The 72,089-nt window shown below is 46.1% G+C and overlaps 1 protein-coding gene across 3 annotated transcripts; it reads left to right on the top strand.

Annotated features, from left to right (window-relative positions):
• Window positions 1-17,360: 17,360 nt before the first annotated feature.
• On the top strand, window positions 17,361-49,110 carry LOC143787781 (uncharacterized). Of its 3 annotated transcripts, none has more exons than XM_077276815.1 (4): window positions 17,361-17,532; window positions 46,591-46,682; window positions 47,215-47,329; window positions 48,561-49,110. In XM_077276815.1, the coding sequence occupies exons 1-4, from the start codon at window positions 17,487-17,489 to the stop codon at window positions 48,713-48,715; spliced, it is 408 nt and encodes a 135-aa protein (XP_077132930.1). In that variant the 5' UTR covers window positions 17,361-17,486; the 3' UTR covers window positions 48,716-49,110. The 3 variants fall into 3 exon arrangements, 2 of the variants coding, with proteins under 2 accessions (XP_077132930.1, XP_077132932.1); XM_077276817.1 differs by having other exon boundaries at window positions 17,396-17,532; window positions 48,403-49,110; XR_013218464.1 differs by lacking the exons at window positions 46,591-46,682; window positions 47,215-47,329; window positions 48,561-49,110 and adding exons at window positions 19,243-19,366; window positions 47,611-48,002 and having other exon boundaries at window positions 17,364-17,532.
• The last annotated feature ends 22,979 nt before the right edge of the window (window positions 49,111-72,089 follow it).

Here is a 72,089-nt window from a genome sequence, read left to right as displayed (position 1 = left end):
ACACCGCGCCCATCTGACCAGACCAGCCTGATTGACAGGCGAAAACGGCTACTTTGGTAACGTATTTCGGCAGCATAGGTGGGGAATCGGGGTCCACAAAATACACTATTGTAATGCACAGCTCAGGCCCTATTTAACAGTATTTTTATCTCATACGGAAAAAACGGGGTGACAGGTTCCCTTTAATCATGGTGCCGTATTATAAAGTGTCACAGTGCACAAATGTTTCCAAATAATACTGCACTAGTGTCCAATAATACTGTCATATAGTGCACATATAATACCACTATACACTGCCCAAATAGAAGTGCCTTAAAGTATCCAAAAATAATACCAGCATCATTTAAAGAAGATCTGTTACCAACTAAAACAAATGGAGTTATTATATACCGTATATACTCAAGTATAAGCCGACCCCCCTAATTTTGCCACAAAAAACTGGGAAAACTTATTGACTCGAGTATAAGCCTAGGGTGGAAAATGCAGCAGCTACCGGTGAATTTCAAAAATAAAAATAGATGCTCCATACCGTTCATTATGGCCCCATAGCTGTGCCATATAGTGCTCTGCACCGTTCATTATTGCCCCATAGCTGTACCATAGAAAGCTGTGCCATATAGTGCTCTGCACCGTTCATTATTGCCCCATAGCTGTGCCATATAGTGCTCTGCACCGTTCATTATTGCCCCATAGCTGTGCCATATAGTGCTCTGTGTTATGGACTGGTGATTTAGGAGCGACATGCGACTAGCTCTGGGCAGGTGGTAACTATACAGACCGCAGTTCCTGATCTTAACACAACACTAGCAGTAGCCGTGGGATGTTCCAGTCACTCCCTGGACACCTCGTCACAGCCGGAGAACTAGCCACCCCTAAAGGTAGAAATAGGAAAGCTATCTTGCCTCAGAGAAAATCCCCAAAGGATAGGACAGCCCCCCACAAATAATGACTGTGAGAGGAGAAGGAAATGGCATACATAGTATGAAACAAGATTTAGCAAAGGAGGCCACTTCTAGCTAGATAGATAGTACAGGAAAGAACACTGTGCGGTCAGTAATAAAAACTAGAAAAAGTCCACCGCAGAGATATGCAAAAATCTCTACACCTGACTAAAGGTGTGGAGGGCAAAATCTGCAGCCCAGAGCTTCCAGCTTAGCTGAATAGATCCATACTGATAAGCTGGACAAATGAGCAAAACATAGAATGTGCTGAACAATAAAGTCCACAACAAGTGGACTGCAAAAGGACAAGCAAGGACTCATCTTTGCTGAACTGGACAAAGTGTCAGGGAAATCCAAAAGAGCAGTGACTCCAAGCAGGAACAATTGGCAACTGGCATTGATTGAGGGATAAGGCCAGACTAAAATAGCCGAGCCAGAAAGACGATCAGTGGAAGCAGCTGCTGATGCTAAATCCAAGAAGCAGCTATACCACTCAAAACCACAGGAGGGAGCCCAAGAGCAGAATTCACAAAAGTGCTACTTACAACCACCGGAGGGAGCCCAAGAGCGGAATTCACAACAGCTCTGCACCGTTCATTATTGCCCCATAGCTGTGCCATATAGTGCTCTGCACCGTTCATTATTGCCCCATAGCTGTGCCATATAGTGCTCTGCACCGTTCATTATTGCCCCATAGCTGTGCCATAGAAAGCTGTGCCATTGCTGCTGCTGCTGCTGCAGCAATAAAAAAAAAAAATGACATACTCACCTCTCTTGCTTGCAGCTCCTCAGCGTCCCGTCCCGGCGTCTCTCTGCACTGACTGTTCAGGCCGGGAAGATGGAGCGGCACCCGGCATGTGGAACGCGGACAGGTGAATATGTAATACTTACCTGCTCCCGGCGTCCCGCTCCTTCCCCCGGACAGCTGGTCTTCGGTGCCGCAGCCTCTTCCTCTATCAGCGGTCACCGTTACCGCTCATTAGAGAAATGAATATGCGGCTCCGCCCCTATGGGAGTGGAGTCCATATTCATTTCTCTAATGAGCGGTCCCACGTGACCGCTGAACAGGGGAAGAGCTGCGGCACCCGGAGACCGTGGGACTGCAGGGACAGCGCCAGGAGCCCCGGAAGCAGGTAAGTATGCCTCAGCGCCCTCTCCCCCTCACCCGCCGACCGTGACTCGAGTATAAGCCGAGAGGGGCACTTTCAGCCCAAAAATTTGGGCTGAAAATCTCGGCTTATACTCGAGTATATACGGTATCTTGTAAAAAATCCCGAGCTCTCCCTAGTCGGCAGCTCTTTTCCATTTTGAGCTGCGTTGCTCCATTAGGGATTTTTTACAAGGTGTTTAACCTTGACAGGTCGTCTTTAATGCCCATTTAATACACCCATCCACTATCCAAATAACAGTGCACTACAGTGCCCAATACACTGCTCAAATAGCAGTGCCATATAGTGCACATAACTGTCCAGATTACATGCCTTATAGGAGTCAATAATACAGTGTGAGACTACACATATATAACCTACAAAGCTTATAACATACCACACCACTATGTAACTACAGCATAGCACGAAATAACCATACAGCACCGCTATATAACCATACCACCATGTAACCACAGCATAGCACTAAATAACCACACCTCAACACCATACAATCGTACCACCATGTAAGGACAGCATAGCACCATAGCCATACAGCACCGCCATATATCTACCGCAAAACCATGTAACCACAGCATAGCACCAAACCAATACAGCACCGCCATATAACCGTACCACAACACCATGTAACCACAGCATAGCACCAAATAACCATACTGAACCACCATATAAATGTACCATGATGTAACCACAGCATAGCACCAAATAACCATACCAAACCACCATATAACTGTACCACCATGTAACCACAGCATAGCACCAAATAACCGTACTGCAACAACATATAACCGTACTGAAACCACAGTATAACTGTACCACCTGTCAGGAAATAGGAAAGTTCTGATTCCTTCAATTACAAATACAGAGCTCCCAGCTGCAGTATCCTGTGCCTGCGTGTGTAATCCTAAACCCCTCATTTCCCCCTCCTTCAGGAATGTTTATGGCTTGGTGCTGCGAAAGCCAGACTGTGTAAAACCCCTCATCCCCGCTCCCACCGGATACTGGCTAAAACTGATACAGCAAGCTTGGGATTCTTTGTTCTTGCAAAGCTAGGTATACTGGCACAGATCAGGGCTAGAGATATAAGGATTATATATTCCGGAGGTCCATCGAGAGATCTATAGCTCACGGACATCGCTAGGAGCTAAACGCAACGAGTGCAAGGAGCGGGTTTCTCCATTTTCTCCATAAGAGAGTCATATAACTACGCCGTGTTTACACTTAAAAGAATCCCCCCGATGTGGTGCACATCCTGATCATTGTGCTGATTGTATACGAGGATCATACAGAGAGCTATGTATAAAAATGGTTTTGTCATAACTCTGAGAAAGGGAAGGATTCAACCTCTGAGAGAGGTCACCACAGGAGGAGTGCCTTGGTTTTAGGCTGGGAAATAAGTGAAGCAGCAGTCTTCAGTGTCTTTTGTCCGGTGTCTAGCTGCTTTACAGATGTGTGATGCAACTTGATGTGTCTCCTGAGCACATGGTCAGCCAAGAGACAAAATGATCTGAATGAAATGTAAGTGTTTTTCAACTTTAAACCCATTGTATTTGTAATTGAACTGTACATACGATACTTGTCTTCTTTATAATATCTTTTTATACTTCTGTAAACACTGCCTACCTTTTTTTGGAGTAAAATATAAAAATTACTAGCTTTGTCTCTCCTTGCTCTATAACGAACTGCCATGTCCTCTGAAGTGAAGTACACTAGTAATCTGGGTTGGCTCTAGACCCGTTACTAGGTAAGAAATTGGAGCTGGTGGCAGCGGGATTTGTTCTGTGCATTTGGGAGGCTTTGTAGCGACTGGCGGAGTTGATAATTATTGTTCCCACCTGAGCGGGAGTAGTTATATCGCCCTCGCTGCAGTGTGCCCATAGCCAGTACAAAGTAAGGCAGACTTTCTGGCGACTAATTATCCTATGTGCAGTACCCTGACTGACCTGACGGTAAGGGGGGCCGCCAGAAACCTGCACGTTCCAAACCGGAACTGGGAAGTGGGATAAAGATAAATCCTCTTCAGAAAGAACCAAGCGCAACCAAACAACCCCGGTTCATGACAAACTGGTGTGAGTGGTGGGGATGATAAAAGGTATCCTCCCGGTGAACCATGACACCACCATGTAACCACAGTATAGTACCAAACAACCATAAAGCACCGCCAAATAACTGTACCACACCTCCATGCAACCACAGCATAGTGCCAAATAACCATACCGAACCACAATATAAATGTACCACACCACGATATAACCGTACAACACCGCCATATAATGTACCACACCAATATATAACAGAACTGCACCACCAGATAGCTGTACAGCAACACCATATAACGACAGCATAGCACAAATAACCGTACACCGCCATAACAGTACCGCCCCAACATATAACAATACCGCAAAACCATATAATGTACCACACACAACCATACCAGCATATCACTGTACCACACCACCATAAAACCATTAGATCAACACAGTGAATAACATCTTTCTTATAGCCCAATAATAAGTGTGAAATGGTGACCACATTAGATGCCACCTTACCCTCAGCACCAGCTACACTAAACATCATTAGTCTGACACTAATACGATATACAATCATTTCCATGTTTCAGGATGTGAATTCAGCACTTTACATTAATAATGGATTATTTGCAAAATATTTACACTGGCAGCTACAATATGTCACATTACACAACACAAAGTTATGAGATTACTTATATCAAAGCTGTGGAAGCCGAAGGCCACAGTCACAGGAAGACTCGTTTCAGATCAACACCAAATAGCAAAAGCTTCATGTAACCGCACGAGCAATGACTCCAAACCAAGTGTAACACCCCAAAGGGGGAGAAGACCGAGCGTAACACCCCAAAGGGGGACAAAACAAAATAATACCAACATGAATAAATACGAGAATGTTAATACTGCAAATATGTACAAGACAGTGAGACTGAACACTTATTATATTCCAAACACCACTCCCATCACGTTGCAGGATAAAGTACAGAAGTCACGTTCTCTGTGTCCTGAGAGTTGTCTGAAGCGTCTATCAGCCAGGACATTATATGTCTGATATGTCACAACATGACAGATTAATGTGCACCCAAGGACAAGAATATAACTACTATAACACTGCTCCTATGTACAAGAATATAACTACTATAATACTGCTCCCTATGTACAAGAACATAACTACTATAATACTGCCCCCTATGTACAAGAATATAACTACTATAATACTGCTCCTATGTACAAGAATATAACTACTATAATACTGCCCCTATGTACAAGAATATAACTACTATAATACTGCTCCTATGTACAAGAATATAACTACTATAATACTGCCCCTATGTACAAGAATATAACTACTATAATACTGCTCCTATGTACAAGAATATAACTACTATAATACTGCCCCTATGTACAAGAATATAACTACTATAATACTGCTCCTATGTACAAGAATATAACTACTATAATACTGCCCCTATGTACAAGAATATAACTACTATAATACTGCTCCTATGTACAAGAATATAACTACTATAATACTGCCCCTATGTACAAGAATATAACTACTATAATACTGCTCCCTATGTACAAGAATATAACTACTATAATACTGCCCCCTATGTACAAGAATATAACTACTATAATACTGCTCCTATGTACAAGAATATAACTACTATAATACTGCCCCTATGTACAAGAATATAACTACTATAATACTGCTCCTATGCACAAGAATATAACCACTATAATACTGCCCCTATGTACAAGAATATAACTACTATAATACTGCTCCTATGTACAAGAATAACACTACTATAATACTGCTCTTATATACAAGACTATAACTTGTTTGTCTGGTCTGATGTTATAATCCACCAGTTTTCTGGTTTAAGAGCAGAAACCACAATAATGACAGAATGTCACTGGTTACAACGATCTCTCCTTCACCTCGTCACACGCTCGGCTCTGCCCTTTTGATGTGATTTCTGGTACGATATTGTTTGCGTTTCCACTTAATGAAGTAAATGACACATAATTGCATGAATTGAATGTGATCAATGAGGGATAACAAGGACAAGAAGAAATAATGAAGCAACACGTGCAGAACAGAACACAAGGTGTGCGGGCATTTCTGGCTGCAGAACATTTTGCACTCTGCTGTACCAAGATGGGATTATCATCTTCACAACTTTAGTAAATAAAAATCTATTACTGAGGACTGGGATTCATTGGAAGCGGAGACCGATTACATTTGTTTACACTGAAAGAAAACGTTCCCAGGAGGCAACACGATTACTTTATTCAAATCTATCAAGGTCAGTGCTCGGCTCTGACGTCGAATCTTGATTATTTATATTCTCAAAAGAACAAAAGGGGAAATTACAGAAATGAAATGATGACCAGCTTTACACGGAAGAGACAGCCATGAAAGACTTATTAAAGGGCCAGTACAGTCTCATGGAAATACAGCTTTTAGGGAATTTCTCATCTTCCCTCTTCAGCAATCCTCTGTGAGACAAGTATCAGCAGCACACCCTGCTCCTGTTCTGGACTCCAGACTGTAACATTGTAGCTGCGTGGATACAATGTATCATTCTGCCACCTGGTTAGCTCACAGAGGATTTTACAGACTGGACACAAGTATCAAATCTTCAGCCTTTGAGTAATCAAGTTTCCAGTTTTAGAAACCACTTCCAATCTGTTGTGGGACATAATTATTACCAGCCTGGATCAGCCCTGATGGGTTGGTGACAACCAGGTCATTACTGGTGATTTATCCTCCTACTCAGGATTGCTGCAGAATTGTTGTTTTATTTCTCAATCGTCAGTCCTGTGCAGTGTCATTTAGAGGCAAATAGTCTCGGAAATCGCAACCCAGCCCCATGTTCCTACAGCAGTAAGAGAAGGCGCTGATCGGGGAAGCAATGAAGCCATCAATGTGACAGTGAACGCTCACAGGTCGCTTCCATCTAGAGAACGGATTCATTCACTCATGAAATCGCCCTCCATTTTTTATAGTCGGAGTAACTGTGGGCACAAATGTTGGGCGACAACCCCAAATGGCTGCCATTACACTGATCACAGAGGTTGTCACTCACCTTATATTCCTCCCGTGTCAGTTTACACAGGTTCATAGGGATTGTCAGCAGGCCCCGGACCTAACAGTCATTCTGCACCTGGATGTGTAAGCGACAAGAAGAGCGGATACCTGGTGGCCGGACTGAAGGAACAGCAGGGGGCGACACTTATACCGGGGAATCAGTGAGGGTCTAAGCTTAAAATTAGCTATAGCAGGAGGGCGTCACATCACAGTATCACCATGTGTTACACTATCTGCTAAACCGCTGTATCCAATCCTGACGTGTGCGATACTGCCTGCTAAACCGCTGTATCCAATCCTGACATGTGCGATACTGCCTGCTAAACCGCTGTATCCAATCCTGACATGTGCGATACTGCCTGCTAAACCGCTGTATCTAATACTCACGCGTGCGATACTGCCTGCTCTTTCTATTCCTGACCTGTGTGGAATTGTCTGCCAAGCTTCTGTATCTAACCCTGACATGTGTGATACTGTATATTGAGCCACTGTATCTAACCCCGATGTGTGTGATACCATCTGTTTAAGCTATTCTTCACCTGTGTGGTACTGTCTGCTGAGCCGCTGTATCTAATGGTGACGTGTGAGACAGTCATATTTATCTATTCCTGATGTGTGAGATACCGTGTCTCAGACAGTTGTCAGAATTTGATACGGTAATAGTCTGCTGAGCCATGTATCTAATCCTCTCCTGTGTGAAACGATCTGCTGAGCAATGTATCTAATCCTATCCTTTGTGATACTCTGCTGAATCTAAGGGTACTGTCACACAGTACCATTTTGATCGCTACGACGGCACGATCCGTGACGTCGCAGCGATCGTATGAGTATCGCTCCAGCGTCGTAGACTGCGGTCACACGTTGCAATCACGGCGCTGGAGCGATGCCGAAGTCCCCGGGTAACCAGGGTAAACATCGGGTAACTAAGCGCAGGGCCGCGCTTAGTAACCCGATGTTTACCCTAGTTACCAGCGTACAAGTAAAAAAAAACAACCGTACATACTCACCATCTGCTGCCCGTCAGGTCTCTTGCCGTCCGCTTCCTGCTCTGACTGAGATCCGGCCGTACAGTGAGAGCAGAGCGCAGCGGCGACGTCACCGCTGTGATCTGCTCTCACTTTCCGGCCGGCAGACAGTCAGAGTGGAAAGCAGACGGCAAGGGACCTGACGGGCAGCAGATGGTGAGTATGTACGGTTTGTTTTTTTTTACTTTTACGCTGGTAACCACGGTAAACATCGGGTTACTAAGCGCGGCCCTGCGCTTAGTTACCCGATGTTTACCGTGGTTACCAGCGAACACATCGCTGGATCGCTGTCACACACAACGATCCAGCGATGTCAGCGGGTGATCAAGCGACGAAAGAAAGTTCCAAACGATGTGCTACGACGTACGATTCTCAGCAGGATCCCTGATCGCTGCTGCGTGTCAGACACTGCGATATCGTAACGATATCGCTAGAACGTCACGAATCGTACCGTCGTAGCGATGGAAATGGTACTGTGTGACAGTACCCTAAGCCTATCGTGTGTGCGATACGGCCTAGTGAGCTTTTGTAGACACTACACAATGGAATTAGATACAGTTCAGTACAGTATCATACAATCAGCTTAGCTACATAGGCTCTGTGTATGGGATACAAAAGCATCCGCTTCGCTGTGTGTATACAATACTACCGCGTGTGAAACGCTCACAGGAGCTACACAACTCTACGTCCCACTATATGCGGTTTTACAAATCACTTTTACATCCCCTTAAAATCCGGTGGTGGCGCCCCCGCTGCGCTCTCCCCGGGTCTGTACTGAATGTATATTCTGGCTGACAACCGCGCTGCAGTCGTCTCCTCTCATGTAGGTTTACATTACAGCAGATCGCTGGATTTACAACGCGCAGAAACAGTAGAACGGCGAGAATTCAGCGGCATCGATTATTTATAGTTCACCGCGGATGCACGCGGCTTCTGCCCTATATAACTGCCTAGAGCTGTGCAGCCGTCAATATAGAGGAGGAAAAGGAGGGCCGCGTGCGCTGCAGAGACCACCTGATGAGTGCACCCATCCAGACTGGTGCAAACTGCGCCGCCCCGGTGATGACCTGTTCAATATCCTAACAGACACTTTATTAAGAAATCGTCCCTTTATTATTCTGACAAATTGTAAAATAGAATAACCAGAAAGTAACAACTCCAGGTCTAAGAATGAAAAAAAAAACACGTCATCCCATAATTACTGTACAAAACGAGAAAGAATACAAAAAATAAGAAAGAAAAAAGCTCTAATTAAGTAGGGCCGAGGGTTAAGACCTTGCAGACAGATGTGAAAGTTTGGTTACTGAACAAGAGTGGTAGTATTATACTACAGAGCTGCGCTCACTATTCTGCTGGTGCAGTCACTGTGTACATACATTACATTACTGATCCTGAGTTACAGCCTGTATTATACTCCAGAGCTGCACTCACTATTCTGCTGGTGCAGTCACTGTGTACATACATTACATTACTGATCCTGAGTTACATCCTGTATTATACCCCAGAGCTGCACTCACTATTCTGCTGGTGCAGTCACTGTGTACATACATTACATTACTGATCCTGAGTTACATCCTGTATTATACCCCAGAGCTGCACTCACTATTCTGCTGGTGCAGTCACTGTGTACATACATTACTGATCCTGAGATACATCCTGTATTATACTCCAGAGCTGCACTCACTATTCTGCTGGTGCAGTCACTGTGTACATACATTACTGATCCTGAGTTACTTCCTGTATTATACCCCAGAGCTGCACTCACTATTCTGTTGGTGCAGTCACTATGTACATACATTACATTACTGATCCTGAGTTACATCCTCTATTATACCCCAGAGCTGCACTCACTATTCTGTTGGTGCAGTCACTGTGTACATACATTACATTACTGATCCTGAGTTACATCCTGTATTATACTCCAGAGCTGCACTCACTATTCTGCTGGTGCAGTCACTGTGTACATACATTACATTACTGATCCTGAGTTACATCCGGTATTATACTACAGAGCTACACTCACTATTCTGCTGGTGCAGTCACTGTGTACATACATTACATTACAGACCCTGAGTTACATCCTGTATTATACCCCAGAGCTGCACTCACTATTCTGCTGGTGCAGTCACTGTGTACATACATTACATTACTGATCCTGAGTTACATCCTGTATTATACTCCAGAGCTGCACTCGCTATTCTGCTGGTGCAGTCACTGTGTACATACATTACATTACTGATCCTGAGTTACATCCTGTATTATACCCCAGAGCTGCACTCCCTATTCTGCTGGTGCAGTCACTGTGTACATACATTACTGATCCTGAGTTACATCCTGTATTATACCCCAGAGCTACACTCACTATTCTGCTGGTGCAGTCACTGTGTACATCTGCTGGTGCAGTCACTGTGTACATACATTACATTACAGACCCTGAGTTACATCCTGTATTATACCCCAGAGCTGCACTCACTATTCTGCTGGTGCAGTCACTGTGTACATACATTACATTACTGATCCTGAGTTACATCCTGTATTATACTCCAGAGCTGCACTCGCTATTCTGCTGGTGCAGTCACTGTGTACATACATTACATTACTGATCCTGAGTTACATCCTGTATTATACCCCAGAGCTGCACTCACTATTCTGCTGGTGCAGTCACTGTGTACATGGAATACGTCTGATTGTCTGCGGCAAGGATTTTATGCACACAATGATCTTAAAGAGGACATGCCAGTCTTGAGGAAAAAAAAGAAAAAATTACAGATCAAATAACACTTTTCTCCAATGCCATTATCAAATGTGTGGATTTCCTTTGATATTACCGGGTTGCAGGTTTTAGTTTCACTTTTCCAGTCAGCTCAGAATCTGCCGAAGTTGAGATGTACAAACTCTAGGGGGGGGGGGGGAACCCATGACTATCCAGCATTTAAATGGTATATGTGCAGGATTTAGAGGGGCTCATCACTAAACTCACATTGAAGTCACTTCTCCATATTAAAAAAAAAAAAACAAAAACAGAAGGATCAATTAAACTTCCTTTTCTTGAATCCGGGGAATGTTTAAGATGTCACACATTGGATGCGGACCTTATACGTATGGTCTTGGAACGAGGTAACCTCGTTATTGACCTCCCTTATATGTACTCCTGTTCCCCTTACTCCATTAGTTTGTTTGGAGTGCTGGAAGAGGAGGTATGGGGACACCATGTTAAAATTCTCCTACGGGAGACACTTTTCTTAGCCAGGAAAACATTGGCCCTACGCTGGATGGGTAATGTACATCCATCTCTCAGAGCTTGGTTGGGCTGGTAAATTCAATGATACCTTACGAGCGGACAATGTATCAGAATAGGGGCTGCTTGGGGAAATTTATTAAAATCTGGGATGTGTGGAATTTATCTCACCTTATCATATCAACGCGTAGATAATGGTTTGATGCCATCATAAAGCTGTAGTTGAAAATACGTTGACTCACTTTACTTTATAGTTTCATAAGGTCATTATTGCTGTGGAAGTTGTTCTTGGTAGCAAAGTAGCAGTAGTTTTAGTTATTTTCCTTTAAGACTATGATAGAAACGTTGGTTGTAATGCATCATCCTGAGTTATGCCTAACCAAACATTTATACAATTGAATAAAGGGCTATTTTAATTACTCCTAATTGTCCACAGGCCTCGCAAAAGAATGAGGACCTGTGAACTTGAAATCTATACAAATAGCTCATTGTGCAAGCTTGTTGTTTTCTCAGTTACCATGATGAATGTGTATACATTATATTGGTTGTATACAAAATGTGTATGTTTCTTGCTGTTCAATAAACGAATTTAAAACTTCCTTTTCTTGTAAATTCTCCTAAACAGATTCAGAAATGCATCAGAGAGTGCAGTGATCAGAGATGTAAATCAGGCAACAGTTTTCCTCTCTTCATCCAGCAGTCTAAACTTTACTTGAAACTGAATATTGTTACTTATCATATATGTAATAAGATGTCCTGTGTATACTGTAGAAGAGGACAAAGCAGGTTGTAAAGGGTTATTTTTCTAATAGTAGAATACTGCACATGGATAACCCCTTAGTGACTGTGACAAATTTGTAAAATCTGACCAGTGTCACTTTATGTGGTAATAACTCTGGAACGCTTCAACAGATCCCAGCGATTCTGGTTTTTTAGTGACACATACTTTATGATGAAAGTAAATTTAGGTCGATATGTTTTATGTTTATTTATTTAAAATATCAGAAATTTGACAAAAATGTAAAAAAAAATAAGAAAAAAAAATAGCAATTTTCAAACTTTGAATGATTATCCCTTTAATCCAGATCATACCATAGTAAAACATTAACATTTCCCTCATTTCTGCTTTACATCGGTACCATTTGTAAACTGTTATTATGTGTTTTAAAAGGTTTAAAATGTAGCAGCAATTTTTCATTTTTTCAAGGAAATATACAAATTTATTTTTTTTAGGGACCTATTCAGGTTTGAAGTGACTTTGGGAGTCCTAGATATTGGTAAGCTCCCAAAAAATGATACCATTTTAAAAACCGCACCCGACATACTGAAAACTGCTATCAGGTAGTTTATTAACCCTTCAGGTTATTTTCAGGAATGAATGCACAGTGACATGATAGGAATGAAAAAGTGTTTTTACCAACTAAATGTCGCTGAATTCTTGAACAGGCCACTGAAGCCGGCAGACTCTAAGGGTATGTGCACACGTTGCAGATTCCCTGCAGATCTGCAGCTTTTTTTTTTTCCCGTGCAGAAACGCTGCAGTTCCGCAAGTGATTTACAGTACAATATAAATCAATGGCAAAAGAGAAATGCTGTGCTAATGGTGCAGAAAAATCTGCACAGAAAATGCAGCAGATTCAAAAAAAAGGACCATGTCACCTCTTTTGTGCAGATCTACTGCGTTTCTGCACCCTTAAGGTACCTTCACACGAAACGACTTTGTAACGATATCACTAGCGATCCGTGACGTTGCAGCGTCCTCGCTAGCGATATCGTTTCGTTTGACACGCAGCAGCGATCAGGATCCTGCTGTGATGTCGCTGGTCGCTGAATAAAGTCCAGAACTTTATTTGGTCGTCCGATCGCCGTGTATCGTTGTGTTTGAAAGCAAAAGCAACGATACCAGCGATATTTTACACTGGTAACCAGGGTAAACATCGGGTTACCAAGCGCAGGGCCGCGCTTAGTAACCCGATGTTTACCCTGGTTACCAGCGTAAAAGTAAAAAAAACAAACAGTACATACTCACCTGCGCGTCCCCCAGCGTCTGCTTCCTGCAGTGACTGAGCCCGGCCCTAAAGTGAAAGCACAGCGGTGACGTCACCGCTGTGCTGTTAGGGCCGGAGCTCAGTCAGTGTCAGGAAGCAGACGCTGGGGGACGCGCAGGTGAGCATGTACTGTTTGTTTTTTTTACTTTTACGCTGGTAACCAGGGTAAACATCGGGTTACTAAGCACGGCCCTGCGCTTAGCAACCCGATGTTTACCCTGGTTACCCGGGGACCTCGGCATCGTTGGTCGCTGGAGAGCGGTCTGTGTGACAGCTCCCCAGCGATCAAACAGCGACGCTGCAGCGATCGGCATCGTTGTCGCTATCGCTGCAGCGTCGCTTCGTGTGAAGGTACCTTTAGGCTGCCGTCACACTAGCAGTATTTGGTCAGTATTTTACATCAGTATTTGTAGGCAAAACCAGGAGTGGAACAATTAGAGGAAAAGTATAAGGGCTTGTTTCCACATGCGAGAAACACGTCCGTGTCTCGCATGTGGGAACCAAGTTCTGGCGTCGGCACTCCAGAGCGGAGCGTGCGGCCGCATAGGAACACATGGAGCTGCACAGCTCCGCTCCAATGTGCCGACGCCAGAACTTGGTTCCCACATGCGAGACACGGACGTGTTTCTCGCATGTGGAAACAAGCCCTAATAGAAACATATGCACCACTTCTGCATTTATCACCCACTCCTGGTTTTGGCTTCCAAATACTGATGTAAAATACTGACCACATACTGCTAGTGTGACGGCAGCCTAAGGCCGCTATTTGGTCTTGAATTGTCATGGCAAACACCAGGACCACACAGTCATGATCTCAGGGTGCCGATGGGGATAAAGAGGGAGAAGCCACACTATAAACCATTTATAATGATTAGTCACTATTGACAGCAGCATCTAAGGGGTTAAACAGATATGGACGGTGACAACACTGATCGTGGCTGATGCAGCAAGTTGTCACCTATAGTGTCCAGCTAACAGCTGCTGGATTGTCACCTGATTGGGGATGCTAGTCTCTTATATCTCAAGATCAGTAAAAGAGTATCGGCGGTCATTAAGGGGTTAATCTGCAAAGAGGACACCGCAGCTTGTAAAGGGTTAATCAGAGAATCTTACTAAAGCAGCCCAACTGCCCATGGAAAGACTGTGGGATTTACCTGTACTACTGCTCCCATCCTTCTCCATAACATACAAGACTCAGTCTAATTATGCCACATATGTACCATAACTACATTCAGAGACGCACCTGTGTAGTTTACATGCTGCACTCTTCCAGGCTCACCCCACACAATGTAACAGCGTGGAAACAGGACCCCTCATAAAGCTTCCTAATAGGGGGACCTTCCAACTTCAGTCTCCTCCTCTTATGGTTCCTCTCTATTTTGGCTTTAATGTGGCATGATTTTGTCTTGCACTTTTTGGGTTGATTTCGGATGATGAAGGAGAACATTCTTGTTGATGAGCTGCTTCTTTCGCCCTCTGGATTGAGCTGGACATTCCCAGGAGCCAAGGCACCCAGAAAATTGCCCCTGAATAATGTCTAGGTGACTCCTGAAGGCCACAATATTTTTTGCATACAACTGTACGGACATCTTGAGTATTTGGACCATCCTTTTTCTAAATAATTAAGACAGTTTTTTCCACGTGCATAGATTTTTTCAATTTTTGTTTTTGGGCCGAACCTTCGAGTTGCTTTCTCTTCTGCAGGTGGCTGAGGCACTTCAGCCTTATCGCGCTGATGCCTTGGGTTTTGCTTCATATTGGCGCATATTCGCTCGAGGCAGAAACGTTGGTTCGTTCAGGAGACTGTTTTTCACTTGATGGAACGCCTTCTCCAACTCCGTGGTCCATCGCTCCTCTATTGACTCTTTCGTCCACCACGGACCTTGTGGATTCCTGGCTTTGTGCGTGACCGCCTCCCAGAGTAGCTGGTATAATGGCGCCGCAAGATCCTGGAAGCCGCTGACAAACTGTCGATAATAACTACAGAAATTGACGAAGCACTGAAGCTCCGATATGGTTCTTGGCTTGGGCCATTTGGATAACACCTCTCTCTTACTGGCTTCGATGGTGATTCCGCCCTCGTACACGACGTGTCCTGCATACTCCACGGTACTATCGTTAAAAAAGCTCTTCTCACGCAAGATGGTAATACCCTTGGTCTCTAGGCGTAACATAACTTTATACAGCCGTTTTGAGTGTTGCGCGTATGTTTTACCGAAGACGATGATGTAGTCCATGTGAACCAATAGCTTCACCCGGTTCATGTCCCACAGCACGGTCTCCATCATCGCCTGGTAGTCTGCCAGGGATTGACAGTATCCCGGGTGCATCCTTTCACACTCATAGAAGCCGAGCGGGCGCACAGAATAAGGTTTCTCTCGCTCCCCTGGGAACGTTGGTATTTGGGAGATCCGACTATCCACCGCCAACAATGAGTAGTACTCATAACCAATCAGGCAGTTGAGACCAGCTTGAATGTTGAGGTCGCTGTACTGATCCGGTAGTCTCCGCTGCTTGAAGTGCTGGTAGTCTAGACAGAAACGAAACTCCTTATTAATCGGCGGTTTTGCCGCCAGAGGCGAGGGCCTCAGCTCCTCGTAGTCCTTGATGACGTCGATCGCCTGGAGCGCCTCTAGATGCTTCTTCAGTGCCGCCTGGTCTTCAGACGAGACGTTCTTCTTCAGGCCTTGGATCGGCTGCGGGTCCCAGAGGTTCATTCGTTTGGTAAGGAGTGTAAACAATTCCATCTTCTAGAAGCTTCTGGAATAATAAGAATTGAATTAAACGGCAAGAAACGTAGAGGGTCAGAATAGAAGGGGCTGAAACAAGAGTCACAGGGAAACCAGAGAGTTCCCGAAGACACAGGGGCGTCCATGTGACCGTCAAGGCCTTCAAGGCCGCAGCAATTGTGGAAGAAATAAATGCCAAAAAATAAAGTCCTGGTGCAGGGGACGCACCGCACCGTTTAATGTCCCCATTTCACATGTAAAGCACCATGGAATAAATGGCGCTATAATAATAAATAATAATTTTGGGCAACAGTCTCTGTATGGAATTATTTCTTCAGGGTATGAAGAAAACGGCCGTTTGACAAGTTTGGAGTTTCTCTTTTTGAGTTGTCAACATCCGATTTTTTTTTTACTTTTTTTTTTTTTAAACAAACTCTAGGATTGTTTTTAAGAGATTTTTTTCCCGCCCCCCTCTGACAAATTTTGCATCAAAATGTTTAACGAATCTCCGGCATTTCCAAGGCGATAAAGCGACGGAAGATTTACGCCTTTGCAGAAGGAAAAGTCGCCCGATCCTTTTATTAAGTTGGAAAATGGCGCACAAGAAAAAAAAAAAAAAAAAAAAGGACGGAGGGAGGAAAACTGCGCAAAAAAAACAAAAAAAAACCGCAACATTCAGAAAAGTCACAAATTATGAATTTGACAAAAACATCTGAATAATGAAACCTGAAAAGGAGGAAAACATAAAGAAGGCACAAAACAAATAATGAACAAAGTCACTGCAAGGACCAGGCGTCCAATGTAAGATCAGGTGCTAACGCCCTACTGCTAGGGGACTCCGCAACACCTGGCCATGCTGGGAGTTGTAGTACTGCACCAGTGTGACTATAGAGCAGGAGACTGACGAGAGATATATGACGAGTACTCACACTGCGGACCCGGGACGTCTCCTCTCACTTCGGCCGCTCAAACCCTCCACAACTTCAGCCTTTACCTTCACTTCCGCCCTTCTCCAATATGGCCGCTTCCCACTCACTACTTCTCGGCGAGCCATTGTCTTCCCGCGCTTTTCCTCAGTCCCGCTCTAAAACGCAAAGTCTGCTGGGAGATGTAGTTTTCACATGGCCGGAAGTGATTCCTTCTAAGCGAAAAAAAACAGCGTTGTTGTATGAGCGGGAGATTTCTTATTCTCCCACAGAGGTAAAGTGACGGGGTGTAATGGAAATTGGAGGAGAAGAGCAAGCGAAAGCCACCAACCAATCAGGTAACTGCGTTTCATGTAACCTTTAACCTGCAGTGGGAAAATGAAAGCTACGGTCTGATTGGTTGCTAGGGAGGGCCTACCTTTTGGTTGCTAGGGACTGTTGGATTGCTGCATGATTTATAAATATATATAAATATATATATATATATATATATATATATATATATATATATATATACACGTTTTTATAGCTCTGTCCATACATATATGTCTGCCTCATACACACATATATATATATATATATATATATATATATATATAATGATTATTTTTTCACATCGTTGCCTTGGTATCTGTTCGGTCCACCGTGCGTTAGCGTTTATGGGAAATCTCCGCTAGCGTTAAATTTAACAAGCGTTTCCCGATGGTCCTGATTTTGTAACCAGAGCTAAATGATTGGCGCGCGTTTACACCATGTGGCTTGTTGGGGTGTCACGGGGCAGCTCGTGGTACAAGGCTGAAATGTCCCACACATAAATTCAGAGGTCGGCGCGCTCGGAATGCACTCAGTCGGCGCTCTCGGACTGCACTCACTGCTCACCTGATTAGGAGAGACCTAATAATGGGCCCCGTGATCAGGTCAGACCTCTTGGATGGACCCCTCGGACCTAGCATCTTATGCTATCTCCCATCTTTTTTTCACCTTCTTCATCGTCCTACTGAGGTTGGATTTGCGCACTTGAATCTACCACCAGTACCGGCGCCATTCCTCTAGTCGCCTCCGCGGGTGATTTCTGACGTTGGAGGAGGCCGTGCTCAGCTCTTTCCGCCACATTTGCTGACAGATAATTCTATAAGATGCTGTTTGGAAGGTGCTGATCCCCCGGGGCCCTGAACGCACACCCACTGTAATGGAAACCATTGATCTGTGCCGCCGGCTGAGCTGTAACGCGGGAGCAGAGAAGTGACCGTTCCCCCTCCTACCTCGCTCCATCGTGCCCCCGGCATCCACGAGATGGACAGAAAATAAAATCCGATGTGATGAAGAGGAATGAGCGGGGGAAGGCAGCGGCATGGAGTCAGGTGTCGCCAGGTCTAAAAGGAACATCGCAAGGAGAGAGTATGAAGCAGTGCTGAGATTATTGAAGGTAGGCAACTGAAGGACCAAGATACATGGGCGGCTGTACTGACACAATGGGGGCTTTACTGATGTGGGAGGAAAGCAAATTTATTGCTTCTGTCCCCTCCGGACTCCTCTGTCCCCTCCGGACTCTTCTGTCCCTTCCGGACTCTTCTGTCCCTTCCGGACTCTTCTGTCCCTTCCGGACTCTTCTGTCCCTTCCGGACTCTTCTGTCCCTTCCGGACTCCTCTGTCCCTTCCGGACTCCTCTGTCCCTTCCGGACTCCTCTGTCCCCTCCGGACTCCTCAGTCCCATCCGGACTCTTCTGTTCCCTCCGAACTCTTCTGTCCCCTCCGGACTCCTCTGGCAATTGCTGAATTCCAGACAGATCAAATAAATTAAACTGCCGAATCCTTGAATCGGGTATACAAGAGGTGTATGGCTGACCTCACAGACGTTGTCGGGTTCAGCTCCCGTTAGTATAATGGGGTACGGCTTTGTTTTTCACTGTGTTTCCAAATTATTCTACAAATTGGATTTAAAGGTCATAAAAATGTATTTTTTTCACGTAAACTTATGGACGGTTTGTTTACCAGGATCTTTTGATCACTGAAATCAATCTCAGACCCCTGTGATAATTATTTTCCAGGTGCCCAATTACAGGAAAACTTCTTAAGAAGGACGTTCCATATTGTTAAGCAGTCACAGGTTCCAAGCAATATGGGAATTAAAACTACCTCTGCTGTCGAAAATACGGCAATGCCTCAGACAAGGTATGAAAACATTAGATATTTAATGGAAACGTAAGTGTGAACATCGTACTGTGAAGAGATTTGTGACTGACACAGAGCACAGACGGGTTGGTGCAGATAAAGGCATAATGAGGAAGGTTTCTGCCAGACTAATTCATTGGTTTAAGAGAGCAGCTGCTAAATTACCATTACAATGCAGCAGACAGGTATGTGAAGCTCCAGAGGCTGCAAAACCCTACTATTTGGCCAACTCTAAACCGTGCCCACAATCAGAAACTCTTGCAGTCTTTTTTATTGATGTCGTGCAACCCTGGATGGTCCAGATGGACGGAGTAGTGGATGTTTGTGGACGACCACCGGGTCCCAACAAGGCTGCGACATCAGGAAGGAGGTGGTGAAGTCATGTTTTGGGCTGAAATCATGGAGAGAGCTGGTAGCTCCTTTAGGGTGTCTGAAGGTGTGAAAATGACCTTTGAAAAGTTTTTAGTTTCTGACTGACCGCTTTCTAACATGATATAAAAATAAGAACCGTGTCGTCCATAGCAAAATCATCTCATGCTGCAAAGAAACCTCCGAGTCATTGGCCTCTATGGGCAGAGAAGTAGGAAACTCCTGGCGCGGCCACCACCCTCCCCTGACCTCAGCGCTATGGAGAACCTTTGGAGGATCCTCCATCAGAAGATCTATGAGGGTCAGGGGGCCCGATCACATCAGAACAACAGCTCTGGGGGCGATTCTGACATCCTGCAAAGAAATCCAAGCAGAAACTCTCCAGAAACTCTCAAGATCAATGGAGAAGGAATTGTGGAGGAGAAATCCCAGAAGCTCCGATGTGACGTGGACTCGGCCTTAGGAGGCTTCTGATGTCAGTAATGTGACGTCTGCAGATCCCACAGGTCACCGATCTCAGATCTTCACAACCCAGAAGATCTCCGGACTCTCGTTCTGCAGGAGAATTTGCTGCATTTTGAGTTCTTTTAGTTTTGGAAAAATAAATGTGATTTCTCCTCTAACGGTTGATGACATTACACGACTCATCTGCATCCAGGAAAATCCGAGGATTTGTGGAATAATGTGGAGCGCAGTACGACGCGGCGGCCGATTTGCCTGACCATGGACACCAGCGACGTCTGACAAGCCGCGGTTATGCAAAACATCTGACACGTCGAGTGCCCCGGACACACCGGAATTACACCGCCAGGTACGGGCATAATCCGGGCCGATGGGTTCAGACGCTGCTCCTGTTGTGGGTTTTTTTTTTTGCCTCTGATGTGAACAGAGCCGAAAAGACTCAGTCCAAAAAGCGTCATTATCCAGCATGGCTGCCATCGACCTGTCAGGGGGGGCAGCTGTCAGTGAGCGGCGGTTACCGGACACTTCCTTTTCGGTGATTGTCAGGAGCCAAACGGCAGCTGTCAGTCACACCGGATAGGACCCCAATCCCTCTGTTAGGCAGCAGAGACGGCTGTGCCCCCGGTTGAGGCCTTTCCAATGTGCCCGCCGCTCCTCCTCCTCGTCTTACAGGCTGTTGGCTGCTATTTTTGACATTCGTCTGCAATCACATCTCAAAATAATTTTTGCAATTGTCTTCCCAGCAGGGACGGGGTTAATTAGCCCCCGATCACTTCCTGCTCTCATAGCACAGATTAGCGCCCGCTCCCCTCGGAGGAGTCACATAAATATCCCGTGTGTTGCCGTGTTCGGATCCCACGCACGGCGCTCACTTCTCACTTTGTAGCATTATGGTGGGTGTATTGTTCAGGTTGGAAGCGAGAGTGGTACCCAGAAGCCGGCGCCGGAGACAGTCGCCATGGCAACTGCAAAAGAGAGGCGCGTGCTATGGAAAGAACAGTTGTGCAATGCCCCGGAGGCCAGGAGACGGTCCGCAGCGGGCGCTACCCCGGACCGGCCAGGTCTGCACCGGCAAATGAGTCCACGAATCTCCCGGGACGTCTCTGCCGACCGACCGCAGCTCGGAGATCGCCATTAACCCTTAATTGACAGAGAAGAGGAATGACTTGTGTTAGACCGTCCCATTATTCTGTCTCGGCCATCGGCAGATAGCGCTTCCTCCTGCGCGGAGTCATCGCGAAAAGACAAAGACGAAATAAATGGGAAGAAGAAGATTAGACGAGCCGGTCATCTGCGGAGGAAGAACCCAGGAGATGTGCATTGTATCCCAGCTACTCGGCTTAGATACACAGCTCAGCAGACAGTATCACACAGGATAGGATTCGATACACGGCTCAGCAGACAGTATCACACAGGATAGGATTAGATACACGGCTCAGCAGACAGTATCACACAGGAGAGGATTAGATACACAGCTCAGCAGACAGTATCACACAGGATAGGATTAGATACACGGCTCAGCAGACAATATCACACATGATAGGATTAGATACACGGCTCAGCAGTCAGTATCACACAGGAGAGGATTAGATACACGGCTCAGCAGACAGTATCACACAGGAGAGGATTAGATACACGGCTCAGCAGTCAGTATCACACAGGATAGGATTAGATACACGGCTCAGCAGACAGTATCACACAGGATAGGATTAGATACACGGCTCAGCAGACAGTATCACACAGGAGAGGATTAGATACACAGCTCAGCAGACAGTATCACACAGGATAGGATTAGATACACGGCTCAGCAGACAATATCACACATGATAGGATTAGATACACGGCTCAGCAGACAGTATCACACAGGATAGGATTAGATACACAGCTCAGCAGACAGTATCACACATGATAGGATTAGATACACGACTCAGCAGACAGTATCACACAGGATAGGATTAGATACACAGCTCAGCAGACAGTATCACACAGGATAGGATTAGATACACGGCTCAGCAGACAGTATCACACATGATAGGATTAGATACACGGCTCAGCAGACAGTATCACACAGGATAGGATTAGATACACAGCTCAGCAGCAAGTATCACACAGGATAGGATTAGATACACAGCTCAGCAGACAGTATCACACAGGATAGGATTAGATACACGGCTCAGCAGACAGTATCACACAGGATAGGATTAGATACACGGCTCAGCAGACAGTATCACACAGGATAGGATTAGATACACGGCTCAGCAGACAGTATCACACATGATAGGATTAGATACACGGCTCAGCAGACAGTATCACACAGGATAGGATTAGATACACGGCTCAGCAGACAGTATCACACAGGATAGGATTAGATACACGGCTCAGCAGACAGTATCACACAGGATAGGATTAGATACACGGCTCAGCAGACAGTATCACACATGATAGGATTAGATACACGGCTCAGCAGACAGTATCACACAGGATAGGATTAGATACACGGCTCAGCAGCAAGTATCACACAGGATAGGATTAGATACACAGCTCAGCAGACAGTATCACACAGGATAGGATTAGATACACGGCTCAGCAGACAGTATCACACAGGATAGGATTAGATACACGGCTCAGCAGACAGTATCACACAGGATAGGATTAGATACACGGCTCAGCAGACAGTATCACACATGATAGGATTAGATACACGGCTCAGCAGACAGTATCACACAGGATAGGATTAGATACACAGCTCAGCAGCAAGTATCACACAGGATAGGATTAGATGCATGGCTCAGCAGACAGTATCACACAGGATAAGATTAGATACACGGCTCAGCAGACAGTATCACACAGGATAGGATTAGATACACAGATCAGTAGACAGTATCACACAGGATAGGATTAGATACACGGCTCAGCAGACAGTATCACACAATAGGATTAGATACACGGCTCAGCAGACATCACACAGGATAGGATTAGATACACAGCTCAGTAGACAGTATCACACAGGATAGGATTAGATGCATGGCTCAGCAGACAGTATCACACAATAGGATTAGATACACGGCTCAGCAGTCAGTATCACACAGGATAGGATTAGATACACAGCTCAGCAGTCAGTATCACACAGGGTAGGGTTAGATACACAGCTTAGACAGTATCACACAGGATAAGATTAGATACACGGCTCAGCAGTCAGTATCACACGGGATAGGATTAGATACACAGCTCAGTAGACAGTATCACACAGGATAGGATTAGATACACGGCTCAGCAGACAGTATCACACAGGACAGGATTAGATACACGGCTCAGCAGACATCACACAGGATAGGATTAGATACACAGCTCAGCAGACTGTATCACACAGGATAGGATTAGATACACGGCTCAGCAGACAGTATCACACGGGATAGGATTAGATACACGGCTCAGCAGACAGTATCACACAGGATAGGATTAGATACACAGCTCAGTAGACAGTATCACACAGGATAGGATTAGATATACAGCTCAGCAGTCAGTATCACACAGGGTAGGATTAGATACACAGCTCAGCAGACAGTATCACTCTGGCTTAGATACAGTGGCTCAGTGCATCAATCTATATTCGTGATAGAACTGTTTCCAGTGGTTGTTGTAGTCCTCCTGATTAGCGTAGTAGTACAGGACGCGGCGGCAGAACTTCCCTCCGATCTCCGTGTTCCCAACGCTGCGAATTTCCTCCAAATAGACAGAAGCCAATTAGAAGAGTAAATTGTCTGGGAAAGTTTGCAATTATCATAAAAAGCCGCGTGTATCCGCCGCTTCATCGGGAAGCACGACGCTTAGTGCCGCAATAACACCGGATAATCGCCCTTTCCCTGGGCTCCAGCAGGGGGCGCTCGGTGTCACTGGGGCTATTATAACATTTGCGCCTTAAACCTTTAGATCCTAAATGCCAGAATTGTGTAATCAGTATCAGTCACATTCAGTGGCCTCTAAAGGGAACATCACCATGTCTGTCAGTGACCCTCACCCTGATAACACAAAAAACAAAGCACCCAAAAATCCTCATGTCCATCATCTCAGTGCTTCCACCATGCTTTACCCTGCAGCTCTGCTCCATCAGTGAACAGCTATGACTTGGCTGCATTGTATATCGGAGTCTGAAGGAGTTAGAAATCGAATGCTCCTCTTTCTTTCCCCCATGCTTTACAGTGCTGCACTTCTTACTCTGAGTATTGCCCGGATCTCTGTGTGACTTTTTTCTCTCCTCCATGTTTTACACTGCAGTTCTGCTTCTTCGGATTACTGGTCCTCGGTCCCATTCCTGACAATAACCTGATCATAGAGCGATCGATCAATGTGATCAGCTGTAATCTCAATGGGGAACCTGCCTTGATTAGTTTGATTTCTCTGCAGCGCCGCCACTGGGAGAATGGCGTATAACCTTCCCATTAACATCACTGGGATTTCCATATAATGCACCGTTGGGCCGGGACCTTCAGAGTGACAGGTGCTATAACCTATGGGGGTCCTCACTGCAGACCCCGCTCTACTGGGGTATGTAGAAATGTGCTTCGAACTCTGGAGGGAGCGACGAGCGCAGAAGTTAATGGCGGCATTTATACCGCGATGTGCTGAGACAACATTTATGAAGCCTGATTAAATATTATATCCCCACTTGTGCCTGTTCTCCGCAGCCTGTAGCACCAGCGGGGGAGGCACATAAAGTGTCAGTAGACTGCCGACACTTAACGAGGGATCTATAAAACGAAATGTCCCATCCGTATCCTGGCAGAAAGCCTCCGGTCACAGAGCCCATGCCTGCGCAGATGCAGGTGCCAAACCGCTGCTGCCTGCCCGGGATCTGAAGCTCCGTTCATCCTGAGCCCCCTGCTTCATGAATACAATATTAGATGTGCAGTAATGACTGACGCAGAGACAAGAACACTTACAGTGCAGATATATGTCTAAGCACTCCAGGTGCTGTGGAACTACAACTCCCACAATGCTCATATAGCCTGTGGCTCTGATAGGAGTTTATACTAGCGCAAAGGCCAGTGACCTGCAGCACTCCAACTCCCATGGAACTACTATTCCCAGCATAACCTGACAGGCTGTGACCTTGACAGCAGATCAGATCTATATACCCTTCAGGCTCTCTGGAAAGCTGAGTGACAGCCACTAAAGCAAGGGACAACGTCCTGCATCACTCCAGCGGTAGTGGAACTACTTCTCCCAGCATACCTTGACAACCTTTACCTGTACAGCAGATCAGGGTCTGTGAAAAGCTAAGTGACAAACCCAAGGGCAGAGGTCAGCAGTGCGTAGCACCAAAATGTAGGGGAACTACAACTCCCAGGATTTCCTGGCAGCCTTAAAGCAGTTTTCTGAGCCAATTATCTCCAAACAACCTGTCTGACAGACAATCGGTCACCTGTACCACTCGAGCTGCTGTGGGACTATAACTCCCAGCATGCCACTGCACCCTTCACATAGTATAGCAGAGCAGCTTTATATGGTGATTAGGGTCTGTAGACAGAGGAGTGACAACCATTAGGGCTGGAGTAAGCAACCTGTGGCACTCACTGCTGTGAGACTCCTGTGCATCCTGGGAGTTGTAGTCCCACAGCAGCTGGAGTGCTGCAGGTTGCTGAGCACTCGCTGCCTTAGGAGCTCTGTAATAGTGGTGCCACCATGGACCGTCCTGCACCATTATGCCCAGCCGCACGGACAGACTGCACACACGCCTGGTATTGACTTATGAGGATTGATCTCGGCTCCCGATGCTTTTAATTTGGGCCGAGCAGAGATGATATTGTGATGTTGCTCAATTCCTTGCAGGCTCTTGGGACAGGAGATTAATGGAAGATTCTCCAGAAGATGCAACGACAATTAATCTGCCGCAGGTATGGGCCTTCACCGCCCAACGTCTCCAGAGACCCCACAGAAAACCAGGAAAGATGGGGGGAGTCTACGGATGAGAATGAGACCAGTGACACGGAGAGCGAGTTATCAGAAGGAGTCAATTACATGACGTTCATCTAAGGCATCACCAGCAGTAAAGGTCAGGAAGACAGTTCATTATTGGGACTGCTTCCTCCACGCTGTGCCGGGGGTGGTGAGAGTGGGACCCTGCTGCAGACGATGGTGGTGCTGGTGGTGAGGTCAGGACTGTGCTGCAGACGATGGTGGTGAGGTCCGGACCGTGCTCCAGACGATGGTGGTGGTGAGGTCAGGACTGTGCTGCAGACAATGGTGGTGGTGATGGTCAGGACCGTGCTTCAGACGAAGGTGTTGGTGGTGAGGTTGGTACCGTTCTGCAGACGATGGTGGTGGTGAGGTCGAGACAGTGCTGCAGGCAGTGGTGGTGAGGTCAGCACCGTGCTGCAGACTGTGGTGGTGATGAGGTCGGGACCGTGCTACAGACGATGGTGGTAGTGAGGTCGAGACTGTGCTGCAGATGGTGGTGGTGAGGTCGGGACCGTGCTGCAGACGGTGGTGGTGATGAGGTCGGGAACGTGCTGCAGACGGTGGTGGTGGTGAGGTCGGGACCATGCTGCAGACGGTGGTGATGGTGAGGTCGGGACCGTGCTGCAGATGATGGTGGTGAGGTCGGGACCATGCTGCAGGCAGTGGTGGTGGTGGTGAGATCGGGACCGTGCTGCAGGTGGTGGTGAGGTCGGGACCGTGCTGCAGGTGGTGGTGAGGTCGGGACCGTGCTGCAGACAATGGTGGTGAGGTCGGGACCGTGCTGCAGACGATGGTATTGAGGTCGGGACCGTGCTGCAGACGATGGTATTGAGGTCGGGACCGTGCTGCAGGTGGTGGTGGTGAGGTCGGGACCGTGCTGCAGGTGGTGGTGGTGAGGTCGGGACCGTGCTGCAGGCGGTGGTGGTGGTGAGATCAGGACCGTGCTGCAGGTGGTGGTGAGGTCGGGACCGTGCTGCAGACGATAGTGGTGAGGTTGGGACCGTGCTGCAGGCGGTGGTGGTGGTGAGGTTGGGACCGTGCTGCAGGCTATAGTGGGTGAGGTTGGGACCATGCTGCAAGCGGTGGTGGTGAGGTCCGGACCATGCTGCAGGTGGGGTGGTGAGGTCAGGACCATGCTATAGGCGGTGGTGGTAGTTATGAGGTTGGGACCGTGCTGCAGGCGGTGGTAGTCGTGTTGAGGTCGGGACCGTGCTGCAGGAGGTGGTGGTGGTGAGGTCGAGACCATGCTGCAGACGATGGTGGTGAGGTCGGGACCATGCAGCATTAAGTGGTAGTGGCGAGGTCGGGACCGTGCTGCAGACGATGGTGGTGAGGTCGGGATCCCGCTGCAGGCGGTGGTGGTGGTGTGGTCGGGATCCTACTGCAGGCAGTGGTGGTGGTGAGGTCGGGACCCTGCTGCAGGCAGTGGTGGTGGTAAGGTCGGGACCGTGCTACAGGAGGTGGTGGTGGCGAGATCAGGACCTGGCTGCCAATAATAAGACCTGCTGCTACAACAAATAGGCTAAAAACCACGTCCAGTGCACCGTGCCACCTGTAAGCCACAGGTGGTGCCACGTCTCTTGTGCCATCTTTCATAATGGTCCATTTCGTAGAGGTTTTTATGACCATATAGTAAATCTCCACTGAGTACACCCTTCAAGTTCCCCGGTAACTGCCGCAGCTCCGGTTATATCTGGTGGTAAGCAGCCTGACTCCTCTCCCCAGCCCTAGCGTGCCATTACGGCTACAACTTTCTGCCATTAATGACATCAAGCGTTGCCTGGCATGGACGTGTCACCTGCCGATTAGATACAACCTCTGAGGCTCTGGTTCCTGGTTCTTATTCCTGACTTTGCTCTTGGCTTTTATGCTGGTCCCACGTCTGTCTGTCTCCATGGATTTGTCCCCCATTCCTGTGGCTCCAGTCGTTCGTTGGTCCCCAGTCCCATTCTCTGGCTTCTTGTAGCCTTTTGCTTTGCTGTTGATGACTTTCTGCTCTATTCCTGAATACGTTGGGCTACGTTCACACGATGAGCTTTTGCACTGTTTTTGATGCTGCGTATTTTTGGAAAAAATGCAAGTAATAGGTGGAGAAATGGTGCAGAAAATCTGCAACATCAAAAACTCACCAAAAGCTTCCTAGCGATTTCTTAAGACTCCACATCCCAGTGTAGCCAGTATCCAACCATTTGCAGGGGTTATTGAGTGTCTATAAATAATGAACATAGCATCTCATGTGTTATGACCCCAATGGCGAGGGTCTCAGAGGAACGTGGAAGTCTGCAGAATACAAAAAACCAGCTCATAGGGCAGTGGTAACTGGGTTGACCATATATCTACTCCTAACGCCAACACTAGAAGTAGCCGGGGATCATTCCTACGATGATTCTAGATGACACGCTCCAGCCGGAGAATCTAACTACCCCTAGTAGAGGAAAAACAAAGACCTTTCTTGCCTCCAGAGAAGGGGACCCCAAAGCTGGATAGAAGCCCCCCACAAATAATGACGGTGAGGTAAGAGGAAATGACAAACACAGAAATGAACCAGGTTTAGCACAGAGAGGCCCGCTTACTGATAGCAGAATAAAGAAAGGTAACTTATATGGTCAACAAAAACCCTATCAAAATCCACACTGGAAATTCAAGAACCCCCGAACCGTCTAACGGTCCGGGGGGAGAACACCAGCCCCCTAGAGCTTCCAGCAAAGATCAGGATATAGATTTGGAACAAGCTGGACAAAAATACAAAACCAAAACAAATAGCAAAAAGCAAAAAAGGCAGACTTAGCTGATATAACTGGAACCAGGATCAGTAGACAAGAGCACAGCAGACTAGCTCTGATAACTACGTTGCCAGGCATTGAACTGAAGGTCCAGGGAGCTTATATAGCAACACCCCTAACTAACGACCCAGGTGCGGATAAAAGGAATGACAGAAAAACCAGAGTCAAAAAACTAGTAACCACTAGAGGGAGCAAAAAGCGAATTCACAACAGTACCCCCCCCTTAGTGAGGGGTCACCGAACCCTCACCACGACCACCAGGGCGATCAGGATGAGCGGCATGAAAGGCACGAACTAAATCGGCCGCATGAACATCAGAGGCGACCACCCAGGAATTATCCTCCTGACCATAGCCCTTCCACTTGACCAGGTACTGAAGCCTCCGCCTGGAGAGGCGAGAATCCAAGATCTTCTCCACCACGTACTCCAACTCGCCCTCAACCAACACCGGAGCAGGAGGCTCAGCAGAAGGAACTACAGGCACAATGTACCGCCGCAACAAGGACCTATGAAATACATTGTGAATAGCAAACGACACAGGAAGATCCAGACGAAAAGATACAGGATTAAGGATCTCCAATATCTTGTAAGGCCCAATAAAACGAGGTTTAAATTTGGGAGAGGAGACCTTCATAGGAACAAAGCGGGAAGAAAGCCATACCAAATCCCCAACGCGTAGTCGGGGACCCACACCGCGGCGGCGGTTGGCAAAGCGCTGAGCCCTCTCCTGTGACAACTTCAAGTTGTCCACCACATGATTCCAAATCCGCTGCAACCTATCCACCACAGAATCCACCCCAGGACAGTCAGAAGGCTCCACATGACCTGAAGAAAAGCGAGGATGGAAACCAGAGTTGCAGAAAAAAGGCGAAACCAAGGTGGCGGAACTAGCCCGATTATTAAGGGCAAACTCAGCCAACGGCAAGAATGTCACCCAATCGTCCTGATCAGCAGAGACAAAACACCTCAAATAAGCCTCCAAAGTCTGATTGGTTCGCTCCGTCTGTCCATTAGTCTGAGGATGGAAAGCAGACGAAAACGACAAATCAATGCCCATCCTACTACAAAAGGATCGCCAGAACCTGGAAACGAACTGGGATCCTCTGTCTGACACAATATTCTCAGGGATACCGTGCAAACGAACCACGTTCTGGAAAAACACAGGAACCAGATCGGAAGAGGAAGGCAGCTTAGACAAAGGAACCAAATGGACCATCTTGGAGAAGCGATCACATATCACCCAGATAACGGACATGCCCCGAGATAGCGGAAGATCAGAAATGAAATCCATGGAGATATGTGTCCAAGGTCTCTTCGGGACAGGCAAGGGCAAGAGCAAACCGCTGGCACGAGAACAGCAAGGCTTAGCTCGAGCACAAGTCCCACAGGACTGCACAAATGACCGCACATCCCTTGACAAAGAAGGCCACCAAAAGGACCTGGCCACCAGATCTCTGGTGCCAAAAATTCCCGGGTGACCTGCCAACACCGAGGAATGAACCTCGGAAATGACTCTGCTGGTCCACTTATCCGGGACAAACAGTCTGTCAGGTGGACAAGACTCAGGCCTATCCGCCTGAAATCTCTGCAACACACGTCGCAGATCCGGAGAAATAGCTGACAAGATAACTCCATCTTTAAGAATACCAACAGGATCAGCGACTTCAGGAGCATCAGGCACAAAGCTCCTAGAAAGAGCATCGGCCTTCACATTCTTTGAACCTGGTAAATACGAGACAACAAAATCAAAGCGGGAGAAAAACAATGACCAGCGGGCCTGTCTCGGATTAAGGCGTTTAGCAGACTCGAGATACATCAGATTTTTGTGATCAGTCAAGACCACCACACGATGCTTAGCACCCTCGAGCCAATGACGCCACTCCTCAAATGCCCATTTCATGGCCAACAACTCCCGATTGCCCACATCATAATTTCGCTCGGCAGGCGAAAACTTCCTAGAGAAAAAGGCACAAGGTTTCATAACAGAGCAACCAGGGCCTCTCTGCGACAAAACGGCCCCCGCTCCAATCTCTGAAGCATCCACCTCAACCTGAAAGGGAAGTGAGACATCGGGCTGGCACAAAACAGGCGCCGAAGTAAACCGGCGTTTCAACTCCTGGAAAGCCTCCACGGCAGCAGGAGCCCAGTTGGCTACATCGGAGCCCTTCTTGGTCATATCCGTCAAAGGTTTCACAATGCTAGAAAAATTAGCGATAAAACGACGGTAGAAGTTAGCGAAACCCAAGAATTTCTGAAGACTCTTAACTGACGAGGGCTGAGTCCAATCAAGAATAGCTCGGACCTTGACTGGGTCCATCTCCACAGCAGAAGGGGAAAAAATGAACCCCAAAAAGGGAACCTTCTGTACACCAAAGAGACACTTTGAGCCCTTGACAAACAAAGAATTTTCACGCAAAATTTTAAAGACCAACCTGACCTGCTCCACATGTGAATCCCAATTATCAGAAAAAACCAAAATATCATCCAGATAAACAATCAAAAATTTATCCAGATACTTCCGGAAGATGTCATGCATAAAGGACTGAAAAACTGAAGGCGCATTGGAGAGCCCAAAAGGCATCACCAAGTACTCAAAATGACCTTCGGGCGTATTGAATGCGGTTTTCCATTCATCCCCTTGCTTAATGCGCACAAGGTTGTACGCACCACGAAGGTCTATCTTGGTGAACCACTTGGCACCCTTAATCCGGGCAAACAAGTCTGACAACAGCGGCAAAGGATACTGAAATTTGACAGTGATCTTATTTAAAAGCCGATAATCAATACAAGGCCTCAAAGATCCGTCCTTTTTAGCCACAAAAAAGAATCCCGCACCAAGAGGGGAAGAAGACGGACGAATATGTCCTTTCTCCAGAGACTCCTTGATATATGAACGCATAGCGGTATGTTCAGGTACCGACAGATTAAACAGTCTTCCCTTAGGAAATTTACTGCCAGGGATCAAATCTATAGCACAGTCACAGTCCCTATGAGGAGGCAGTGCACTGGACTCAGACTCACTGAAGACATCCTGATAATCAGACAAATACTCAGGAACTTCCGAAGGCGTAGAAGAAGCAATAGACACAGGCAGGGAATCCCCATGAATACCACGACAGCCCCAACTTGAGACTGACATAGCCTTCCAGTCAAGGACTGGATTATGGGTCTGTAACCATGGCAGCCCTAAAACGACCAAATCATGCATTTTATGTAAAACCAGGAAACGTATCACCTCGCGGTGTTCAGGAGTCATGCACATGGTAACCTGAGTCCAATACTGCGGTTTATTTGCTGCCAATGGTGTAGCATCAATACCCCTAAGAGGAATAGGATTTTCCAATGGTTCAAGAGTAAAACCACAGCGCTTAGCAAATGACAGATCCATAAGACTCAGGGCAGCACCTGAATCTACAAACGCCATGACAGGATAAGACGACAGTGAGCAAATCAAAGTTACAGACAGAATAAATTTAGGTTGCAAATTACCAACGGTGACAGGACTAACAACCTTAGCTATACGTTTAGAGCATGCTGAGATAACATGTGTAGAATCACCACAGTAGTAGCACAAGCCATTCTGGCGTCTATGAATTTTCCGCTCATTTCTAGTCAGGATTCTATCACATTGCATTAAATCAGGTGTCTGTTCAGACAACACCATGAGGGAATTTGCGGTTTTGCGCTCCCGCAACCGCCGGTCAATTTGAATAGCCAGTGCCATAGTATCATTCAGACCTGTGGGAATGGGAAAACCCACCATAACATTCTTAATGGCTTCAGAAAGGCCATTTCTAAAATTAGCGGCCAGAGCACACTCGTTCCAATGTGTCAGCACGGACCATTTCCGAAATTTTTGGCAATACACTTCAGCCTCGTCCTGTCCCTGAGACATAGCCAGCAAGGCCTTTTCTGCCTGAATCTCAAGATTGGGTTCCTCATAAAGCAAACCGAGCGCCAGAAAAAACGCATCAATATCAGCCAATGCCGGATCTCCTGGCGCCAGCGAAAAAGCCCAATCCTGAGGGTCGCCCCGTAAGAACGAAATAACAATTTTTACTTGCTGAGCAGAGTCTCCAGATGAACAGGGTCTCAGGGACAAAAACAATTTACAATTATTCACGAAATTCCTAAACTTAAACCTGTCTCCGGAAAACAGTTCAGGAATCGGTATTTTAGGTTCTGACCTAGGATTTCTGATAACATAGTCTTGTATGCCCTGCACACGAGTAGCCAGCTGGTCCACACTTGTAATCAAGGTCTGGACATTCATGTCTGCAGCAAGCATAGCCACTCTGAGGTAAAGGGGAAGAAGAAAAAAAAAAAAAAAAAACTCAGAATCTTCTTTCTTATAATCCCTCTTCTGCAATGCATTAAACATTTAATACTGGCCTGGCAAACTGTTATGACCCCAATGGCGAGGGTCTCAGAGGAACGTGGAAGTCTGCAGAGTACAAAAATCCAGCTCATAGGGCAGTGGTAACTGGGTTGACCATATATCTACTCCTAACGCCAACACTAGAAGTAGCCGGGGATCATTCCTACGTTGATTCTAGATGACACGCTCCAGCCGGAGAATCTAACTACCCCTAGTAGAGGAAAAACAAAGACCTTTCTTGCCTCCAGAGAAGGGGACCCCAAAGCTGGATAGAAGCCCCCCACAAATAATAACGGTGAGGTAAGAGGAAATGACAAACACAGAAATGAACCAGGTTTAGCACAGAGAGGCCCGCTTACTGATAGCAGAATAAAGAAAGGTAACTTATATGGTCAACAAAAACCCTATCAAAATCCACACTGGAAATTCAAGAACCCCCGAACCGTCTAACGGTCCGGGGGGAGAACACCAGCCCCCTAGAGCTTCCAGCAAAGATCAGGATATAGATTTGGAACAAGCTGGACAAAAATACAAAACCAAAACAAAGCAAAAAGCAAAAAAGGCAGACTTAGCTGATATAACTGGAACCAGGATCAGTAGACAAGAGCACAGCAGACTAGCTCTGATAACTACGTTGCCAGGCATTGAACTGAAGGTCCAGGGAGCTTATATAGCAACACCCCTAACTAACGACCCAGGTGCGGATAAAAGGAATGACAGAAAAACCAGAGTCAAAAAACTAGTAACCACTAGAGGGAGCAAAAAGCGAATTCACAACACTCATGCTGCAAAACCCCACCGGCATCAGATCCAGATGCTGTGCCACTTATACCAGTCTTTTATTACAAGCTCCAGTGCATGATAAATCCCCTGCCATCCTGCCAGCACGCTGGTTGTGGGTACTGTCAAGTCACTTCTGTTACGTTTGTATTGTTGTATTTGTAACATTTCCATTAGTTTTAGTCAGTAGTCTACAAATTCCTTTGTGTCAGAGTCCATGAATTTCCCACCATTAGCTTTGATGCAGTTTGATTTTTGGCCTGAAACGGTGTCCATTCATATTGGGGGATGAACGCGTAAAGATCGAAAAGTAGGAAAAATACTCAGACTTCTACTATTCACCGATGGAACAATGATTGATCAAACTGTATGGCGGTAATCGCCTTCTGATTTCCATGCTGCCATCATTATATGCTGGAGAGTCAATATGAACATGTCTGAAAATCTCCCAAATATATCTCTTTTATCAAAGGACTGAGAATGGAAGCAGTTTTGTTTAAAGGGGAGATTCCAGGAATTTTTTTTGGGGGGGGAACTCATGGGAGGAACAAGCAGTGGGGCATAAATATTCCAGAATTTGGCATTCATGGTGTGTGGGGTATCATCCTGTCTATATTCATATTTTGCTGATTTTTTGAGTGTTGTCTTGTTCATCTGTATCATTCTATGTATTCCCTCTAATGGGACGACACTGCATTTAATCTTAATTATCCAGACATCTATTTTCAGTAGGTCAAGAAGCACAGACTATTGTTTGTATGAGCCTTCAACGTTGACTCTTGAGTTGACGTTTGATGCAGCATATTGTGTTGTTATCTTGCAAGGCAGGAATATAGGGTAATTAAACAATAGATGTTTGTTAATATGTTGATTACACATTGTACTTGTCAGCTAGTTGGTGACCTGCAAAACAGAGGAGGAACAATTAGGCTGATTGATTAAATACTCAAAAAATGAGTGTTAAACTCATCCCACCTCGTCCTTGACCTGTGGATGATGACCTGAAACACAAATGTGGGTATAAAGCGGGACTTTCTGTCCTGAGAGAGAGAGACCAGTAAGATAGACCCCTTTGTGGGAGGCTGATGCTAAGGCCAGCACCCCAGAGAGACTTGGAGAAGCTCTGATTATCCTGTAAGATACTGCTGGAGGAGCCGATCCAGAGAAGTGTCTGGAGCCACACTGCCATATCGATCTCTAAGCAGAGGATTGTGACCCATCTCCCTGGTTATTGTCCCGTTACTGGACTGCATCCGTGTTCCTGGACTCTTTTATCCTCTGTGTGGTGGATTGTTTCATGGACCTTTCGGTTTGCATGTTATAAAGGTTCTTGGGACGGTTCACTTACCTCTCGCTCTGCTGATTTGTGTGGTACCGGAGTAGGACCCCGTGACACATGTGTTGCAACATGTAACCTTATTTGTCCATTTTGAGAAAATTAAAATTCAAAGAGAGACTGGAAAACATTCAGCATTTCGCCCCCATGTGAACACACAAGGATCGGTGGTTTTTATTTTCTGTATCATCAGTCGTGGCGTCAGTTTGGGGCTGATACCAGATTGTTCATGGACAAGCAGAGCAGCATCCGGGGAAGCAGAGTGTGCCGGTCCGGCAGCCGTCAGATGTCTCCCACTTGTGAGATTTGCAGTAAATAATTCACTGAAGCTTCATAAATATAAATTAAGACTAAATTCTGGGGTCATTTTTATTTCCTCTGAATGTCACAGCTTGAGATTGTCTGTGACCACGGCCGGCAGCGGCAGCCGAGGAACCAGCTCCTGATTTCTGATAGGATTTTTTTTAGCCGTCATGTAATAACATTCTCAGCCGGCGCTCACGTTCTGCCTGTTTATCCTTTTACTTTAATCTACTCGCTCCCGACTCTGACAATTTTTTTTTTCTTTCCACTTGTCACTTCTATATTTGAGTGTCATAAGAGGAGAATTACTGTGTGCTAACCGTGTAATTACCTCCAGTTAGAACACAGCCATTATACTCCTCGGGAAACTGCACGTTCCTGCTCCTCGCACAGAGACACAGCACATCGGGGACAGAGACAGCAACAGAGATGTCAGGAGCAGTCAGAGATACAGGGTTCAGGAGGCAGAGAGGTGTGGAGGGGGCGACAGCACACGATAAGTAATGGATGTACACCAGCAGAATAGTGAGTGCAGCTCTGGGGTATAATACAGGATGTAACTGAGGATCAGTAATGTAATGTATGTACACAGTGACTGCACCAGCAGAATAGTGAGTGCAGCTCTGGAGTATAATACAGGATGTAACTCAGGATCAGTAATGTAATGTACAGTGGGGCAAAAAAGTATTTAGTCAGTCAGCAATAGTGCAAGTTCCACCACTTAAAAAGATGAGAGGCGTCTGTAATTTACATCATAGGTAGACCTCAACTATGGGAGACAAACTGAGAAATAAAAATCCAGAAAATCACATTGTCTGTTTTTTTTTCATTTTATTTGCATATTATGGTGGAAAATAAGTATTTGTTCAGAAACAAACAATCAAGATTTCTGGCTCTCACAGACCTGTAACTTCTTCTTTAAGAGTCTCCTCTTTCCTCCACTCATTACCTGTAGTAATGGCGCCTGTTTAAACTTGTTATCAGTATAAAAGACACCTGTGCACACCCTCAAACAGTCTGACTCCAAACTCCACTATGGTGAAGACCAAAGAGCTGTCAAAGGACACCAGAAACAAAATTGTAGCCCTGCACCAGGCTGGGAAGACTGAATCTGCAATAGCCAACCAGCTTGGAGTGAAGAAATCAACAGTGGGAGCAATAATTAGAAAATGGAAGACATTCAAGACCACTGATAATCTCCCTCGATCTGGGGCTCCACGCAAAATCCCACCCCGTGGGGTCAGAATGATCACAAGAACGGTGAGCAAAAATCCCAGAACCACACGGGGGGACCTAGTGAATGAACTGCAGAGAGCTGGGACCAATGTAACAAGGCCTACCATAAGTAACACACTACGCCACCATGGACTCAGATCCTGCAGTGCCAGACGTGTCCCACTGCTTAAGCCAGTACATGTCCGGGCCCGTCTGAAGTTTGCTAGAGAGCATTTGGATGATCCAGAGGAGTTTTTGGAGAATGTCCTATGGTCTGATGAAACCAAACTGGAACTGTTTGGTAGAAACACAACTTGTCGTGTTTGGAGGAAAAAGAATACTGAGTTGCATCCATCAAACACTATACCTACTGTAAAGCATGGTGGTGGAAACATCATGCTTTGGGGCTGTTTCTCTGCAAAGGGGCCAGGACGACTGATCCGGGTACATGAAAGAATGAATGGGGCCATGTATCGTGAGATTTTGAGTGCAAACCTCCTTCCATCAGCAAGGGCATTGAAGATGAAACGTTGCTGGGTCTTTCAACATGACAATGATCCAAAGCACACCGCGAGGGCAACGAAGGAGTGGCTTCGCAAGAAGCATTTCAAGGTCCTGGAGTGGCCTAGCCAGTCTCCAGATCTCAACCCTATAGAAAACCTTTGGAGGGAGTTGAAAGTCCGTGTTGCCAAGCGAAAAGCCAAAAACATCACTGCTCTAGAGGAGATCTGCATGGAGGAATGGGCCAACATACCAACAACAGTGTGTGGCAACCTTGTGAAGACTTACAGAAAACGTTTGACCTCTGTCATTGCCAACAAAGGATATATTACAAAGTATTGAGATGAAATTTTGTTTCTGACCAAATACTTATTTTCCACCATAATATGCAAATAAAATGCTAAAAAAACAGACAATGTGATTTTCTGGATTTTTTTTTTTCTCAGTTTGTCTCCCATAGTTGAGGTCTACCTATGATGTAAATTACAGACGCCTCTCATCTTTTTAAGTGGTGGAACTTGCACTATTGCTGACTGACTAAATACTTTTTTGCCCCACTGTATGTACACAGTGACTGCACCAGCAGAATAGTGAGTGCAGCTCTGGAGTATAATACAGGATGTAACTCAGGATCAGTAATGTAATGTATGTACACAGTGACTGCACCAGCAGAATAGTGAGTGCAGCTCTGGAGTATAATACAGGATGTAACTCAGGATCAGTAATGTAATGTAATGTATGTACACAGTGGCTACACCAGCAGAATAGTGAGTGCAGCTCTGGGGTATAATACAGGATGTAACTCAGGATCAGTAATGTAATGTATGTACACAGTGACTGCACCAGCAGAATAGTGAGTGCAGCTCTGGAGTATAATACAGGATGTAACTCAGGATCAGTACGGAATCAGAGATTATAGGTCTGTGATATTAATATTACAACTCCGTGTCATTCACTTTCAGTGGGACAAATCTGCAATGTGTTTTAACTCCATGAACAATCTGTGAAAAATACAGATCTTTGCCTCATAAGCAGATTGATGGGTGCAGAGATTCAGAGCCCGCACCAATATTAAATGCCTACCATATGAATGTGCCATCATTTGTAAAGCCCTAGATCGCCCTTTTTGGCAGTAGTGAAAGGAATCCTCTGTATTTTTTCTTGTACCGATTGCCCTTGTCCTGTACATCTGTGATCGCACATTGATGGCCTCCGTGTTGTCTTCTTATTGACCACTGTTGTAAAGTCAGAACAAGATACTGAGTGCTGAGCACAGAAGAACATTGTCAGAAGTTCATGTCCTGATTCTCCGGCTGCTACAAGGAACTTCTGCCCGTTAAATATTAATGGCAATGAGTCACCCAGTGACACCGATGCCACATGAAAAGCAGAAAATCTGAGAAGAGCGACAGACACGAGAAGAAGAGAACAGAGAAGAAGCATAAAAACCGCAATGTAACCAGTGATGAGAGGGGGACGTGTCCTGGACCCCTGTATACAGTGTAATCACAGTGCTGTCCTAATGGAAATGAGCTATCAAGATCCTGCACCCCGAGTGTCAGCGTCATTATCCTGTACCCCGAGTGTCAGTGTCATCATCCTGTACCCCGAGTGTCAGTGTCATTATCCTGTACCCCGAGTGTCAGTGTCATCATCCTGTACCCCGAGTGTCAGTGTCATTATCCTGTACCCCGAGTGTCAGTGTCATTATCCTGTACCCCGAGTGTCAGCGTCATTTTCCTGTACCCCGAGTGTCAGTGTCATCATCCTGTACCCCGAGTGTCAGTGTCATTATCCTGTACCCCCAGTGTCAGTATCCTGTACCCCCAGTGTCAGTGTCATTATCCTGTACCCCGAGTGTCAGCGTCATTATCCTGTACCCCCAGTGTCAGTGTCATTATCCTGTACCCCGAGTGTCAGCGTCATTATCCTGCACCCCCAGTGTCAGTGTCATTTTCCTGCACCCCAAGTGTCAGTGTCATTATCCTGCACCCCGAGTGTCATTGTCATTATCCTGTACCCCGAGTGTCAGGGTCATTATCCTGTACCCCGAGTGTCAGTGTCATTATCCTGTACCCCGAGTGTGAGTCATTATCCTGTACCCCGAGTACCAGTGTCATTATCCTGTACCCCGAGTGTCAGTGTCAGTATCCTGTACCCCCAGTGTCAGTGTCATTATCCTGTACCCCCAGTGTCAGTGTCATTATCCTGTACCCCGAGTGTCAGTGTCATTATCCTGTACCCCGAGTGTGAGTCATTATCCTGTACCCCGAGTGTCAGTGTCATTATCCTGTACCCCGAGTGTCAGTGTCATTATCCTGCACCCCGAGTGTCAGTGTCATTATCCTGCACCCCGAGTGTCAGTGTCATTATCCTGTACCCCGAGTGTCAGTGTCAGTATCCTGTACCCCGAGTGTCAGTGTCATTATCCTGTACCCCGAGTATCAGCGTCATTATCCTGTACCCCGAGTGTCAGTGTCATTGTCCTGTACCCCGAGTGTCAGTGTCATTATCCTGTACCCTGTTGTGAATTCCGTTCTCGGACTCCCTCCTGTGGTCATGAATGGTACTTTGGTTAGTTCTGCTCTTGGACTCCCTCTGGTGGCTTCGAGTGGAACTGCTGGTCACTGAGGTTGGCTTTATCAGCTGCTCTCGTTTATTGCTATGCTGGCTTCCCTATTTAACTCCACTCAGATCGTTACTTCATGCCAGCTGTCAATGTTTCAGTATTGGTTCAGATCTCTCTTGGACTTCTCTGAGGACCTGTCTACTCCAGCAGAAGCTAAGTCTTTGCTAGTTCATTTGTTGTTACTGCTTCCTGAATATATTTCTTAGTACTGCTAATTTCTAATCCAGCTTGCTATCTGATATTCCCTTGCTAGCTGGAAGCTCTGGGGGTGCAGAGTGGCACCTCCACACCGTGAGTCGGTGTGGAGAGTCTTTTTGCTTACTCTGCGTGGTTTTTTGTAGTCTTTTGTGCTGACCGCATAGTTCCCTTTTCTATCCTCTGACTATTTAGTGAAATCTGGCCTCCTTTGCTAAAACCTATTTCATTCCTGTGTTTGTGACTTTCCTCTTAACTCACAGTCAATATATGTGGGGGTCTGCCTTTACCTTTGGGGAATTTCTCTGAGGCAAGGTAAGGCTTCTATTTCTATCTTTAGATGTAGTTAGCTCTTAGGCTGTGAAGAGGTGTCTAGGGAGAGTTAGGTACGCTCCACGGCTATTTCTAGTGTGTGTGATAGGAGTAGGGTTTGCGGTCAGCAGAGTTCCCACTTCCCCAGAGCTAGTCCCGATTTTGAGTTTACTCATCAGGTCATTCTGGGTGCTCCTAACCACCAGGTCCATAACAGTACAGCTGGCCCTAAAGTGTTAATGCATCTCAAAAGAGGGATAAGAGAAGTTCTGAACCCATTTTTTTTCTTTGCAGTGTGTTTTGTCTCTCTTTTCCCCTTAACCTCTGGGTGGTTCAGGACTCAGGTGTAGATATGGATATTCAAGGTCTGTCCTCTTGTGTGGATCATCTCACTGCTAGGGTACAAAGTATTCAAGATTATGTAGTTCAGAATCCGATGTTAGAGCCTAGAATTCCAATTCCTGATTTGTTTTCTGGGGATAGATCTAAGTTTCTGAATTTCAAAAATAATTGTAAACTGTTTCTTGCTTTGAAACCCCGCTCCTCTGGTGACCCCATTCAGCATGTAAAAATTATTATTTCTTTGTTGCGTGGCGACCCTCAAGACTGGGCATTCTCCCTTGCGCCAGGAGATCCTGCATTGCTTAATGTAGATGCGTTTTTTCTGGCGCTTGGATTGCTTTATGACGAACCGAATTCAGTGGATCAGGCAGAGAAAATCTTGCTGGCTTTGTGTCAGGGTCAGAATGAAGCGGAGATATATTGTAAGAAGTTTAGAAAATGGTCGCTGTTTTTCTCCCGTTTCGATTTTGTGGTCTCATACCTTCCAGGTTCTAAGAATGTGAAGGCGGACGCCCTTTCTAGGAGTTTTGTGCCTGATTCTCCTGGGGTTCCTGAGCCGGCTGGTATTCTGAAAGAGGGGATAATTCTGTCTGCCATCTCCCCTGATTTGCGGCGGGTGCTGCAGGAGTTTCAGGCTGATAGACCTGACCGTTGTCCAGCGGAGAAACTGTTTGTCCCTGATAGATGGACTAGCAGAGTTATTTCTGAGGTTCATTGCTCGGTGTTGGCTGGTCATCCTGGGATTTTTGGTACCAGAGATTTGGTGGCTAGGTCCTTTTGGTGGCCTTCCTTGTCACGGGATGTGCGTTCTTTTGTGCAGTCCTGTGGGACTTGTGCTCGGGCTAAGCCCTGCTGTTCTCGTGCCAGTGGGTTGCTTTTGCCCTTGCCAGTCCCGAAAAGGCCTTGGACGCATGTTTCCATGGATTTTATTTCAGATCTTCCTGTCTCTCAAAGGATGTCTGTCATCTGGGTGGTTTGTGATCGCTTTTCTAAGATGGTCCATTTGGTACCCTTGCCTAAATTACCTTCCTCCTCTGATTTGGTGCCATTATTTTTTCAACATGTGGTTCGTTTGCATGGCATTCCGGAGAACATTGTGTCGGACAGAGGTTCCCAGTTTGTCTCTAGGTTTTGGCGGTCCTTTTGTGCTAAGATGGGCATTGATTTGTCTTTTTCTTCGGCTTTCCATCCTCAAACAAATGGCCAAACCGAACCAACCAACCAGACTTTGGAAACCTATCTGAGATGCTTTGTTTCTGCTGATCAGGATGATTGGGTGACCTTCTTGCCATTGGCTGAGTTCGCCCTTAATAATCGGGCTAGTTCGGCTACTTTGGTTTCGCCTTTTTTTTGCAATTCTGGTTTTCATCCTCGTTTTTCTTCGGGGCAGGTTGAGCCTTCTGACTGTCCTGGTGTGGATTCTGTGGTGGACAGGTTGCAGCAAATTTGGACTCACGTAGTGGACAATCTGACGTTGTCCCAGGAGAAGGCTCAACGTTTCGCTAACCGCCGTCGTTGTGTTGGTCCCCGACTTCGTGTTGGGGATTTGGTTTGGTTGTCTTCTCGTTATGTTCCTATGAAGGTTTCTTCTCCTAAGTTTAAGCCTCGTTTCATTGGTCCTTATAAGATTTCTGAAATTCTTAACCCTGTGTCATTTCGTTTGGTCCTTCCAGCTTCTTTTGCCATCCATAATGTGTTCCATAGGTCGTTGTTGCGGAGGTACGTGGCGCCTATGGTTCCCTCCGTTGATCCTCCTGCTCCGGTGTTGGTTGAGGGGGAGTTGGAGTATGTGGTGGAAAAAAAAATTTTGGATTCTCGTATTTCGAGACGGAAGCTTCAGTACCTGGTTAAGTGGAAGGGCTATGGTCAGGAGGATAATTCCTGGGTTGTTGCCTCCGATGTCCATGCTGCCGATTTAGTTCGTGCCTTTCATTTGGCTCGTCCTGATCGGCCTGGGGGCCCTGGTGAGGGTTCGGTGACCCCTCCTCAAGGGGGGGGTACTTTTGTGAATTCCGTTCTCGGACTCCCTCCTGTGGTCATGAATGGTACTTTGGTTAGTTCTCTTGGACTCCCTCTGGTGGCTTCGAGTGGAACTGCTGGTCACTGAGGTTGGCTTTATCAGCTGCTCTCGTTTATTGTTATGCTGGCTTCCCTATTTAACTCCACTCAGATCGTTACTTCATGCCAGCTGTCAATGTTTCAGTATTGGTTCAGATCTCTCTTGGACTTCTCTGAGGACCTGTCTACTCCAGCAGAATCTAAGTCTTTGCTAGTTCATTTGTTGTTACTGCTTCCTGAATATATTTCTTAGTACTGCTAATTTCTAATCCAGCTTGCTATCTGATATTCCCTTGCTAGCTGGAAGCTCTGGGGGTGCAGAGTGGCACCTCCACACCGTGAGTCGGTGTGGGGAGTCTTTTTGCTTTCTCTGCGTGTTTTTTTGTAGTCTTTTGTGCTGACCGCATAGTTCCCTTTTCTATCCTCTGACTATTTAGTGAAATCTGGCCTCCTTTGCTAAAACCTGTTTCATTCCTGTGTTTGTGACTTTCCTCTTAACTCACAGTCAATATATGTGGGGGTCTGCCTTTACCTTTGGGGAATTTCTCTGAGGCAAGGTACGGCTTCTATTTCTATCTTTAGGTGTAGTTAGCTCTTAGGCTGTGAAGAGGCGTCTAGGGAGAGTTAGGTACGCTCCACGGCTATTTCTAGTGTGTGTGATAGGAGTAGGGTTTGCGGTCAGCAGAGTTCCCACTTCCCCAGAGCTAGTCCCGATTTTGAGTTTACTCATCAGGTCATTCCGGGTGCTCCTAACCACCAGGTTCATAACAGTACCCCGAGTGTCAGTGTCATTATCCTGTACCCCCAGTGTCAGTGTCATTATCCTGTACCCCGAGTATCAGCGTCATTATCCTGTACCCCGAGTGTGTGTCATTATCCTGTACCCCGAGTGTCAGTGTCATTATCCTGTACCCCGAGTATCAGCGTCATTATCCTGTACCCCCAGTGTCAGCGTCATTATCCTGCACCCCGAGTGTCAGCGTCATTATCCTGCACCCCGAGTGTCAGTGTCATTATCCTGCACCCCGAGTGTCAGTGTCATTATCCTGCACCCCGAGTGTCAGTGTCATTATCCTGTACCACCAGTGTCATTATTTTGTACCCCGAGTGTCATTATCCTGTACCCCGAGTGTCATTATCCTGTACCCCGAGTGTCAGTGTCATTATCCTGTACCCCGAGTGTCAGTGTCATTATCCTGTACCCCCAGTGTCAGTGTCATTATCCTGTACCCCGAGTGCCAGTGTCATTATCCTGTACCCCCAGTGTCAGTGTCATTATCCTGTACCGCGAGTGTCCGTGTCATTATCCTGTACCCCGAGTGTCAGTGTCATTATCCTGTACCCCGAGTGTCAGTGTCATTATCCTGTACCCCGAGTGTCAGTGTCATTATCCTGTACCCCCAGTGTCAGTGTCATTATCCTGTACCCCCAGTGTCAGTGTCATTATCCTGTACCCCCAGTGTCAGTGTCATTATCCTGTACCCCCAGTGTCAGTGTCATTATCCTGTACCCCGAGTGTCAGTGTCATTATCGTGTACCCCGAGTGTCAGTGTCATTATCCTGCACCCCGAGTGTCAGTGTCATTATCCTGTACCCCGATTGTCAGTGTCATTATCCTATACCCCAGTGTCAGTGTCATTATTCTGTACCCTGAGTGTCAGTGTCATTATCCTGTACCCCCAGTGTCAGTGTCATTATCGTGTACCCCGAGTGTCAGTGTCATTATCCTGCACCCCGAGTGTCAGCGTCATTATCCTGTACCCCCAGTGTCAGTGTCATTATCCTGTACCCCGATTGTCAGTGTCATTACCCTATACCCCCAGTGTCAGTGTCATTATCCTGTACCCCGAGTGTCAGCGTCATTATCCTGTACCCCGAGTGTCAGTGTCATTATCCTGTACCCCGAGTGTCAGCGTCATTATCCTGTACCCCGAGTGTCAGTGTCATTATCCTGTACCCCCAGTGTCAGTGTCATTATCCTGTACCCCCAGTGTCAGTGTCATTATCCTGTACCCCGAGTGTCAGTGTCATTATCGTGTACCCCGAGTGTCAGTGTCATTATCCTGTACCCCGAGTGTCAGTGTCATTATCCTGCACCCCGAGTGTCAGTGTCATTATCCTGCACCCCGAGTGTCAGTGTCATTATCCTGTACCCCGAGTGTCAGTGTCATTATCCTGTACCCCCAGTGTCAGTGTCATTATCCTGTACCCCCAGTGTCAGTGTCATTATCCTGTACCCCCAGTGTCAGTGTCATTATCCTGTACCCCCAGTGTCAGTGTCATTATCCTGTACCCCCAGTGTCAGCGTCATTATCCTGTACCCCGATCGCTACGTCATCATCTCGCGAGACCGTAATGCACTCTTGGGACCTGAGCGTCGCAAGGAGCATCGTTAAACGCCTGGGCTGGATCCGGGGCCGACGGAGGGTGAGTATATAACTATTTTTTATTTTAATTCTTTTTTTTTAACAGGGATATGGTGCTCACATTGCTATATACTACGTCGGCTGTGCAACAAACTATGTGGCTGTGCAACAAACTACGTGGCTGTGCAATATACTACGTGGGCTGTGTTATATACTGCGTGGGCTGTGTTACATACTACATCTCTGTGCCATATACTATATGAGCTGGGCTATATACTACGTGGCTGTGGTATATATTACGTGGCTGGGCAATATACTACATCGCTGTGCTCTATACTAAGTGGCCTGTGTTTATATACTGCATGGGCTGTGTTATACTACGTCTCTGTGCTATATACTACGTGGCTGTGCTATATACTACATGGCTGTGCTATATACTACGTGGCTGGGCAATATACTACGTGGCTGTGCTATATACTACGTGGCTGTGCTATATACGTGGCTGGGCAATATACTACGTGTCTGTGCTATATACTACGTGGCTGGGCAATATACTACGTGTCTGTGCTATATACTTTGTGGCTGTGCTATATACTACGTGGCTGGGCAATATACTACGTGGCTGTAAACTACATACATATTCTAGAATACCCAATGCGTTAGAATCGGGCCACCATCTAGTAATAATAATAATATTCTCTACAGAATAAGCTTTCTCACTTGATATTTTTCTGCTTCTCCTGAATATTTTAGTACTTTTTACTCCAGAATATTTCCACTTTTGCTGGGATTCCTGATAGATTCACTTGACAGGAGCTCGGAGTGTATTTTTTGTTACCTTGGTGGGAATTATGGCTTCTAATCTGCTGTTTTATGTTCACTGTATGATGCTGGTGGAGTGCAAATAGCGGCTCAGCCGGGGGTCAGCGCTTTATTCTCAAATTATCATTATATGGCACAAGGTATCATTATCTGATATGAGCGGAGCGCTGTGCCACCGGGAGCTCGCTCTCTGCTGTGTACTTTACTAGACGACAATGGGGACGGGGCGTGGGGAACATTACACCAAATAGCAATGTGTAGCGAGCACATGCACTCCATCTGCTCAGACAACCACTCGTTCCTTCATGCCGTTTACCAAGATGCCGCATAATAGAAGCAGCGCAGAGCATTTAAGTGTCGCAGTGTAACATTGTGGCAATCAGTTATTGACATCTGCTCCTTTCCTAATTCTCAGACCTGGAAGCTTGTGGCTATGTTGCTAGAGACTTTTATGACGGACCTCTGTATTTGCTCCTGGGGGCAGTCATTGATAAGTGGAAGACAATGGTGAGACACTGTGACCTCCTTAGATCCTTTTACTTTTGAGATGAGGAATCTTTTTTTCAATTAAAATTTGCCAGTTTGGTCAAATTTTTCTAAAAAAAAAATGTATTTGATTTGCTGCAAATCATAATTACTGCGAAACCTCCAAATGCATGGAAAAGACATGTGTGCTACTCTGGGGTCTCCTGGGCTGTACCCAACTCTTTTTAAGCTCTTTAATGCAAACACAGCCTTAATTTACCCTAAAAATGTCTGCTGCATTCCTGCCTCGGCTTTTATACAGGCTATGATAGTCCTGACTGGCTGCGCTGTACCAAGTGATGTGATCGCCGTGAGAACGCCCGAGCTCATGTGCTCTTTCTATGTCTCCTGCAATCTTCTGCTTTGTGTAAAATGACAACGGGCTTTTTTTTTTTGCCCTAAATCGAATTTCACATTGTTCCAATTCAACACAAATTTGATTCACATCGAATCGTTCATCTCTACTATACACGTGTGGCAACATCTGGTAAGATGTAAACCTATATTCCTGCAGAATGGAGACAATCACAACCAGAGGCCCCTCGCTGACTCCTTCATCAGACTCCTGTTCTTAAAGGCCATGAATGTCTTAGAAATATGTGAAGTCTCTCCCAGGCAGACGGCTCAAGGTAACGTCAGACAGAAGTGGCACGAGCTTTGTTTCATCTCCCAATAGGAATCGTATAGTTCTGTGTCTACACTACTGATTCTGGGCTTATCCCTTTTATTTAGCAGCCTATCGTTTGATGTGTTAGTTGTGAATATCAGTCAGATAGAAGCATTGCATGAGACACAATGTTTCTTTTCAGTTGTTCAATATTTAGACAAGTAAACATCAAAGATACAAAGTTTCAAAGCAGTTTTAATAAAGTCCATTAACAGATGATGGTCGTCTCTGTCTCTCATATAGGATGACAGTTTTGCAATAACCCATTCCCAAAGCAGCAGGAAATCCTATGAAGAGGCCACGGGAGGAAAGCCAATGTGTGGTCACTCTGGGAAAGTTTTTGGGGAGACTTGTAACTTTTTAGAGCTTGCATTTTTCTTTTGAGAAACTTCCTCTTCCTTACATTGACTAAAGCTTCTCGACATGCTCAGTTTCATCTCTACATAATGTCCAGCTGCTCGGAAGATAAGGGTGAATATCCACTCGTGTGTATTGTTGAACTCTATCTATTTACTTACATAAATATTGAACAATTGAAAGTAAACTTTTTTTAAACATTTGTTAATCATTTTACGACAGTTTTTAGCATAATAAAGTTGCAATTTGCCTTTTGTGTTTGCGCAGTGCTCGATGAAAAGTTTAAAAAAAAGTCAATGGACACGAGCGTTGAGTTAAAAGATTGTCAGGACCTGGTCCGGTAGCCGTGGCACTAGGCTGTGGACACCGGACCAGAACCCTGCAAACCCCCTCCAACCTACCAGCATCCCTGGCGCCTTTTCTTATTCATAGGTCCGGAGTGAAGTCGTCGCCATATCCTGATGTATGCAAGACACCGGGCCCAATAATCCTAGGGATGCAGGCAGGTAGGAGGGGATTTTCAGTGCTGTGGCACGGATTATCAATGTGGTCACTGGACCAGGTTCCCGTTAATCTTTTTGCTTGACTCTGTCGGGCACAGCCACTATGTTACAGACAAGATTTTTTTTCCAGCCCTTGATGCATATCTATGAGAAGCCCATTCTGTATTGTCTCTAGGAAGAAATGCGTTATCAGACTGGGACTAATAAATGTGACCAAGAAAGCGATGGCGCCAATTATTGCATCTGATTTATTGTTCTTCATTGTCACCAATAATCCGTGAGCAGCCACTTTTATGACCCCATTTGAGCTCTATGTCCTTCTTTACATTTCAGACGAGCGCCGCTCCACAAGGATACACACATACCAGCTCCATCTTTGTTTATCCGCTTACTCAACTTTAAAACAACTTTGTTACAAAATGTTCCAGACATTCAATCCAATAAACAACTTTCGTATAAAAGGGGGAGACACCAAAATTGCTCAGTGACTGAGCCCCCAACACGATCTCCATCAAGACCTCGCTTTCTCCTTCCAGTCCTGAGAAATGTCGCCTGCCTCGGGGATACCCTGAACGTCAAGACACTCGACCACGATCACTTGCAGTCACGCATCAGACGGCAAATGCAATATGTCACCCCGACCACAAGACAATTGGCATGAAAGCTGGGATCACTCCGAGGTCTTATTACTGCATCACCCCATTATATCCGGGCCGCCCTCACCGCAGTGACATGGAGTCTGGGGATTTCTTTGTTTCAATATTACATCTTGTGGCTGACAACAATGAATGAATGGTGGCCGTGCTTTTCCCTGTCTCTCCTGACATGTCCCCATCTATCATTTTGCCAATGGATTGTGAACATTAAATGTTTAATGATTCTGCGTTTGCTGTTTTAACTGGTTCCATTTCAGGCTGACAGCAATCTGCCATCTCCCCAGAGAGGAAGGTGCACGATTTGCCTTCATAATTTTCAAACGACTTAAGTAATGGATTAAGCAGGAAGATTTCCATCAGACGCTTAATTGACATGAGAACGGACAGAGGAGAAGGAGATAAATGCTGCGTTAAGAGACAACTTGGCTGCAGAGCTGCAGATCATGAGCCCTTACTGTCCGGTCTGTACAGGTGTCACATGTCCATAACCTGGGGGTCAGAGGAGGCTGATAGGAATAGAGCATTGCCTGAACAACTGAGAACTGATAGCGCCACTTTCCCCTGTACCGGAAGTCCAGAGCCTCAGAGTTACCCCCCACTCTGCCCTGTCCTTCACACCGCACATCCAAGCTCTCGCCACCTCTATTTCCAGAATCCATCCTTTCCTCAACCCTGAATCTACTAAAATGTTAGTACATGCCCTCATCATCTCCCTCCTCAACTACTGCAACATCCTTCTCTGTGGCCTCCCTGCTGACACTCTCGCACCTCTCCAGTCCATACTTAACTCTGCTGTCCGACTAATTCATCTCTCTCCTCCTTACTCCTCTGCTTCCCCCCTCTGCAAATCCCTTCATTGGCTCCCAATGAGCCAATTGCATCTCGTGTATATAAGTATATATGTACAGCCGGTATAACCTGGGCATCTCCTGTATATAATTATATATGTACAGCCGGTATAACCTGGGCATCTCCTGTATATAATTATATATGTACAGCCGGTATAACCTGGGCATCTCCTGTATATAATTATATATGTACAGCCGGTATAACCTGGGCATCTCACTCATCACTCACAGGCCTCACTCAATGGTCCTCTGAGGCCACTCACAAAGATGGCCACACGCTGGACCTCGTCTTCACCCGCCTCTGCTCCCTTACTAATCTCACTAACTCACCCCTCCCCCTGTCTGACCACAACCTACTGACATTCTCTTCCCTCTCCTCTCCTAGTGTGCAACCCCCACTCCACGAACTCCCTCGCAGAAATCTCAAACATCTCAACTTACAATCACTCTCTGAGTCCCTTCTCCCTCTTACCGACATAGCCTCCCTTCATGACACAAATGCTGCTGCTGCTTTTTATAACGCCACAATAACAGCAACACTCAATTCGGCCACCCCGCTCATGCATAGCAAAACTCGTACAGTCAACAGGCAGCCCTGGCTGACCAGCCTGACTAAAGAACTGAGACGGGCTTCCAGGATCGCTGAGCGAAGATGGAAGCGATCCCGCTCTGCTGACCACTTCACCGCATACAAGCAGTCCCTCGCCAGCTTCAAGTCCGCGCTCACTGCCGCAAAACAAACTTACTTCTCATCTCTCATATCCTCCCTGTCTCACAACCCTAAACAGCTTTTCAACACTTTCAATTCTCTACTCTGTCCCCCTGCACCCCCTCCCTCCCCTCTCATTTCTGCTGAAGACTTTGCCTCTTTCTTTAAACAGAAGATCGATACGATCAGAGAAAGCTTTGGCCCACAGCGCCCACTGCCCCTCTTAGCTGCTCACCCCTGCTCCTCCAAAACCAGCTTCTCCACCATGACAGAAGATCAGCTCTCCACCCTCCTGTCGAGATCACACCTCACCACCTGCACGCTCGACCCGCTCCCATCTCACCTCATCCCTAACCTTTCCACGGTCTTCATCCCAACCCTAACGCACCTCTTCAACCTCTCACTCACAACAGGTGTCTTCCCCTCATCCTTCAAACATGCCAAGATCACACCCATCCTCAAAAAGCCCTCCCTCGACCCATCCTCTGTGTCTAGCTATCGCCCGATATCTCTTCTTCCTTATGCCTCCAAATTGCTGGAGCAACACATCCATCTTGAACTGTCCTCTCACCTCTCCTCCTGCTCCCTCTTTGATCGATTACAATCTGGCTTCCGTTCCCATCACTCAACTGAAACTGCCCTAACTAAAGTCACCAATGACCTACTAACTGCCAGGAACAAGCGACACTACTCTGTCCTCCTTCTCCTGGACCTGTCTTCTGCCTTTGACACTGTGGACCACTCCCTTCTGCTACAAATCCTCTCATCTCTTGGCATCACAGACTTGGCCCTTTCCTGGATCTCATCATATCTGACAGATCGGACATTCAGTGTCTCCCTCCGCCACACCACCTCCTCACCTCGCCCCTTGTCAGTCGGTGTTCCTCAAGGCTCTGTTCTAGGACCCCTACTCTTCTCCATCTACACCTTCGGTCTGGGACAGCTCATAGAATCCCACGGTATGCAGTACCATCTCTGTGCTGATGACACGCAGATCTACCTATCCGGACCTGACCTCACCTCCTTACTTACCAAAATCCCGCACTGTCTGTCTGCTATTTCAGCCTTCTTTTCTGCTCGCTTTCTACAACTGAACATGGACAAAACAGAATTCATCATCTTTCCCCCATCTCACTCTACCCCTCCACCAGACCTATCCATCAATGTCAATGGCTGCTCACTTTCCCCAGTCCCACACGCCCGGTGCCTCGGGGTGATCCTCGACTCTGCCCTCTCTTTCAAGCCACATATCCAAGCCCTTGCCTCCTCCTGCCGCCTCAAACTCAAAAACATTTCCCGGATCCGCGCATTCCTTGACCGTGACACCACAAAAACACTAGTGCATGCCCTTATCATCTCCCGCCTCGACTACTGCAACCTCCTACTCTCTGGACTCCCCTCTAGCACTCTGGCACCACTCCAATCCATCCTACACTCTGCTGCTCGACTAATCTACCTGTCTCCCCGCTATTCCCCAGCCTCTCCCCTATGCCAAGCCCTTCACTGGCTTCCTATTGCCCAGAGACTCCAGTTCAAAACCCTCACAACGACCTACAAAGCCATCCACAACCTATCTGCTCCATACATCTGTGACATGATCAACCGGTACCTACCAACACGCAACCTCCGATCCTCTCAAGACCTCCTTCTCTACTCCCCTCTCATCTCTTCTTCCCACAACCGCATCCAAGACTTCTCCCGTGCTTCCCCCATACTCTGGAACTCTCTACCCCAGCACATCAGACTCTCGCCTACCATAGAAACTTTCAAAAAGAACCTGAAGACTCACCTCTTCCGACAAGCCTGCAGCCTGCAGTGATCCTGAACCTACTGAACCGCCGCACAACCAGCTCTGCCCTCTCCTAGTGTATCATCACCCATCCCCTGCAGATTGTGAGCCCTCGCGGGCAGGGTCCTCCCTCCTTATGTACCCGTGTGCCTTGTTTTTTGCTCATGTTTAATGTATTTGTCTATATTTCCCCCGTATTTCACATGTAAAGCGCCATGGAATAAATGGCGCTATAAAAATGAATAATAATAAAAATAATAATCTCCTATATATAATTATAAATCTACAGCTGGTATAACCTGGGCATTTCCTATATATAATTATATATGTACAGCTGGTATAACCTGGACATCTGTATATAATTATATACGTATAGCTGCTATAACCTGGGCATCTGTATATAATTATATATGTACAGCTGCTATAACCTGGGCATCTCCTGTATATAATTATATATGTACAGCTGGTATAACCTGGGCATCTCCTGGATATAATTATATATGTACAGCCGGTATAACCTGGGTATCTCCTGTATATAATTATATATGTACAGCCGGTATAACCTGGGCATCTCCTGTATATCATTATATATGTACAGCTGCTATAGCCTGGGCATCTCCTGTATATAATTATATATGTACAGCTGCTATAACCTGGGCATCTCCTGTATATAATTATATACGTACAGCTGCTATAACCTGGACATCTCCTGTATATAATTATATGCGTACAGCTGGTATAACCTGGACATCTCCTGTATATAATTATATGCGTACAGCTGGTATAACCTGGGTATCTCCTGTATATAATTATATACGTACAGCCGGTATAACCTGGGCATCTCCTGTATATAATTATATATGTACAGCTGGTATAACCTGGGTATCTCCTGTATATAATTATATATGTACAGCTGGTATAACCTGGGGTATCTCCTGTATATAATTATACATGTACAGCCGGTATAACCTGGGCATCTCCTGTATATAATTATATACGTACAGCCGGTATAACCTGGGCATCTCCTGTATATAATTATATATGTACAGCTGCTATAACCTGGGCATCTCCTGTATATAATTATATATGTACAGCTGGTATAACCTGGGCATCTCCTGTATATAATTATATACAGTATGTACAGCTGGCATAACCCGGGCATGTCATGGACTGTGTACAGCATTTTTGTTATTTGTTCTTTTCCTGTTTTTGCCTGAAGGGCTGTGTTTTACTTTCCCCTTCTTGTTGGTTTATGCCACCATATAATAAACCAACCGATGATTTAAAGAGACAGTGTTCCTGGTTTCTACCTCCATGTACTGCTGCGTGAGTTGAACTACCACAAGTGGTGTTTCGGATGCGGGCAACGTTCTAGGAGCACGGGTAGCAGCTGTAGACTTATAATATGTTCTCGGTGAAAGCGGCTACAGAGATGGAGCAACGGTCAGACAAAATGGAGGAGCTGACCAAGCACCTGATCCTGAGTCAATAGCAGCAACACCAGCTTCGCTGAGAGCAGCAGCAGCGGCACCAAGAGCATCAGTACCGAGAGCAGCAGCAGATACAGCAGGAGACAAATAAACTCCTGAAGCAGCAGATTCAACAGCAGCAAAAACAGATGGAACTCCTGGTTTGAGATGTCCGCAGCACAGAGATCGCCCCTTCCTCATATCAAGGTGGCGACTTGTATGTCCAGAAAGTGGAAGACGAGCCATGCAAAAGATGACCCCAGGGGATGATATAGAGGCGTTTTTTACTATGTTTGACCGGGTTGCAGAGCAGGAGAGGCTGCTCCCGGAGCAGTGGGCAGAGGTGCTGTCCCCCTATATGACGGGTAAAACCTAGAAAGCTTATTTTGATTTGGCCTCACAAAATGCCTGGGAATATGCCAATTTAAAAACGGAGATATTGGTGCGCTCAGGGGTCACTATGTCTGTGAGCCCAAAGGGTTCATCACTGGGCATACTATGGTGACAGACCTCCCCGCTCTCAGATGTTTGACTTCTTGCATTTGGTCCAGAAATGGTTGCAGCCAGAGCCCTCCACTCCAACCCAGATGGTCGAGCGAGTGGTCATGGACAGATTTATTCACTCTGTCCCCAGGCCAGTGCAGACCTGGGTTGCCCAGGGAGACCCCCAGAATGCCGACGACCTGGTGGACCTTGTAAAAAAGTACCAGGTGGTTGAGAGGTCCCTAAGGAAGCCGGGGGGTACAGCTCCATACTGGGGTGCTCACTGCAACCCCGAATCCCAAAAGTGGAGTAATAGAGTCACCACTGGGGGGGGTCCGAGATCCCAAGGAGTTGTTGAGGGGTTGCCAAAGGCTGCTAGTAAAGACCTGATCTGCTGGAGATGCCACTCGCCTGGACACATAGCTGCCCGTTGTCCTATGTCCTCTGAGCAGATGGACGGCAGCCTAGGGAGGCGCTCTTTGTGCTATGCCTATTCCACCTGTAGTGTGGACTATCAGCCCGGAGAGGGGCCGCAGTCATGTCCTGTGACCATAAATGGAGTACTTGTGTCAGGACTCTTGGAATCGGGGAGGTTGATGACCCTGATAAGGGCCACACTTCCCCACCAGTTGATCCCAGGGAAACATGGGCGTCCCCTGTTTCCATGGGGATGCCAAGAGCTACCCTATTGCCAGAGTGTTGATAAAAACAAACCGGGGTATGGAGTCCAATGAGGTCGGGGTAGTCAGAGACTTTCTACAATCCTATGATAAACGGGCGGAACTTCAGCCTGTTCTGGGACTTGTGGGGAAAGACGGGGGGGGGGGGGGGGGTGCCAAGTGACTCGGGCAGGAGCCAGCTCAGCCCTTATGAATTCCCGTCACAGTCGGAGGTGGAATAGTCCCCTTGTGTGTCCTGTCTGGTGATGAGTATGAAACAGTGACCAGTGAGGCCAAGGTTCCTGAACTGGGGGTTTCTGGGGAAAAATTTTTGGGACTGATCAAATGTGGGATCTTACCGTATAGGGGTTCTTTGAAAATGTGTCTGTGATAGATGGGTTGCTCGAGCCGGGGGGCTGACTCCAGGTTCCCATACTTTGCAGTTATTGGCGAGTTACTGACTGCCAGAGAATCTGTGACAAGATGTGAAAATTACTGATCACAGACATGTCCATCCATTTTCACTGTGCGAGAGCGAGTGTGCAAAGAAGAAGGGGCAAAATGTGCAAAGCTGGATAGACAGACCCCAAAAGCCTGCAGAGAAAGCTGGAGAGATAGACCCCAGAAGATTGCAGAGAAAGCAGGAGAGACAGACCCCAAAAGACAGCAGAGAAAGCTGGAGAGACAGACCCCAGAAGATTGCAGAGAAAGCTGGAGAGACAGACCCCAGAAGATTGCAGAGAAAGCTGGAGAGACAGACCCCAAAAGATTGCAGAGAAAGCATGAGAGACAGACCCCAAAAGAATACAGCGGAAGCTGGAGAGACTGACCCCAAAAGCCTGCAGAGAAAGCTGGAGAGACAGACCCCAGAAGATTGCAGAGAAAGCTGGAGAGACTGACCCCAAAAGCCTGCAGAGAAAGCTGGAGAGACAGACCCCAGAAGATTGCAGAGAAAGCTGGAGAGACAGACCCCAAAAGAATACAGAGGAAGCTGGAGAGACAGACCCCAAAAGAATGCAGAGGAAGCTGGAGAGAGACCCCAAAAGAATGCAGAGAAAGCTGGAGAGACAGACCCCAAAAGAATGCAGAGAAAGGTGGAGAAACAGACCCCAAAGACTGCAGAGAAAGGTGGAGAGACAGACCCCAAAAGACTGCAGAGAAAGGGGGAGAGACAGACCCCAAAAGACAGCAGAGAAATCTGGAGAGACAGACCCCAAAAGCATACAGAGAAAGCTGGAGAGACAGACCTCAAAAGACTGCAGAGAAATCTGGAGAGACTGAACCCAAAAGACAGCAGAGAAAGCTGGAGAGACAGACCCCAAAAGACTGCAGAGAAAGGGGAGAGACAGACCCCAAAAGACTGCAGAGAAAGAGGAGAGACAGACCCCAAAAGACTGCAGAGAAAGGGGAGAGACAGACCCCAAAAGACTGCAGAGAAAGGGGAGAGACAGACCCCAAAAGACTGCAGAGAAAGGGGAGAGACAGACCCCAAAAGACTGCAGAGAAAGGGGAGAGACAGACCCCAAAAGACTGCAGAGAAAGCTGGAGAAAGACCCCAAAATACTGCAGAGAAAGGTGGAGAGACAGACCCCAAAAGACTGCAGCAGGAATTGCAGAGAAAGTTGGTCCTACAGTCAGGATTGTGGCGTCGGTAAGCCAAACCTCCGACTCCTGATCCCCAGTCACTACTGAGCATGTGCATAAAGTGCAGCACAGATTCATCTCCACTAACAGCCGAAATCTTAGATCAGGAACAGAACAGACATTTATAGAACATTTCATAACTTTCCCAAATTTTCATAAAAATATTTACAGCTCATCCTGCATTGTGCTGCTGCACCCAATGTATTTTATATGATAGGAGTCGGAGTCAGCCCATTTTATATCGACTATGACTCTTGACTACACAGCACTGCCTACAAAGTATTGACTGAGGGGGCTGAATACAAATGCACATCCTAATTTTCAGATTGATATTTTTAAAATAACTACAAAACCTCATATAATTTCTTTTACACGTCATAAATACTTGCTACTTTTTGTTGATATCACGTAAAATACATTTACATTTGTGGGTGGAATGTGGAAACGTTCGCATGGTATGAAGACTTTTTTCAAGGCACTGTATACCGTATATATGTACGGCTGGTATAACATGGGCGTCTTCTGTATTTCTTCATGTTGCTCTGCTGTAAGCTAAGAACCCTGCGGCACATGGTGACGTCGGTCACTTTGTATCCAGTTGTCTGGGATCTTCTAGAGATGGAGTAATGCTATTTTCTCTCCATTATCACCCCGGCAGCCTCCTTTCTCCACTGCCACTTTTTAGGCAGCTCCCATTTCTTTCCCTGATGGGGGAGAGGCGATGGCCGATCATTCCTCTCTTATATCTCCGGCTCTCACTGTTGTCATATATATAAAGATCAGAGCTGCAGACGGCGCAGGAACATTCATTTGATCAGAGGCAGCCGGGGCTCCAGCCGTCCTAATATGAGATGGATTGTAAGGGAGACCCCAGAATGTCGCTATTGTGACCCCCGTACTCTGCGCTGTCAGCTCAGGATGAAACAGCTGTGGGATATAGGAGAAGCATCTCTCTGCACCACCGTACGCCGGAGGGCACAGGAGTACACAGACATGGCAGCTTTCTTACAAAACCAGCACCACACATCTACAGGACGTGTGTGGCATTACAGGTAATAGAGCTAAGCTGCAATACATCTTCCACAATCTTTTTAAGCTAAAGAAAATTAAACACCAATGTTCACAATTCATTTTAAAGTGTGTACTGTGTCCTAACTCTGTCTGTGAACCCATAACCATGAACAAGGCCATTAAATGCCTCTTCTGAAATACTTTGTGCTGCCTTCTATGTTACTCTTTAAGATGTAGGTAAGATATATATCTTGGTACCGTGTTAGCCAGTAGATAGAAAAATATTTAGAATTGAGAGTCCTCAGTGGTTGATACCTTTTAATGGCTAACTGAAAAGATGGTGACAAATTGCAGCTTTTGAGACTACTCAGGTCTCTTCATCAGGGTCATCATTCGCCTGCTGAGGTCATGATCCTGCCACATGCCGCTGGCATGATCAGGAGCGTGCGTTCACTGCCCCTATAACATATACATTGCATAAGCCTCTTGTTACCATCTAGTTGGCATTTGATTCAATCTTTCACCGGAGTCGTGATACAACGCAGCCCCGGAGTTGTGATAGATTGTTGGGCCAGCATTGTGATACAATATTACGGTGGAGTTGTGATACAGTGTTGCCCCGGATTCGTGACACAATGTTGTCCCGGATTCATCATATAATGTTGGCTCAGATTCGTGATGCAATATTGGCCCTGATTCGTGATACGATGTTGACAGATTCGTCATACAATGTTGGCCCAGATACGTCATACAATGTTGCCTCGGATTTGTGATACAATGTTGACCCAGATTCATCATACATTGTTGCCCCGGATTCGTCATACAGTGTTGCCCCAGATTCATCATACATTGTTGCCCCAGATTCATCATACATTGTTGCCCCGGATTCGTCATACAATGTTGCCCCAGATTCATCATACAATTTTGCCCCGGATTCGTCATACATTGTTGCCCCGGATTCGTCATACAATATTGGCCTGGATTCGTCATACAATGTTGCCCCGGATTCGTCATACAATATTGCCCCGGATTCGTCATATAATGTTGTCCCGGAGTCGTGGTACAATGTTGCCCCGGATTCGTCATACAATGTTGCCCTGGATTCGTCATACAATGTTGCCCCGGATTCGTCATACAATGTTGCCCCGGATTCATCATATAATGTTGTCTCGGAGTCGTGGTACAATGTTGCCCCGGATTTGTCATACAATGTTGCCCCGGATTCGTCATACAATGTTGCCCCGGATTCGTCATATAATGTTGTCCCAGAGTCGTGGTACAATGTTGCCCCGGATTCGTCATACAATGTTGCCCTGGATTCGTCATAAAATATTGCCCCGGATTCGTCATACAATGTTGTCCCGGAGTCGTGGTACAGTGTTGCCCCGAATTCGTCATACAATGTTGCCCCGGATTCGTCATACAATGTTGGCCCAGGTTTGTCATACAATGTTGGCCCGGATTCGTCATACAATGTTGGCCCAGGTTTGTCATACAATGTTGCCCCGGATTCGTCATACAATGTTGGCCCAGGTTCGTCATACAATGTTGGCCCAGGTTCGTTATACAATGTTGCCCCGGATTCGTCATACAATGTTGGCCGGGGTTCGTCATACAATGTTGCCCCGGATTCGTCATACAATGTTGGCCCAGATTCGTCATACAATGTTGGCCCAGGTTCGTCATACAATGTTGCCCCGGATTCGTCATACAATATTGGCCCAGGTTCGTCATACAATGTTGGCCCAGATTCGTCATACAATGTTGGCCCAGGTTTGTCATACAATGTTGCCCCGGATTCGTCATACAATGTTGGCCCAGGTTCGTCATACAATGTTGGCCCAGGTTTGTCATACAATGTTGCCCCGGATTCGTCATACAATGTTGGCCCAGGTTCGTCATACAATGTTGGCCCAGGTTCGTCATACAATATTGGCCCAGGTTCGTCATACAATGTTGGCCCAGGTTCGTCATACAATGTTGCCCCGGATTCGTCATATAATGTTGGCCCGGATTCGTCATGCAATGTTGGCCCAGGTTCGTCATACAATGTCCCGGATTCGTCATATAATGTTGTCCCGGAGTCGTGGTACAATGTTGCCCCGGATTCGACATATAATGTTGGCTCAGATTCGTGATGCAATATTGGCCCTGATTCGTGATACGATGTTGACAGATTCGTCATACAATGTTGGCCCAGATACGTCATACAATGTTGCCTCGGATTTGTGATACAATGTTGACCCAGATTCATCATACATTGTTGCCCCGGATTCGTCATACAGTGTTGCCCCAGATTCATCATACATTGTTGCCCCAGATTCATCATACATTGTTGCCCCGGATTCGTCATACAATGTTGCCCCAGATTCATCATACAATTTTGCCCCGGATTCGTCATACATTGTTGCCCCGGATTCGTCATACAATATTGGCCTGGATTCGTCATACAATGTTGCCCCGGATTCGTCATACAATATTGCCCCGGATTCGTCATATAATGTTGTCCCGGAGTCGTGGTACAATGTTGCCCCGGATTCGTCATACAATGTTGCCCTGGATTCGTCATACAATGTTGCCCCGGATTCGTCATACAATGTTGCCCCGGATTCATCATATAATGTTGTCTCGGAGTCGTGGTACAATGTTGCCCCGGATTTGTCATACAATGTTGCCCCGGATTCGTCATACAATGTTGCCCCGGATTCGTCATATAATGTTGTCCCAGAGTCGTGGTACAATGTTGCCCCGGATTCGTCATACAATGTTGCCCCGGATTCGTCATACAATGTTGCCCTGGATTCGTCATAAAATATTGCCCCGGATTCGTCATACAATGTTGTCCCGGAGTCGTGGTACAGTGTTGCCCCGAATTCGTCATACAATGTTGCCCCGGATTCGTCATACAATGTTGGCCCAGGTTTGTCATACAATGTTGGCCCGGATTCGTCATACAATGTTGGCCCAGGTTTGTCATACAATGTTGCCCCGGATTCGTCATACAATGTTGGCCCAGGTTCGTCATACAATGTTGGCCCAGGTTCGTTATACAATGTTGCCCCGGATTCGTCATACAATGTTGGCCCGGGTTCGTCATACAATGTTGCCCCGGATTCGTCATACAATGTTGGCCCAGATTCGTCATACAATGTTGGCCCAGGTTCGTCATACAATGTTGCCCCGGATTCGTCATACAATATTGGCCCAGGTTCGTCATACAATGTTGGCCCAGATTCGTCATACAATGTTGGCCCAGGTTTGTCATACAATGTTGCCCCGGATTCGTCATACAATGTTGGCCCAGGTTCGTCATACAATGTTGGCCCAGGTTTGTCATACAATGTTGCCCCGGATTCGTCATACAATGTTGGCCCAGGTTCGTCATACAATGTTGGCCCAGGTTCGTCATACAATATTGGCCCAGGTTCGTCATACAATGTTGGCCCAGGTTCGTCATACAATGTTGCCCCGGATTCGTCATATAATGTTGGCCCGGATTCGTCATGCAATGTTGGCCCAGGTTCGTCATACAATGTCCCGGATTCGTCATATAATGTTGTCCCGGAGTCGTGGTACAATGTTGCCCCGGATTCGACATATAATGTTGCCCCGGATTCGTCATACAATGTTGTCCAGAGTCGTTTTCAGTCGTTTTGAAATTTCTCAGTCATATAAAAGACTGGAATAAAAAAAAAAAAGAAAACCACTTTCCCTTTGTGATTTCTCACATCTCCAAATCCACGCAAATGTGAGAACGTGAAGTCTTCTGGAAGGTCTGCAGTGCGTGAAGACGCAGGCGCCATTTGAGACCGTCGCTGTCTGCCAGGCGAAATCAATGATTTCATTATTTTCCAAATTAACGTCAATTAAACCCTAAGCAGAGGAGCTGGCGGAGATGGTGGCTGCGTGGTGCTGCGGCGCGGGGAAATCTTATTTCTGCTCTGCATGGGTTCATAATGAATAATTTATCTGCAAGTGGCCTGTAAAGAATCTGATAAAAAGCACTGAGTCATGCGCATGTGGCCGAGACTGCTCTGGGGTCTGTTACCTGCCCGTGTCCTCGCAGTCCAGGCCCTGGCTCAGCTATGACCAGTGACTCCAGCTCACATGCATCGTCTGTTGGAGTCTGTGGTAGTCTGAAATCCACAATCTCTCGCTATAGGCTCAGACTGCTGCAGTGCGCCTCTTCTTTGCTTTACACTGCAGCTTTTCTCATTTATAATGACTACAGATTAATGTGTCTACAGTTTTTGAAATGTTTATTAGTGCAAGCACTCACGTTTTCTGGATCTTATTGCTTAAAGTTTAAGTGAAGAATGGAAATTGTGCAAAACTATGGTGCAGAGGAATGTCTGATACATGAAGGCATAACATTTTTTTTTTTACATGCCAGGATTCGGCATAAATCTCGTCAAATACTCTTTGCTCTTTGAACGGCTTACAACACAATCATGTCCACCTAAAGTGGATGTGACGTCATGAAAACCCACCCTGCATTATAAAGATGCTGTTGAATCGTGTTATCCCCTATAGATGTCGATGTGGAGCTTCAAAAACTGGACTTAAAAATGGAGTTGTGTTCTTAAATGCAGCATCGAAGCTTTTCCTCACCAATAAAAATGCAGTAAAAATCCTTCAAATCTGCACCAAAAGTGCATTAAAAACAACACAATACAGTTGCATGTAAATGTGTCAAAATGACTGTTATTGTGAACAATTAAGAGTGTATACGGTTAGAGCGGTGGTCCCCTTTAAGACAAGGTGATTGCACTCATTAGTCCCTATTGCTGTCAGTCGATGATTACTGCCACGTTCACTTACAAAAAAGACTGAGATTCCTCTTTCTTTTTTTTTTTTGTTACCCCGGGAGATTTTATCGGGTGCGGAGCTGTTCCCTATGATTTGTACTGACTTTTTTCATCTCTTTGATCTGTTTTTCTTCAGCTGGATGTGCTGACATTTTCTTTCCTCTTCCCAAGGTTTTGCTTATGTGTCAGAATGCAGATTTCACTCCCTTGTGCCAAAAAAAAAAAAAGTTTAGAAGTCGTCTGGTGCTCTGCGGGCGCGCTCGCTCTTGGTTTAGTTGATGGATTTTGTAGTGACAATGACCGGAGCTGACTGAATCTATAAAACCTACAAGTTTCTTATCTACGAGGCATCATCATCATCATCATCACGCCTCCTCGGAACATTGGATATTCTATAAAAATCAGATTTGTGTGCAGAAAAATCAGCGAAGAGTCTGAAGAAATTACAAGAAGTGATAATAAAGTTACAATATTTAAAGGGGAACTTCCGACTAAATTAGAATTTGAAATAAACTTTTGATACAATAATTTGAAGATCATCTAATTTTCTATTTTGCTATAAACTTAGTAAGAAAACTAAATATGGAAATAAATCACAGAATATTCACACCCTGGCAGGCAGCCAAGACTGGATAGTTATTGTTGCAACATTGTATCTTCTTTTTGCTGTTGTTTGTTTTCTGAAAACAAATTGCTACTAAAACACAACCTGATAAGGTGAGCTGTGGTTGTCAAAAATCCTGCGGTGTGTGATCATTACAGTTACAATCAAAACTAGTCATCCCCCCACATTGTAAATTATGTTTATTAGCAAAATGTACAAACTTTCTGCTGTTGGAAATAAGCAAAGGAAACAAAAACAATGTAAATATCAGAATACGACAAGTGTAACAAGTAAATTCAGCACAAAAACCAACCTTGGAAGCTTCTACTTCCTGACACCTTAATACTAACCTATAACCAGGATACAGAGCTAATAACAGGTCTGGGGACACCGAACCGACCACTGCCGCCGTGTCCCGCGCCACCCGCAGAGCCGTCATCCCTGGTGACAGCCGGTCCTGGCCTTCAGCACTAATGATGCTCCCCACAATCCAATCTTGTCACCAGTAATGTGTATGGTGGATCAGTCACAGCGCTGACGAGGAGAAGATTAGAAGGTTCCTGAGAGGTGGAGAGGGATAATAGGACTAATGATGGGGCAGCGACAGGGAGCAGCACCTGCTTATGGCAATATGGGGTCAATATATTCTTGTTTTATAACCAAGTCTCAAGAGACAAAGGGCATGACTGATAATAAGCGGCTGAGGGAAGACCAACTTATTAAAGTCAAAATAAAATAAGCAAAACAGCTACAATATTCTAGATATATGAGTGTTACAATTCTCTTGTTGTTTATGGTCCTTGATGTTGCTCCTCATCATCACCCCACCCCTCCAGCAGATGCACATTTCATGCTCTTTTCCAATCTGCTTCTAGGAGGAGAGGGATTTTATTTTCTTAGATTTTTGGGCAGTATATTTATTTATATTTGTTTTTTATTGTGCAGTTCCTGGAGCATGTATGCGGGCGCTCAATGGGCTTTGGGTACAGTTTCTAAAGGGCAACCACTAGTTGGGGAAAAAAGGAGGCATCGTTTATTTTATTCTAGACATTAAAATTGAATTTGCACAGAACAACGTATCTAAAAAATGGCAAAAACGCACCTTTAGTCCGGCCGCAGGGATAGAATATAAAATGTTCTTTATTGAATAAAAACATATTGTAACTTCATAAAGATGGGGTACAGCGCCGACGCGTTTCCAGTGTCTTTTCCGCTCTCAATCATTACATACAATGCCAACCTGCTCTCTCGGCAGTAAGAAACTTACGTCAAAAAAGCAGTTTTTGGTGCGTTTTTGTCAGGGCACATTAGTCTTTAGTGCATACTGATAAAGTTTAGTGCATAAAAAAAAATATGATTCTACGTCACCAGATTTTGGCACCAAAAAGCAGCACAAATCGATACCTGCGTTTTTGCAACGTTTTCTTTCACCGCCCATTGCTTTCAATGGGAGAAAAACGCTGGAAAAATACTGAAAGAAGTGACATTCTCTATTCTACAAAAAACAAGGTATTGCACAAAATACTGAGGACAAAAACCCCAAGGTGTGTGCATGAGATTTCTGAAATTTCATAGACTGTGCCAGTACTGGAAAATGCAGCTGAAAATTTGCATTAAAAAAACGCAATGTGTGAACATACTGTAGCCTAAAGGTGCTATTTTGGATTCTCATTGGAATGCTGTACAGGAGCTTGGTCCGCACCCTGTAATGTCTACACCCGGGGAGCTGGGTTTTTTTTGTTTTAGTTTTCTGGACTATCTAAAAAAAGGGACTGAAAGGAGCAATAGTGGATAAAGTATAGAAGCTAAATATAAAGGCAGTGCTAAATAAGATGCAGCTGAAAAGGAAGACCTTTAGTTAAAGGGGTAAAATAGTGCATCCCAAACTGTAATAATCACAAAGGGTATTTAAAGGGATTGTCCACGAAATCATTACCATTTAGACCATGTAAAAAAAACAGCCTGTACTCAACTCCGGTGCTGGCGCGGTTCTCTAGTGATTTTGGTGCCGTAGCTTGCGTGACATTTTATGTCACGTGAGCCCTGCAGACAAACTAAACTGACATTTGGGGAAAAAGAAGCGCAGGAGCAGCTGCTCTCACTTCCTCTGATGTTCTGACTTACTGCAGATGTCAGTTTAGTCTGAAGGACATGAGTATAGCGGCCCCTTAGTGGTCATTGATGATCGTGATTCTCCTTTTTAGCTTCATCTTAGGCCTATTTCAAACGTCCTGATATTTCCGGCACTGGAAAAGCCAATACCAGTGCAAACCGTGTCCATGTTTCACATCCGTGTGCCATGTACCGGCACCTGGGAATAGCAGCAGAGTTAGTGTTTTTCCCCAGCACCTTAGAATAGCAGCACAGTTAGTGTTTTTCCCCGGTGCCTTAGAATAGCAGCACAGTTAGTGTTTTTCCCCAGCGCCTTAGAATAGCAGCACAGTTAGGGCCCCTTTCCACTTGCGAGAGAAAAAATGGTCCGATTAACGGACCGAAAAAACGGAGGAAAATCGTGCGAGTGTCATGCGATTTTTTTATCGCAAGATCCTTATGACATTCGTATGACATCCGTATTGCTGTCCGATTTTTACACACCGGTGTCCTTTGAAAAGCCGGCAAATCAGTGCTGTGTACAGTAAAATCACACTGACAGGTTAGAATAGAGTAGATATATACACATAGAATGTGTATATATACATATATATATGTGTCAGTGAGACATCTATATATGTATATTTATATTTAATGCAGCGCAAGATAGCATTAAAGCCGCTAATTCAATTGCCGGCTTTTCATTTCTCCTTCACAAACCCTACAGGATATGAGACATGATTACATACAGTAAACCATCTCATATCCCCTTTTTTTTGCATATTCCCCACTACTAATGTTAGTAGTGTGTATGTGCAAAATTTGGCCGCTGTAGCTGCTGAAATAAAGGGTTAAATGGCGGAAAAAATTGGCGTGGGCTCCCGCGCAATTTTCTCCGCCAGAGTGGTAAAGCCAGTGACTGAGGGCAGATATTAATAGCCAGGAGAGGGTCCATGGTTATTGTTCCCCCCCTGGCTACAAACATCTGCCCCCAGCCACCCCAGAAAAGGCACATCTGGAAGATGCGCCTATTCTGGCACTTGGCCACTCTCTTCCCACTCCCGTGTAGCGGTGGGATATGGGGTAATGAAGGGTTAATGTCACCTTGCTATTGTAAGGTGACATTAAGCCAGATTAATAATGGAGAGGCGTCAATTATGTCACCTATCCATTATTAATCCAATTGTATGAAAGGGTTAAAAAAACACACACATTAAAAAGTATTTTAATGAAATAAACACACAGGTTGTTGTAATATTTTATTGCTCTCTCATTCCACCTGAAGACCCTCGCTTGGAAAAATAATAAACCAACAATATACATACCTTCCGTAGATCTGTGACGTCCCACGATGTAAATCCATCTAAAGGGGTTAAAATATTTTACAGGCAGGAGCTCTGCTATAATGCAGCTGTGCTCGTGCCTGTAAACCCCGGGGAATGAAGGTAATGTAGGTCATTGACCTACATTTCCTTCAGTTGCGGTGATGCGCCCTCTGCTGGATGTCCTTATGAACTGCAGCCTGGGAACTTTTTCCCACGCTCGACGTCATATGAGGACATCCAGCAGGGGGCGCCTCACCGCGACTGAAGGAAATGTAGGTCAATGACCTACATTACCTTCATTCCCCGGGGTTTACAGGCACGAGCACAGCTGCATTATAGCAGAGCTCCTGCCTGTAAAATATTTTAACCCCTTCAGATGGATTTACATCGTGGGACGTCACAGATCATCAGAAGGTATGTATATTGTTGGTTTATTATTTTTCCAAGCGAGGGTCTTCAGGTGGATTGAGAGAGCAATAAAATATTACAACATCCTGTGTGTTTATTTCATTAAAATACTTTTTAATAATGTGTGTGTGTTTTTTTAACCCTTTCATACAATTGGATTAATAATGGATAGGTGTCATAATTGACGCCTCTCCATTATTAATCTGGCTTAATGTCACCTTACAATAGCAAGGTGGCATTAACCCTTCATTACCCCATATCCCACTGCTACACGGGAGTGGGAAGAGAGTGGCCAAGTGCCAGAATAGGCGCATCTTCCAGATGTGTCTTTTCTGGGGTGGCTGGGGGCACATGTTTGTAGCCAGGGGGGGCCAATAACCATGGACCCTCTCCTGGCTATTAATATCTGCCCTCAGTCACTGGCTTTACCACTCTGGCGGAGAAAATTGCGCGGGAGCCCACGCCATTTTTTTCCGCCATTTAACCCTTTATTTTAGCAGCTACAGTGGCCAAATTTTGCACATACACACTACTAACATTAGAAGTGTGGAATATGCAAAAAAGAGGGGGATATGAGATGGTTTACTGTATGTAATCATGTCTCATATCATGTCGGGTTTGGGAAGGAGAAGGAAAAAGCCGGCAATTGAATTAGAGGCTTTTATGCTATCTAGCGCTGCATTAAATATAAATATACATATATAGGTGTCTCACTGACATATATATATATGTATATATACCTATTCTATGTGTATATATCTACTCTATTCTAACCTGTCAGTGTGATTTTACTGTACACCGCGCTGAATTGCTGGCTTTTCAAAGGACACCGGTGCGTAAAAATCGGACAGAACTCGCATGGTGCGAGTGCTGTGCGATTTTTTTCTCGCACCCATTGACTTGCATTGGCGAGTCTCGTCCGAGAATCGCAGCAATACGCAGCATGCTGCGATTTTTTTCTCAGCCGATCCAGATTTTTCTCAGTCCGATTTCGGCTGAGAAAAAAATCGCAAATGAAAAGACACCTATTGAATAACATTGTTCCGAGTGCAATCCGATTTTTTATCGGATTGCACTCGTCTGTTTTCCTCGCAAGTGGAAAGGGGCCCTTAGTGTTTTTCCCCTGTGCCTTAGAATAGCAGCACAGTTAGTGTTTTTCCCCGGCACCTGGGAATAGCAGCACAGTTAGTGTTTTTCCCCCGGTGCCTTAGAATAGCAGCACAGTTAGTATTTTTCCCCGACGCCTTAGAATAACAGCCCAGTTAGTGTTTTTCCCCCGCACCTGGGAATAGCAGCACAGTTAGTATTTTTCCCCGGTGCCTTAGAATAGCAGCACAGTTAGTATTTTTCCCCGGCGCCTTAGAATAGCAGCACAGTTAGTATTTTTCCCCGGCGCCTTAGAATAGCAGCACAGTTAGTGTTTTTCCCCCACACCTGGGAATAGCAGCACAGTTAGTATTTTTCCCCGGCGCCTTAGAATAGCAGCACAGTTAGTATTTTTCCCCGGCGCCTTAGAATAGCAGCACAGTTAGTATTTTTCCCCGGCGCCTTAGAATAGCAGCACAGTTAGTGTTTTTCCCCGGCGCCTTAGAATAGCAGCACAGTTCGTATTTTTCCCCGGCGCCTTAGAATAGCAGCACAGTTAGTGTTTTTCCCCCACACCTGGGAATAGCAGCACAGTTAGTATTTTTCCCCGGCGCCTTAGAATAGCAGCACAGTTAGTATTTTTCCCCGGCGCCTTAGAATAGCAGCACAGTTAGTATTTTTCCCCGGCGCCTTAGAATAGCAGCACAGTTAGTATTTTTCCCCGGCACCTGGGAATAGCAGCACAGTTAGTGTTTTTCCCCCGGTGCCTTAGAATAGCAGCACAGTTAGTATTTTTCCCCGACGCCTTGGAATAACAGCCCAGTTAGTGTTTTTCCCCCGCACCTGGGAATAGCAGCACAGTTAGTATTTTTCCCCGGTGCCTTAGAATAGCAGCACAGTTAGTATTTTTCCCCGGCGCCTTAGAATAGCAGCACAGTTAGTATTTTTCCCCGGCGCCTTAGAATAGCAGCACAGTTAGTATTTTTCCCCGGCGCCTTAGAATAGCAGCACAGTTAGTATTTTTCCCCGGCGCCTTAGAATAGCAGCACAGTTAGTATTTTTCCCCGGCGCCTTAGAATAGCAGCACAGTTAGTATTTTTCCCCGGCGCCTTAGAATAGCAGCACAGTTAGTATTTTTCCCCGGCGCCTTAGAATAGCAGCACAGTTAGTGTTTTTCCCCGGCGCCTTAGAATAGCAGCACAGTTCGTATTTTTCCCCGGCGCCTTAGAATAGCAGCACAGTTAGTGTTTTTCCCCCACACCTGGGAATAGCAGCACAGTTAGTATTTTTCCCCGGCGCCTTAGAATAGCAGCACAGTTAGTATTTTTCCCCGGCGCCTTAGAATAGCAGCACAGTTAGTATTTTTCCCCGGCGCCTTAGAATAGCAGCACAGTTAGTATTTTTCCCCGGCGCCTTAGAATAGCAGCACAGTTAGTATTTTTCCCCGGCGCCTTAGAATAGCAGCACAGTTAGTATTTTTCCCCGGCGCCTTAGAATAGCAGCACAGTTAGTATTTTTCCCCGGCGCCTTAGAATAGCAGCACAGTTAGTGTTTTTCCCCGGCGCCTTAGAATAGCAGCACAGTTTGTATTTTTCCCCGGCGCCTTAGAATAGCAGCACAGTTAGTATTTTTCCCCGGCGCCTTAGAATAGCAGCACAGTTAGTGTTTTTCCCCGGCGCCTTAGAATAGCAGCACAGTTTGTATTTTTCCCCGGCGCCTTAGAATAGCAGCACAGTTAGTGTTTTTCCCCCACACCTGGGAATAGCAGCACAGTTAGTATTTTTCCCCGGCGCCTTAGAATAGCAGCACAGTTAGTATTTTTCCCCGGCGCCTTAGAATAGCAGCACAGTTAGTATTTTTCCTCGGCGCCTTAGAATAGCAGCACAGTTAGTATTTTTCCCCGGCGCCTTAGAATAGCAGCACAGTTAGTGTTTTTCCCCTGGTGCTGAATGCAGCTCTCATCTTCTGTAATATAGTAAATATACTTTTGGGGAGACATTCCGCGCTGCTGCCTCCTTTTTTTCATCCTCTGTCAGTTACGTTTGAGGCAGATCTCCAGTGACATCGATTTTCTTAGTGACCGCCTGTGACATAGTAGATGCCATGTATTGGTATCGGTATGTGACTATTGCCGGGCCTAGTGCCTCCGAGCCACTGTAATTTGGGCAGCACGTGACCCTGTAGCATTGTGTGTACGATGTGACGGTATGTAGCACTCCTCTAGAGCGCAGGATATACCATGCTCATATATGTACGGTATTGTGCGGGACACTGTCAGGCCATATTTCTGCACAATCTGCCACTATTGCACAAGTCTTATATTGGATCAGTATTAGTTACACAGATTGAAAGAAGACACCAAATATCAAGTTCATCCTCCCTCCACCAATTATACAATATGTCACTACATTATCTACATCCACAATGTTCTGTACTGAGGAAATCATCCTGCCCTTGTGTAAAAGGTGTTAAGGTACCGTCACATTAAGCGACGCTGCAGCGATAGCGACAACGATGCCGATCGCTGCAGCGTCGCTGTTTGATCGCTGGAGAGCTGTCACACAGACCGCTCTCCAGCGACCAACGATGCCGAGGTCCCCGGGTAACCAGGGTAAACATCGGGTTGCTAAGCGCAGGGCCGCGCTTAGTAACCCGATGTTTACCCTGGTTACCAGCGTAAAAGTAAAAAAAACAAACAGTACATGCTCACCTGCGGGTCCCCCGGTGTCTGCTTCCTGACACTGACTGAGCTCCGGCCCTAACAGCACAGCGGTGACGTCACCGCTGTGCTTTCACTTTCACTTTAGGGCCGGATCTCAGTCAGAGCAGGAAGCAGACGCTGGGGGACGCGCAGGTGAGTATGTACTGTTTGTTTTTTTTACTTTTACGCTGGTAACCAGGGTAAACATCGGGTTACTAAGCGCGGCCCTGCGCTTAGTAACCCGATGTTTACCCTGGTTACCAGTGTAAAACATCGCTGGTATCGTTGCTTTTGGTGTCAAACACAACGATACACGGCGATCGGACGACCAAATAAAGTTCTGGACTTTATTCAGCGACCAGCGACATCACAGCAGGATCCTGATCGCTGCTGCCTGTCACACTAAACGATATCGCTAGCCAGGACGCTGCAACGTCACGGATCGCTAGCGATATCGTTTAGTGTGACGGTACCTTTAGTGTCGGCCATCTTTAGTACTGTATGGGATATCACATGGGGGCTGTATGCGGTTAGTATTTTGGTGCTGTATGGGATATCACATGGGGGCTATATGGGGCTAGTTTTTTGATACTGTACAATACAATTGCTTGAGTACTTTATGGAACTTTTGGGGTATTACATACAAATAATTGTGATGTGGGTGCAGTATGAGATATTACATGGGTGCTATATGACATTGGTATCTTGGGCCTTTATGAGGCTATTGCAGGACTAATATATAGAGCTGTGTGGAGAAACGGGGTCAGTGGGTGCTCTCGTCCGCTGGCCCGGCTGTCTTTAGCAAGACTGCATGGACCACGGCTCATACCACTGAACGGCCGCTCTATCTCCCGGTGGGCAATACTTTATTGAACCACAACACACAATAGCAAACAGAACAATCCCAGCAATTACCCCAACATAGTGCACATGACAGGGTCTCACTCTTCTGTTGTCAAGATACAATCTGGTTTCTTCACAAGCTGGTATTTGGCCATTGGGGGGGGATTGATTGGGCTGGATTTGGAGTATTTCCTGCAGGATCTCCTGGGTGCTGTGTGAACCTGTTATTCGGGATCTGTCTGGCATTATTTAAGTTGGTTGGACACTATCGAACTGGATTTTGGGCATTGTATGGAGCTTCGCATGGGTCTACGTTTATTTTACAGTGTATGCGGCTAGTGTTTGGGGACTCTATGGGACTGGCATGATGTGGGGGATTGCCTGGGTATTATTGGGGGCTAGTATATGTGACTATTGCTTGAGTATTTTATGTTCTGGTGTTTGGCCTCGGGGAGATTGGTTGCACTGGATTTGGGGTATTGCCGGCAGGATCTCCTGGGTGCTGTGTGAACCTGTTATTCAGGATCTATGTTGCGTTATTTAGCACAATGTGGCGATATTAATAGTCTAATTTTCTCAGCTGCTGCTTTTCTCCATGCAGTGTTTTGCCAGCAGCCCCTACAGATCTATAAGCGGCCTCTCGTTATCTCCGCCATTTTCATCGCCTTCGCCCTAAGGCCAACGCTGGTCATCCATCCACTGCACGGAGCGTGTGAGACCCCCTACGT

Source organism: Ranitomeya variabilis, chromosome 8 (genome assembly GCF_051348905.1).
Source record: "Ranitomeya variabilis isolate aRanVar5 chromosome 8, aRanVar5.hap1, whole genome shotgun sequence".
In the NCBI taxonomy this organism is placed as follows: Eukaryota; Metazoa; Chordata; class Amphibia; order Anura; family Dendrobatidae; genus Ranitomeya; species Ranitomeya variabilis.
Note: the sequence above shows the minus strand (reverse complement) of the source record. Positions and strands in the feature narration are given on the sequence as shown.

Coding starts and splice junctions, on each gene's coding strand:
- LOC143787781 (XM_077276815.1), top strand. CDS start 17,487: ATGGAAATTGGAGGAGAAGAGCAAGCGAAAGCCACCAACCAATCAG. Junction 46,683..47,214: donor TTGATAAGTGGAAGACAATG/GTGAGACACTGT, acceptor ATATTCCTGCAG/AATGGAGACAATCACAACCA. Junction 47,330..48,560: donor TCCCAGGCAGACGGCTCAAG/GTAACGTCAGAC, acceptor TTTACATTTCAG/ACGAGCGCCGCTCCACAAGG.